General features: G+C 42.7%; 1 protein-coding gene and 1 long non-coding RNA gene across 2 annotated transcripts in view; both read right to left on the bottom strand.

Moving 5' to 3' along the window:
* Nucleotides 1-3,336, bottom strand: part of COBLL1 (cordon-bleu WH2 repeat protein like 1) — a 73,988-nt gene extending 70,652 nt beyond the window's left edge. Inside the window, exon 1 of the mRNA XM_019554061.1 lies at nt 3,233-3,336. Within this exon, the coding sequence (XP_019409606.1) occupies nt 3,233-3,321 (89 nt within the window). The 5' untranslated portion in view covers nt 3,322-3,336. The remainder of the gene's footprint in view (nt 1-3,232) is intronic.
* A 26,134-nt stretch (nt 3,337-29,470) lies between these two features.
* Nucleotides 29,471-44,255, bottom strand: LOC109322827. The gene is made up of 3 exons (XR_002104496.1): nt 44,146-44,255; nt 33,977-33,980; nt 29,471-29,483 (listed from the first exon to the last, which is right to left on the bottom strand). It is a non-coding gene; the product is annotated as an uncharacterized LOC109322827 (long non-coding RNA).
* Between the last annotated feature and the right edge of the window lie 21,395 nt (nt 44,256-65,650).

Raw genomic sequence — 65,650 nt, 5'->3', positions numbered from 1 at the left:
AGAGGGTTTTGATCTTTTGTCTTCTCCCTCTGACCCTATTTGCAAATATATACCTTTTGTCTCACCAACAATGTGTGCCTAAGGATTGTTATTCAATGAGCCTCCAAAGAAACGAACCGAGAGAGAGAGTTTTTTTTACCTCAGTTACACTGAAGTTCCCCTTGGTCATCGCAGTAGCAGATTCCCAGGGCCCTGCTCCTTAGCTAAGGATCTGAGCTGCAATCAGTAACGCCAATTCACACAGCATTATTGTATTAATCCCGGATCACAGGTGATCAAACAACAGGCCTAGCACCAATTCCCAGTTCAAGGAGCAACTTTGCCTTAAGAATTTATACTAACCAGAGATGAAAGCAGAGAACAAACTTTCCTAGTTAGCCAGACAACATCCTCTTTACAAAATAGTCTCTGTGCAAGCAATATAACCACAGCACATCTTTTAGACCAAACATTTATTTGCATAATAAGAAAACAAAGTTGGAGAACTAAGTAATACATTGGTAGTTATAAAAATAAATAATTAAGTCAGCACAAACAAGTTGTTAAAAACAGTCATATAGACAGACAGCAAATAGAGTATCTAAACATTCAGCTCTGAAGTTTCAGTGTTTATATTCAGAAAGGCAATTTATATTCAGAAAGTAATATGCACACTGAACAAGTAGTCAAGTAATGTTATTTTTAGCCCATCTGGAAGTTAGTGGGCCAGTTAACTGAGACCAGTTAAGCATTTCAAAAACTATGCTGAAAGACAAAGCTTAAAATTAGTTCTTAGAAGTTGCCAGAGTATCCATCATCTACTTACTGGTCTGGTAGGTTAACCATTAGTGTATTTTACTCATGGTTCATATTTTGTAATTTAAAAAAATGAAATACAAGTGTAGAATGTAAATGACTACTTTATTTAAATCAAATTAAGATTTAAATAAAACAAAGCTTCATAGAGCTCAAGGTATCAAAGCATAACAGTACCCTTTTACATAAATCACATGGTGCTTTTTTTTAAAAAAAAAAAAAACACAACACCACATGCTCAGGGAGGTGCAGGGGGTGTTTTAATTATTGAGCACTTAATTAAAATTGCCAGAGGGTCATGTGTACCAGCATCCCCCCCATGCTGAAAAATGGCAGCAGGGCACTTTGAACTAAAGTTCATTGAACAAGCTTTAGTTCAAAGCGCCTTGCCACCCTTTTTCAGTACAGGGATGCTAATATATGTGACGACAGTCTGCTGGAGCACATTTATTTCTGTGCTCCAGGAGACCTGATTAATCGAGTCTGCTCCAACATGCTGGATTTCCAGCATGGAGCCAGCTCCCTGCACAGGTACAGGAGCCCCTTAAATGTTATTTCCACAAGGACTATTTATATTTGAGAAATTTGGAACAGACAGGTTTTCCTGGCATAGCAAGTACACAGATGTTATGAAACCACTTTGCCCCTGATCACACCAGATTAATAATTAAAAGATTCAAGAAATCAACATTCTTTGGTACAAATATTTAACACTGAACTGAAGGCTACTCCCAAACAGATGCACTGCAGTTCCTTTTAATTTAAAAATTGATTCCTATTATCTGATATTTGACATATCATATCAAAACACAGAATGATGAAATTTCCAGTACTGGCTTAAACACCACATTAGATTTACCTAAGCGCTAACTATATGATGTCAGATTGCACTGAATATTTAACTTCTGTAGTACAAACATTTCTGAAAGTAATATGGATTAGACAAAAAGTAAGGCCATTATTAGCCCTCCAGCCCTTTAACTAGAATTATAATACTTAATAGCATGCTAGGAAGTGAGTATGGCAGGAAAAATCTTTTATCCAAAATATGTTATTCACCACAGCAGGACAATGTTGGCAATCACCTAGGCTTATAAATACACATGGTTGTACCTGGGTGCATCTACATGTACTTTAATGTGATAAAATAAACTGCTCTTGGGCACAGCGTTTACATGTACTCCCAGGGCCATGGCGCTTTGAGCTGGGGTAAAGCAGCCCCAGGCTGTCAAGGGGCTCAGTCCAGGGTTATGGGCGGTGGCATCATGACCGGCTAGGGCATGAAGGTGCTAAAATTCGGGGCTAGGTGGCAGGCACCTCATGCCCCAACCAGCCCCTTTTGCCATCTACACATGCATTTTAGTAGATTAAATTAGTCCACCGTAGGATAGTACTGTCCCCAACAGTACTATCCTTTGGTGCAGTTAATTTACTGTGCCTTAATACCATTCCACGTGTAGACTGTGATGCTTTACAGTGAAGCTAATTAGGCAATTCTGCAATAAATGCACCCTCTGTGTGCACTGTATTGATGTACAGAAAGAGCATTGTATCTTCCTGCACTGCTTTTAGTTCACACAAAATGTTAACCCCAATAACACTAAACTGTTTACCATCAGTTGATTGCAAACTCTCATTTCAACATTTGGCAACATTCAGTCTGCCCATACTCACGGTCTTGTACATAAGAGAGATGTGGCTCTAAACTTCACTCCATGAAGTGAGTCTGTACTTTGAGCTTCCATTCATTCTCTCAACCCAATGTAAAAGTTAATCTGCTCATTTTCAAGACCTTGGATTTTTTTTCACATTCACATCCAACTACTCCCTGCTGGCTCTCTTCATGCCAAAGTTTCTCTTTCCATCACCGTTAGAAAATTCCAGCCCTTTGATTTGACCCGCCTATCTGAAACTCTCCATTCAAGTTACCTCTACTTTCTTCAACCTTCAGTTCAACGTCATTTTGTATCAAAAAAGTCCCAACATCTCTTAATAAGGGGAGAAAGGAGTCATCAGCTACATTTATGGCTGTCTAGATGGCGATGAAAGGAAACTGTTTAGTAGCATACACTTTCTTCCTGAACAAGAGTTCCTGTATCCAAGAACCTTCTAACTCATCTGTAAAAGAGATCTAACACAAACAATACCATGTTAAAAACTGCATTGCCCTTACTTTTCAATAGTGTACTATTACTAAATTAGTAACTAATTCACAAGCACAGTTTCAACTACCAAAAAGGTGTCTCTTGGGATTCTAACATGGAGGCTCCAAGTATCCTGTAGTCTCATTAAATCTCTCCCCCAGTTACTACTGAATAAAAACAGTTTTAACTCTCACTTGAACACCAGAGAGCAACTGACATTCAGGCTATAGTTGAATTTTCCAAGTAACACTACAGACAAAGCTTGAGAGTGACAGGATCTTTCATTTACATACCTCGCACTACAGAAACGAAGAGAGTTAAGTTGCTGTAATGCTGCTACAAATGAAGTCCTTGGCTGTCTGATAAATCTAATGAAAAACATTAGCTACAGGAGAACGCATGGTGCTAGGAGTTTGACTGAGGGAAGGCAAAGAAAGGACAGAATGTGAAATAAGCCAGACCCCCACCCACAGCTTAATGGGAGGGGCTGCTGGTAACACCAGCAGGGTCAAAACAGCATCCAGGAGGAAGGGAGGAGGCAAGAGCACAAACATGGGCAGGGCAGGAACCACTCCACCTCCCTTCAGGCACTCAAACTCCCAGGCTAAAATGCAGACAGTCAAAAAGCCCAGGGCTGAATCAATGCAGTTTAGACTTAACCTGTGAAAATTGTATAGACTGAACTGATAAGCAAGTGAACAAACATTCACTTTGATTCCAGAATTGCAGTCATAGGTCTGCAGTGGCCCAGGCCAGAATCTGGGGTGCACTTTCCTGCTGCCTGGAGCACACAGCTTGGGCCAAGGCTAGGCTGGACACCCTGTGAGCAGGGAGTCCCCCAGTCCCGGGATGCTGGGGGACTGCAAATTAACTGGAATATGGAGGGGATATGGGACAGAAGTTCAATAAACTGATTTAACCTAAATCAGTTAAGTCTGAAACTACATCCATCCAAGTTTATCCTAAATCAATTTCAGCCATTTTGAAAGTGGGTTATGTGCACTGAGCTTTTGTTGTGGTACAGCTTTGAACCAGGTTTCTAGTCACTTATACCAGTTTGTGTGTGATTCTCTGTCCCTAGCCCCACTGGTTGGGTTTATGGAAGGGATAGGAGAGCAGGGGGAGAGTAGGTTAACTGGCTCCTGTGCTACCACTCATTCCTAGTCTATTTAAGCTCTATTCCGAATTTTCAAAGACCTCTTCCTGTTCAAAGGCCCAAGAATATCACAGAGCAAAGGCACATCAACAGCAAATATGCAGAAGACAGTGTAAGCAAGAGCCCTGTGCAGATAGATGCTAAAAAGGACAGCTCCTACAGGTAAATGGGAGTCAATATTCCACCAGTAAACTTTGCACTTCTGGGAAATAAGGAAAAGCAAGGTTCCTGTGTCAACAACAGTCAGAAGTGAACCGAGTCCTGGGGGTGGGGCACTGGATACAACTCAAAATTATGAGCTGCATGGCAGGAGTCCTGTCATCCCAAGTTAAGAAGTGCCTGATACATGAAAATGTATGTGTGCATGATGCACCTCTCCCAGGGGCACCAAATAACAACACTGTACCCAATGGCTTGAACCTATTGCTTGTAGGTGTACATTAGTGCTGCCTGATCTAAGGGACAAGGCAAGACGGACTGAATGGGAAAACTGTCAGATAAAAAAAGTTAGAGAAAGTGAAGGGAGGAGAGGGGGAGAACAATAGAAAGATGATGAATGGGACAAAATCTGTATAGATAAGCTGATTGCATGCAGACACAAAGCTGATTAAGGAAATAGATTTGTTCAGTATCTGTTGGGAACAAAATCCCAAAGCACTCATTTTTCCTATCAAAAGGTGTGGGTTCCTGCCTTTTATTAAGGGCAAATAATCTTATATTTATGCATCAAATTCATAGAGTAAAGATCTGTTTTTAGCCAACATGTGCACAGAAGATCATTAAATCTTGAAATCACATTTCTCACTCTCCTCAAACTGAGATTAAAACTGTTCTATTTTTATTTTTCTCCTTATAAATTAATTAGCTGAAAGAACTGCATGTGGAAATAAATGTAGTCTCCACAGCATGTTAAACTTTTCCTTCAGTTCCAAGAGAGCTTGCAAATGAGCAAGCAAGCAAACAAACTCTCCCCCCAACTTTTCAAAAAAAGGACTTCATATCCCAAATGCATGGGGACCTCTGGAGCAGTGACAATCCCCAGCAGCTTAAGCTCAGACTACCCTGGAGTTTCAGTGTTGTTGACACTCCCAGCTTGCAGGTCTGCTTCAGCCTAATGGTGTCCCTGAATAGTGTATCAGATACATGGGAAATGAAAATGTTCTGAAAGCCAAATATGATTTATTTTAACTGGTCCAGTTAACGAAACACAACTAGGAGAGAAACAAAAATTCTACAAACATTTAATAGTTTGCTCTACATTTGAGCATTGAGTCAGCAGCCTCCAAAGAGTCTAGCATCCTTTTTTACCCCATCGTCATGACTTATCCTGTAGAAGATGGACTCTGCCTTTCATATGCAATTTCTCTCTCCTCTCCCATTCAGCTTTGTTCCCTCATGCACATACAAATAGGTGGTGAGAGACCCTTCCTTTTCTAACCTCCAGTCCTTTTTTCAGATAACTCACCAGCCTCATTCAGCAATCTGGGTGCTCTTGAAAGTGTTCCACTGGATTGGCAGGTCATCTGCAAAATGGTTGACCCACTTGGCAGAACCCATGTCTTTAACTGGTTACCACTGCAAAGCATAGATCAGGGGTGCTCAACCCCCATGCTGCAGGCCAGATCCAGCCCAGAGAACCATTTAATGTGGCCCGCAGGGGTCCAAAAATTTGGCAGTGGAGGAGTGACAGCAGCATTGCTACTCCTCTGTTGTCACCTTCCAGACTCATAGGGAGCCCCCCAGGTGAGACAGAGTGGTCCTACACTCTAGAGCCAACATGCCAGGCCCAACCTGGCCAGCACCGAGCCAAGTGGAGGTGTTGTAAATCCAATCTGGCTTGCAGACTGGGCCTGTGCCAATCACTCAGCCTGCATGACTAAAAGGTTGAGCACTGCTGGCCAAGATTAACCTATTCAAACCCAGACATAGCTAGTAAATACAAGTCCATTGCTCATTTATTTCCCATTCCCAGGGAGTCTTTCTTAAAAAACAAAAAAACCTAACCCCTTGAGGTCATTTCACAAGCCATCCAAGACTAAACAGAAAAAGTGAGTCACAAATATTCATAAAAATATTGCAGACATCTTCTATGTGGAAGCCATGACTATGGCTTTGTTGAAATATTTCTGCTTTAAATGTGTTCATGTTGTAATAACGAATGACTCCATTTCCCTGACCAGCTTATATACACAGATAAAGAAGGGTTAATAAGTCCCTTCCTAAAACCCAGAGCTGCCCAGTGGGATGATGAGACAAGATATGCTTTCAACAAAGAAATTGAATAGGTTTGTTGAAACTTCAAGTCAGGAGGCAGGGAGATGGATGGAAGGACTTGAATAAGAGAGTGTCTGCCTGACAGCTGAAGAGCCTGTGGAGTGCTTGTGCTGTGTGGACTGGATTGGGATCAGAGGAGCTGCTTAACCATTTGTAGAGGGCAAGAAAATCTTATATGGCCTTTGTCTCCCAAAATGTGCTTTATTTTAGTGGAGCTCTCTTATTTGCTCTTTGGGGTGCACTTCTCCCTTGAAAATTAAGTCCTGCTCTTCAGAGCTGACCCTAAAAAGGTAGCTTCCTGAAGCTGGTTTGCAAATAACCAGGGAGGGTCAGGAGATAGTTCAGATGGACTTTGACTCCCCTAACTCTAGAAGCCATGTTTGGTCTGGCTTCCAGAGATGCTCGGGAAACCAGACAAGGCTGAGGATCCCAAGCAAGCACGCCCCTTGAGGCACTTTGATAAAAGACTAAAATTTCATTTTTGGAAAGAAAATTCCTTCAAATCTACTTCTTATACAGAATTCCATTCTTTAACTAGTTGGTTGATTAGATACCATATACAAATGCAGCTTATGCTTGCCAACCTGTTAATATTCAAGTACAGAAAGTTAAAAAGGTACCTTTAGACAAGCATTTTATTTTCGGAAAATAGCTTAAAAGCAAAACACAAAGTGTGACAGGAAAAGAAAGAAGAACCCCTGTTGTATGTCTATTTATCCCCTGCAGTGATTATCCACTGTTTAGCTACCTGAACCCATGTCTAAATATGCTTCAACCTGACAGGAGTATCCTACAGTAATAAGTGAAACATTATTCATCTTTAATAATTTTATGGGGGGAGGGAAAAGGGAAGGAGCTGGGGGGACATGTTGAAACGGTCCCAAAATATTACAAATTAAAAATTTGTCCTGTGAAGCTTAGAAAATATATTTTAATTTACAGTAGAGATCTGCCACTTTAATTCAAGGGATCATGAGAGAGAAATTTCAAAAGTTCTGCATGCAGTGGAAGAACCATGATTTCCCCCACCCTCTCCCTACTTAAGGAATCGCTCAGTCATCTGTTTGTGGAAGATACCCTAAAAGATAAGATGGCCTCCCAAGACCATCAACTAGCCATGGTTTTTAGCTTTGGGATTCACATAAGAACTATCCTCAGTTCATTCACTACTCTTATGCCTTTAGGTTTTTTACATTAAAGCTAAACATGAAAACAAATGTTAAAGCATTTTCATTTGTATATTTCTAATAAGTGCCAACCTTGCAAATGCTTGTGTTTGCACATTATACATGGTACCAATCCCATTAGGCTCCAACTATTCAGTATTAAATCAGAGTTTAGGTATTATTTTTTTTCTATTCACTGTTCTTGAAGGGGAAGGGGCATGTCTACTCACGTGTGTACATGAGCATGCGTATGTGCACAAACATGCAAATTTCTGGCCATTAAAAATAATTTAAAGACGTTATATATGATCCTATATAAAAAAATAATTTAAAGTCATAGGTTAAAAAGCACAAGATCATTGCCTATAAAACACAACTTTAGAATACTCTACTGGAACTCCTGGAATTTCCTATCTTAATATTTGTAGAAAATCTTAACAGTTAACCTAAATTTAGGGCCTAAAGTATCACTGTATATATCTGAGAGTTCCTATTTTTGAACTGTATCAGCCTTAAAGAACCACCTCAGGAGATTGATGAAAGACTTAATATCTTACTATCTCTAGGTAAATATTAATTCACTGATGTATGAGACGTAAAAGTTCCCAACCTAGTTCCCGTTAGAGTCTCACATTAAAAACAACACACACCGAACCCTGAAGATAAGGGCTGGATCAAGGAATCAGTATTAGAAATAGAAAATAATATTCCTGTGGGCCAGGTTTGAGAGGCAGGGGGAAAGTGAAAATATGGAAGTACTGCAAGTTGTGAATGACTTTGTCCTACTTGTTCTGCAGACAAACAGTTCACACATCAATCCTATATGTAGGAGATCTATAAAGCAGGAATTGCCGAAAGTTATTACTCATGGTTCTACTTATATTATTGTGCCATCTTTATTAAATGACTACATTACAGATTAAAATAATTGATGAGATAAGGACCACTACATTTCTCCAGCTGAAAGATATTTTGTGGTGCTCTTCCCTCTCCATTTACCTAGGAAGTGCAACAATGCAAAATTTTATAAAAAGCCAGAATTGGTTCAAAATACAAGATGGGACTGGAAACAATAAATGAAACTGTGATCTATAGTCCTTTTGTAACAGAAATTTTTTGCTACTTGTAACGCTACTGATATTATTGCTAAGAAGATCCTAACAGATTATCTCCAGGGTTTTATTCACCTACGTTGCAGCCAGGATAGACTATCAAATCCTTGCAGATTTATATCTGGCTTTATTTTAACACCTCTCTCAAGCACAAAGATCTTGGACTGAGATTTCTTTACTCCCCTCCCAAAAAAAGCATCTTCACTTGGACTCTAAATATTTGCTCTGGTTGCCTGTCAAAGAAAAGACAGTTTCTCTCCCCTAATCTAGAGGGCTTTGTTGAGTCTCTCCCTCAACAGTCTCATGCTTTTGAACAAAAGAAATGGTTTAGTCCTAGATGGAAATAAATCACATAACTGGGAACTTAACCACGTCATTAAACTAGGACATGTTTGGATTACATTAAAAGAAAGCAAGCAGCAAACGAGTCTTTCAGCTTCCTTCTGACCATTTGGCACAAACCATTTTGCCTGTCTGATTATCTGCCATCTAAGCAGCAGTAGTCTTGGAAACAGAAAATGCTACGTTTTACCCATAGTTTAAGCAACCTTGCCCTTTTATTAAAGGCCAAAAAAGCAGATACAGAGAGTGTAAAACTAAATGCATGAAATATAATCACAATCTCAGCCAGGGTACCATGACATCAGAGTAAATACCAGGTCTTGAAACTGACATGCAAGATCTAATGGACTTAACCCTCCTTCCTGAGGGCTGCAAAACCATTTGGACCAAGTACAGACAATCAAAAAGCCCAAGGCTGAATTGATTCGGTCTTTGCAGGTTAGTCTAAGCTGTAAACGTTGAACCAATAAGCAAATGCATAGACTTCACTTTTGATTCAGGAAACGCAGCCATATGCTTGCAGCAGCTCAGCCCAGAAGCCAGGGGGTGCTACAGCACAGCTCTCTGGCACATACCCAGCATGGGCTGTGTGTTTGCTTCCTCTTCCTGCTGCTCCTGAGGTCTATGGGATTTGCCATCCTCAAATCACCGCAGCAGAACTCTGCAGGGTTGTTCATTGCTTTCTCTTTCTGCTTCTAGATGCCTCTGGGATTTGTAGTCCACAGTTGCAGCCAGCAGTTAAGTTTAGCAAGGCAGGGCAGCTATGTAATTGGCAAATTTGCCTCAGACAAGTAAGAGAACATTCCAATTAGCTTCTTGTTAGGCATTAGAAATGCCTTCTCACTAGCAGAGGAGAATCAGAATCAGCTGACTAAACCCAAGACCCTGCCATCATGATCAAAAGAATAAAAATGAATTATTCCCAAATTGAGCATAGAGGCTGAAGAGTGCTTTTATTAATCCAAGACAGCACCCCCAGATGCAAAGTTTCACCCTAACCCTAGGGTTTATGGGAACTTTGTTCAATTATGTTTTTGGTTTCTCTGCAGAAGGAAAAATCTAGTCCCAAAATGGATTAAGGAAACTCTGGGATATAAAGGGACATAAAAAACCAGACGGCAAATGGTTAGACCCAACATGTTAGACACTAATAATCTATATTCCATTCAGTATGTAATTACAAGTTTATCTACAACCTTTTAGCAGAGAATCCATTTCATAAAGCAACCTAGATTAAAGTGAGAGATACCATAAAAAACAAACAAACAAACAAAAAAAACCCTCACAAGCCAGGTCAGATGACATTAAACATATTTATAGTTTTAACTAGTACCTCATGACAACATATTCAGAGTTTACTATTTGAGCTACTACCATAATGAAAATGGCCAAAAGGAATGGGAAAGAAGCCAATCTACAACACTTCTTAAGAAATATATAACTGGGTGAACATACAGATAAAACAGAGGAAGAAAAGAGCAGTCCATGCTGAAAGGGGAAGCTTAACCTTTGATACATTAGTAAATCTTTCAAGTGCTCGTAACTCAAGAAAGCCTATGCTAGCTCCGTTAGAGAAAAACAACTTTCAGATCTTCTGCAGAGCTACAGAAAAGTGTTCACATTGACCCATTTTTTCCCCAACTGCTCAGGCAAGTGTTCTTAATTCTATGGAATCAAAAGTTCACCCTCTTTAAAATTTCAAGTTTCTAGGTTATTGGGATATACCAATTATGAAGTGAATGTGAATTGACACTGTCTTAAGCCTGCAGACAGAAAACCCAGTGTTGCTGGTACTCACAGCTTTTATAGCCCCTATTCAAAATCAACAGTAAAAAGAAAAATAACATCAATTTTCCTCTGTTTCTGCAATTTAAGCATACACTCTGCTGTGGAATTAAGCTCTGAAGCTATTCCCTGGAAGGACTGAAGAGCTGGGCAGCAGAGAGTCTAAGGGTGAGAAAGAAGCAGAATCTTCCTCAACATGGGAGCTACGAGTCTGAGAGACAGACATCAGGCCAAATCCTCCTCTCATCATACTACCCCATTCTACTTGCCATAAATCCAGACAGCAAGGAAGGAGCTGGGGTGGGGGCCGCAACAAGGATTACACCCCTTGTGGCTCCCCAGCATTTTGCCCCTGGCACGCCAACATCTTGCAAGTCGAGGTTGTGGGTGTTTTTGGTACTCTGCTCAAAAACATTGCTGACCCCTGGCCTAGGCTATTCCGCCTTCCCAGACGTTCTACGTAGGAAACGGCCAGCTTTCAACATGGGGACTGCCACTGACAATAAGGCAAGCCCACTCTCCCCGCTCTTTCCACATTTTGCATTTGTCTTTGGCTTTTAGGTTCATGTCTGTGAGCTACATGGTGTGTCGTTAAGTTTCAAAGACCTAAATGTTCATGGATGATCAGAAGAAAGAAGGGAGAGATGGAAGGGTTCAAGTAGTAGAAAAGGGTGCACCAAGAAGAAAGAGAAACAAAAAACTGCAACAGGTATATAACTTAGCTTAGGGAAAGCTGTAAAGAGTGCACTTGAGAAAGTGAGTGAGAATGTGGAAACAAAGTGCCCACAGAAATGGGAGGCACTCCAGCAAGATGACATAGTATAATCAGTTATAGGAAAGGAAATAAAAAGAGAGGAAAGGGCCAGAAACTGTAACTTAACAAATACTTTTCCTTTATATTGCAGAGGAGTATGATTTAGTAGGAACCGACTATACAGGTATTTTTTATCCTCCATATTCTCAGGCTAGGACCAAATGTATATTTTTCAAGCTCTGACTAACTTGCCTTTAGGCTTGATACAATAGATAACCTAGCCAAAAGTACAAGGCTGGGGCTTACATTCTTGCAAAACTGAGAAGACAGTAAATCTTTCACTGCTCAGCCAGCTTTTTTTGCTTTTACAATTTTTGGCCTTTACATCGCTCTCCCATCCACCTCTCCCAAAAACAGGGGAACTAGTCTTACCTTATTTATTCAGAGTCTCAAAGAATTAGGAGGATACAAGTAGTGCTGTAGCTGGTGTGGAAGCCAAAGATAACTTTTGGTCTTTATTAGTGGTGAGGGAAGGGGTGATATGGGAAACAGATCCAAGTCCTATCCCAGCACTCTTCATAACATAGGGATAATGAAGAGCTTTCAAACGCACACTTCAACTATTGCTGACAACTGAAGCCGTCCTCCTATTCTCCTCCCCTCCCTCCCCCCATCCAACTCAAGCACTGACTGGCCACTCCTGACCACAGATACAAAGAGAGACAATCCCTCCCCTTGCACAGAGGAAGGTGGTGATATCTTTTCTGCAACAGGCTCCAGACACAGGACATATCAACTACCTTCTCTGCCTAACCCCTCCTGAGCAAGTTCGCACTGGTTTCCTCCCTGATCCAATCCTTGCTGGATTCCCAGAACAGACAAGCAGGTAGGGGGAAGTTCTTTTCAAAGTAGGTCACTGCAAGGAGATTTCTTAAGAGCAGCAACTGCTGTGCAGTTGTTGCTCTCCTGACACCTAAATGCTATTGTAAAACCCCTCCTAATTCCCGCTGTCTTGGGAAGTGAGAGCAGGAAGAGAGAATTTATTTCAATCTATATTTTAGATGATTAAGATAATTATGATTTTTTTTCCCTGGGGGTGGAGGGAAAGAAGGGGAGGGAAAAGAGATTAGCCTGTGTTAACCCTTTAAGTGATTTTAAAATTGGCAAGATCCTAGTCTTTTAAATGATTTAAAGGTTCTTCTGAATTACCACAATTAATACTAAGAAAAGATTATGTTAGCTCAAATTAGGGCCTAAAGAGCGTAACATTTGGTTAAAAACACTCACGAAGTGTAAGGTTAATTAAAAAGGTCTCCAGTAATTGAGGGTTAAAAAAATCCTACAGTTTTTAGTAAATAGATTTTAAAAAATTAATATTGAATGAGTGGAAATACGAATATTTAATGTATTGATATGCATAAAAAGAATAAAAATACATTCAAAGCATTCCCACACTTTAATGTAAGAAGTCAATTATACATATGGCACTTATAATGCTTTCTAAATATTGCTGATTTTAGAATTATTAATGGAGCTAATAAAAAGGGAGTATGTATTTTAATTAAAATAAAAGACATTAATTTCTTCAATAGTAGATCAGTGAATTAGGGCTATGTTTCTCCACTACTTTCAATGAATGCTTATCAGTTTCACTGTTGTGTTTTTAACTTTATAATTATATGCAGGCAGTAGACTGCTTTTTACAAAGAATTTGCTTGAGTGAGCAAGATTCTTTGAATTCTTGCTTTGTTGCCTGAACCAAGGTCAGAGCTCCCTGAAGGTGTACACACACCCCACCACTGTACATATAACACGTGTTTACAACTGAGGGCCCTAAAAAGGTTTGTCCTAAAAATCCTTCACAATGTCCCTTTCAAGGAATGTGTCTCAGTCAGAGTGCTATGGTGCAACGGCATCCTGGGGCACTTTGAGAATCTTTCAAGGGTGCTATAGGAAGCCACACAATGTTAGCCTGTTAGATGTACAAACAGGATTCTCAAGATAAACCGAAACAATTAAAATAAGAATCCATAGTGCTAAGAACATGTTGACCTGCTGTGGGCTTTGAGTTCTTTGCAACAGACAGATTACCCTACTGTTTTTCTGTAGTCAAAAAAAAAAACAAGTGAGAAGTAGGAGCAGGCATCTTCCCTGGGGGTAAGAATCTAAAGAAGTTGAGAACAATGCTTTAAAGTCAAAGGAGATAAAACTTTCTAGTAATTTTGAATAATTAAAACAAATTTAAAAACAATTCAGTGGAAATTAAATCTACAATTTATTTATCAACTGCACAGAAAAACAGCATTGTAAGGGACCTCAGGAGGTCACCTACTAGTCCAGTGGTTTTCAATCTTTTGAGGCTCAAGTTATCCTTTGTTAGATTCAAAGCAAAAGTTAGCTCTTAGCTTTCGCTTGTTTTTTGACTACAGAAAAATAAAGTAATTACTTTGTTGCAAATAACTTGCAACGGGTCAAAATGTTTTTGACACTATGGATTTCTTTTTGAAATCTGTGTTCTTTTTGTAAATCAGGTTGAAAATCATTGTACTGGTCTAGCCTAGTTGAGAATCACTGTACTAGTCTATCCCTCTGGTTCAAGGCAGGATCATTCCAGTCTTTAAAAAAAAGCAATGATTTTCAACCAGATAATATTAAGTGCGCCTCTGTGTTCTGTGCAATATTAGCACAGTTAGGAATGATTTTGCCTAGTTATACCCATTAAATCCCACTGATTTGGAATGTTGCTGCAGGTGTGTAAGCAAGCACCAAATTTGTTCGAAGTACTGCTAGAACATGGAGTTAAAACCCCAATGAGCTATGGAAATGGAGTATAGATATCAATCTTCTATAATAATTTACCACATCTCTTGTAAGAACAAGCCAACTGTTTTAAGACCATCTTGCATTCAAGATCTTGTCCAACTCTATCCCAACTATGCAGTTAAGTCCAATAAAAAGATACCATTCTAAGAAATACTTGCCTTTCCAGATCCGAAGTTACCCAGGCACAGATGACTATATAGACGAGGAAATGGAAGGAAGTGTCTGTATATAATTGTTGATATGACCCTTTTAAAAAGTATAATAATTTTCAAGCAATACTCTTCCTACATACCTATTTAGCTTTCAAACACATTTTTTATAGAGTTACTAAAATTTTCTGCTTACCTCCAAGAGGGCACAATTTTTTCTTCCCTTAAATCAAGTGAATTTCTTTCAAATGGATATAGAGATGGAGGGGAAGGAGGCAGGGTGTGCATGCTGATTTCAGTGCAGTTCCTCCTGTTCAACAGTGACATCATTAAGCCTAGCTATTTATAAATGCCACCAGCTGACCAAACAACCTACATATAACACCTCGGCAGATTTGTATAGTCATTAATCCTTACATATCTGCTGCAGCCACTTGAAGACACAACAAAGCTACTTAATAGTTTACCTTCAAGCGGTTTCATTACCAGAAAGGGAATCTATTCCTGCTTGACGTCAAAAATAATTAGTGGAAAGAAATGATAACCTTCATGGTAAATTTTGGAATCTCTCTTCCACCCCACCACCACCTCTGCTTTTACTCTATATTTTATATTAAAAGACATACAACTTAAGTATGACTTCATACAGTTTTAGTGATATTTAGGCAGGAAAAAATAGCCAGTTTACATGTAATTCATCATTAAAAAAAATAAATAAATAAATCACAAAGATTGAATAGGAATGCTTGCAAAGTTTTCATATTCCTGCAAAGCTTCATATAATTCTTATATAATAAAGGGCTTAGTCCATCTGTCTGTCCATAATGCTCTTGGAGCACTCCAATCTCTGATTGGTTGTTTCACTAATGAATCGCAGTGCAGAGTACCGCACCAGTGGACTCACCCCCCACCCCCCGGCCCTGCTTCTTGGAGGCACTGGAGCACCGCTACGATGGCAGGGATGGAGCAGAGTGGGGAGGCAAGGCCAGCAGCACTGGCCTCACTCCCCTTCCCAGCCCTGCTCCTTGGAAGCACCAGCAACGTGGGGTGCTGGCAGAGGGGGACAGACGGAACAGTGGGACAAGCTTCTCCCCACCTCCCATGCTCCTGGGAGGCAGCAGTGGTACAGGGTGGTAGGTGGAGGCACTCTGTCCCTGTCTGCCTCTGCCCCCTCTGTCATTCATGACTGGCAAGTCACTAGTCCTTCATAAGGTTCTTTATTAGATAGTTTAATTGCACACACAAAATTCGATTCTTAATATTTGTAAGAAGGTTTGTATTGTTTGCAGCATGGTTATTTTGGGATCCAGATTTTATGTTAACAAACCATTCACATCAGGGTGCCAATAATCTGTTCCAAGTAAGAACACTCTTCACATTTATGTCCTGTTGCAAGCGAGTTGCAACCTAAGGGTGCCTGTACACACCACGGGGTTTAATCCTCATTAAATTAAACAAGTTTAAATTTTATAAACCTATTTATCTTCAAGTGTCACATCAGTGTTTGCATCCACATGGTTGCCAAATAAATTAAGCCCGGTCCTGGCCAGCACCACAGGAGAGAGTGGGACTGTCCATTGCTGCCCCCCCCCTGCCCAGGGCCCCCAGTCCTCTCCGCTCCTTGGCTAGAGCTCTGGCAAAAACAGCAGACACAACAGGGTCTGCCTGGCTTCCCTATATCCCCCCCCACTCCCTGTTCAAGCAGGGATTTCCCCCCTCTCCTTTCCCATAGCACATCGTAGCCAGCATATGGCATGCCAACTAAATGCTGAGAGGTGTCTGTAAGGCAGACAGGACAAAAGCAGATAGGATAGTGTCTCCTCAGGGCTTTTTAGAGCTAATCAACAAGGCAGCTGGTCCCTCCATTCCTTCCCTGGGAAAAGATGTTTTAAGAAGAGCTTGAACTAATGAGAAAAGCTTTTGTTTTGTTTTGCTGGGATGCTAAATGCCCTGCTGGGCTGGTCAGGAGCAGCAAGGGGTGGTGGTGGGTGGGGATGAACCCCTCCCTAATCAGAGCATCCTGCCAGGGCCTCACCCCGCACCCCAACTCAAACACAGTGGAAGGGAAGGGAAGGGAAGGGAAGGGAAGGGAAGGGAGGGCTGGTCTAGCACGCCACAGCTTTTAGCCTGAGCCACTGTAGGCATGTGCCTGCATATCTTCAGTCCAAATGGGATGTCTGTGCAGTTACAAACTGGTTCAGTCTAGCCAGATTAAACTAACTTGTAAAGATTGAATCAATTTAGGCTCAGGCTTTTTGAATTTCTGTTCCTAGCCATAGTGTGCAGAAAGAACTAGAATTATTACTTTTATGAGCCACCTTGTAGAAAAAAAACCTCAAACACTAACCAGTTTGACATTTGTTACTTAACAGTAATACAAGATTGATAGCTATTTTATGAGCATTAGAGAACTGAGACAATGCAAATGTCAGGCACTTCCATTTCATATGCATTTAACCAGACAGATAAAGAAAGTCCGGTTCTACTTTTTGGCTTTTCAAGCATATCGTAGGCACAGTAAAAGCTGCATTATCCAGCACCTTACAAGCTGGCATGCTTTATTAACTGGCATGCCAGCTTGTAAGGTAAAAGTGAAACTGGGAGTACCCACCGTGGCACTTCCGGTTTTGCCAAGCCCCCACAGCCCAGAGCAAAGTAGCCTGTGGTGTTCAGCCCCCACAGCCCGGGGCATAGCAGGGTGCGGGGGGCCACCTCCCTGTCCCTTGGGGCCTGCGGGGCCCACGGGAGGGGTGGCAATGCAGCAGAAGGGGTGGCAACACTCTGGATACAGCAGGAGAGGTGGCGGCCCAAACAGGCCAAGACGCCTGTTCAGGCCTCTTAGTTAACTAGCATATTTTCTTACTGGCACCCCCCACGGGTGCCAGATAACAAAGCTTTTGCTGTAGAACATTATCACTCTAATGTAAGGGCACAGTCTGAACAATAAATGTTTCCTGGTATGGTAAAGTAGGATACAATATTTTATGCTGAGAATTAAATTTGTTAGAGTTGCCTCAAACATTACAATACTTACTTTCCTCTCAAGTTCAAAACTTCAAAAGCTGTATAAATCACACATTTACTATTATGGAAATTTAAAAGGAAAAAGATGATAGAAGCCTACAGGGGAGGTGGGAGAGGTAGAGGAGGAGAAACAACAGATTATTCAGAAAAAATTCAGCAGAGGGAAAATATCTCCACAACTTCAGGAAGCATCAGCAATTACTTGAAGGGCACAGAGTCCTAATCTAGGGCAGAAATTGGTCTATGGCAGAAGTTTAAAGTTACACATATCTTTTGACATAAAGGAAATCATCAACTATTTGCCTAGGAACATCAGCAGCAAGAGGCAAAGCAGGTGATGTACAAAGTCAGTCATATGGCATTTGGTTTAGTTTTACTTTTGTGTTTTTAAAAAGATCAGATAGTACATGAATAATCTTCAGGGATCTGGGTTTTCTATTTGCCATAGGAAAAATGTAGTAAAATGTGGATTTTTCCAATATCCCTGGATCTAGCTCTCTTGATCTAGATCTATATATTGCAATTTTTAAGCAGAGAAAACCAAGAACCATGCTAATCTTTATCAGCATTTGTACGGTGCAAAAAAAAAAAGGATTTTCGGAAGTGATCCCCCTTGTATCTTATTTCTGAAGTCAACAAGCGTGACTCTACTAAGTATCAAAAACAGCCCTACAAATTAAAAAGATACCACCTTGCATATTTTTATAGCCACAGTAACTAAAAGCTCATCTCCCTGCAAGATGAAAACAACCTATTGGCTCTTATCCAGAGATCAAAAATCTGATTGCAGTTAGATAAAGAAAATAATAAACAATGTAATAATTACCGACTTATTATTTTATGGAATTCTAGATAAGGAATAAATTCTTTGTATTTAGAAACATTTGAGCCATGGCCCCTCTACTGTTGTAGAAAGAATATCTGTTAAACATATCTATCTAGCCCTACAATAGTTTTGATATTTAATGGGACCATGAGAAATTGGAGTCTTAAATCAGTAAAATTACCAGGAAACCTGGGGTAAGTAGAAGCACTTTTCCATATTAAATTCCTGCTTTATTAAAAATGGGCATTTAGTTCTTCGCTAGCTTTGTGATCAGTAAAATTGTCTGGCCTTTAATGGACAGATACACTCTCCAGAGTTAATGCTTTTGTTATAATCAGAAGCAGTTTAATCCAGAGGAGAATAAGGATATGAATTTTGTAAGTGGTTTGGAAGTAGTGCAACTGTTTTTTCCTTAGATGTGGGGTGGCATGTCTGCAATTTACTTTTAGATTTATTTAAGTTTGATTATGCACTGTCCAGATATGTGAGAGCTCCCCACACACCATATAAGCTAAATATTTCTGGATGCCTTTTCCATTAAGTAATGTTTCCTTACAGGTGTTTGCATACCACTTTGTTTGTATTCTGCTTTAGTGCTTTTAGGTTAGTTAGAATGTAAAGTACATCTAAACTAGGGGAGTACCATATACCTGTTAAGTACAGCACACTTGTTTTAGTGCTGTAAGCGTATAAAGAAGGCAGCTAAGACATGATGCTTTCCCAAAAAACAAGGTTTATGTCTTATTTGGGGGTACGCAGTATGCAAGAAGTACATTGTACATCACATATATCCCCCTTATGCATCAAAATACGATTGCATTTGAGGGTATTTGGAACCTAGGTTCAGCACTAAAAGAAGTGCATGCAGTGAGGCTCTCCTGCTTGGGAAAAAGGACAGAGCACATGACAGAAAACAAACAGATGAGGAGCAGGTAAAGATAGAGGTAAAAAGAAAAAAAAAAAAAGTCAATAGTATCCAGAGTTCAAGCAGGGGAAAGTATCTGGAAAAGAGTAAAATCGATGCTTAAACATACACTACCAATTTGGGAAGACGCAGTACAAAAAAAATCATCTCAACAGGTTCTTATTTTACTTAATAAAGACATGTATTGCAGATTAATTTACCAAAGTAGGGGCCAACCTTTTTGGCAGATTTATTGAAATTCCTTTGGATTTGTATGTTATATGGTGAGAAGACGTATCTAATATGCTATATAATCTCCCCCACCCACCCCGACACAATTTAAAATTAGGCTACCAATGGCAACTCTGGCACAGTTTAGCATATAATGAAACCTTTGCGTCTGGAATTTCCCCAACGCCCAAGTAGAAGCTAGGCTAAATGACCTGAGGAAATATACAATGAAAAAAAAGTTTCCTTTTTTTTAAAATCATATAATTAGTCTATCCACTTTTGTGGGAAAAGTCCCTAGTAAAATTTGTATTACAAAATTAATAAGATGCTGTTATACTTTCAACCTCTTTGTTTGCAGAAAGTCAACAATTGTTTTATTTATTTAGCAAAGCATATAGGCAGGAAAGCTATAGACAGATGTAACTGAATGGATTATGGAACTTTTAGAACTACTGGTATCACTAAAGTAAAAACAACAAATTGTCCGTTCATAGTTTACAGATATTCCAAGTCACTGTTAGAACAAGTATTTATATAACATTCCAATTTTAATTTATATGAACGGTTACAATAAGAATTAGCTGATGGGCTAGATATCTCCATGCATCCTTTCCATCCAAATTCACACATGCAACCTCCTGTCCCCTCAAAACATATACCATGCCAATCTGAGGCAAGAAGCAAGATTTCAGTATGCCACCAAGTGATTAAACCTGGCAACTGGAGAACAAAGGAAGAGAGAATTAGGTCTTAAATATAATTAAATTAAAATTAAATTCAAAAACAAAAACAGGACTTTCTTACACAGGGTAGGTCCAAATGGGGGAAAAAGAAGGCGTTACCTTAACACAAGTAAGCTTAGGTTAGCTATGAAAGTAGCTATCATGATTAAAAGTGAAGATGTGGGAACACAGGCTTCAGCATGGGTAAGCAACCAGGGCACAAGTCTTCAAAGACCTATGCAAATTGTTCTTCGCTTCCATTATCTGTGCTAAACCTTGATTGCACAAGTAGTTATTCTCATGCGAAACTTCAAGCACACAATCTTTCTGTGGTAGACTTATATCTTTAGATGCTTAAGAGTCATAACTCAATGCATAGGGAATGTTGTGGCTTCTTAAATTAAAGTTCAAACCGGTTAGGACCAGTTTAGGTAAAAAACAACATAATCTAGAAACTAGTGACAGAAATACAGAGATTGCATATTTTGCTATCATGAAGTTCCCTCCCAGCAAGACAAGAGGACTTGCCCGAACTCCCAGGGCACTTCCTGAGGCCAGCCCTGATGTGGCTTAGAGAGGGGCAAGAACAAGCCCTAGTTCTATCCTGCTTTCAGAGTCTAACTCTTTGGTCCATCACCTTCACTGGTTCTCTGTACCCCTGATTCAAAGAGCTGGCATCCAGTTCCGCTCCTGGGAAAGGGACTCCACCTCCTGCTGAGAAGAGTAAGTGCAACTTGATGTTCCAAGCAGCAAATAGCTACACTTCCATAAAGGCATTTATTGGGGCAAAAGACCAGCCAGAGATTCCTTGGCTCTCCTCCAAAGGAGTTAAGCAGTTCCTCTGTCCCTAGTCCAGCACACAGAGACCAGAGAACCGGCAATGACTGCTTTGCTGATCTCTTTCTAGTTTACCCAGTCTTTGAGCCCCAAAGCTCCTCTGCTGCCTACTCATAATTTACAGATACTTCAACCACTGTTGGAATAAGTATTAGACTCCTCTCCCAAGCCAAACACTTTTGTTCACACTCCACTCTCCATCGTTACTCCAGCCTCCTGGATGTCATCTCATCTTTGTTGCATGCATCAACAAAGCTATTAAGGTCTGTTGATGTTAGAGGTCCATCTAGTCTTGTCCTACATATAGGCAGATCTCTTGCTTCACTGTCTCTTAACCCACTCCTTCCCCATGCATTGGCTTTATGGGTAAATTGAAGCATGCAACACCATAACATGAACCCAGTTAACATAGACATTCTAATATAATAGAAGGGCTTTGTCTGTCTGTCCATAATGCTCTTGGAATGCTGCAATTGGTTACTGAAACAACCAATTGGAGTGCTCCAAGAGCGTTATGGACAGCAGGCAGCAATGCAGTGAAGTGCCGCCATAACAGAGGGGACAGAGCAGGTGGCGGGGCAAGGCCCTGCTCCCTGGAGGTGGTGTCATGGGATGCTGGCAGAGGGGGATGGAGGGGACAGTGTGGCAAGCTTCTCCCCCTACACCTGGGAGGTGGTGGCAGCATAGTAGCAAGCTTTCCCCACCCTCCGCCCCCATCCTTGACAGGCAATTTGTTTGTATTACAATAAAAAAAACTTCTAGTTCACCACAGCTGCTAAGTGCTACAAGAAAGGGGGAAGAGAAAGAAAGGGGGAAAGAAATTACTGTGCTAAATAGCACAAAAAGAAATGGAAGGTGAAAAAATAAAACGGGTTAGTGACAAGTCACTTGATCAGACAAAAGAGGTTTTAGAATTAAATATTTATAGCATTTAATGAATAAGTTTCATACCATCTAGCTCTCTGAGATTTAAGAGAACTGTTATCAACTTAGGCTTTAGTCAAGGGACTTATGAGTAAAGAGGCATAATTTGTAAGGGTAGACTTACATTTAAGGTATGGCATCTGACTACAGAGTTTAAAAATTTTTCTACAAAAGAAAAAAAAAATCACCGTCATGCTGATGGTTACATATCTGGTAAAAAGGTAACATTATTCTCTAAACCTGTAGTATCAGACAAATAATGCAATAGCCAAAGGATGGAGAATATCAATTATCCATCACATATCCACACTTTCACCAGCTCCTTTAGTATTGTTGGTGGGGTGGGGTGGGGTGGAGAACTTAAGAAAATAATTGAGATAAGCGCACATGCTACACAAATGTGGAGGCGGGGGAGAAGTAAGGACATACTATAGCCATAAATGAAGGATGGGAATATGTAACTATGTTCTTTCTCTACTGAAAAAAAAAACACAGTTGACAATTTCTTCTGTGATTCAAAATAAATCTGCTGTCTCCAATTCAGCACCATGCTCAGTGAAGCTCACATAGTAACATACTGATTTCTGGTTCCATAAAGCATTTTTCCGTTTGGTTTAAATAAACAAACGGACCAAAAAAAACCACCACACAGTGAAAAATGGATTCCTCCAAAATATACCATAGGTGTGGTCAAAGACATCAACAAAAATGAAGTGGCACTAAAATTTATAAACATGTGTGCTTAACAGAACAGAATTCTTTGCACATATCTGTGCAATTAACATTTTCCAAGGCTCAAAGAATTATTCACCTAATGATTGTAAGAACAATTTTATAGACATGTAGTACTTTTAGAAAATGTTAAAAGCATAGAAATTTTTTCCCCATAATCATTGTGTATGTTGTAAAATGACAAAAATAGTTAAAAAAAAAAAAAAAAAAAAAAAAAGCAACAGAGGGTAGGTTGTACAATGTATTTTCCTAGAAGCCTGTCAAGAAGAAGTGAGCAGGGACATAAATTTTGCAGACAGAAGGAACAGTGTTAGATATTTTTTACCCTACCATTTTGTTTAAGTTTTCCTAAGGGCTGCATCACTGTAAAGCCCACAGGCTCCCTGGATTTGCTAAATCAGCTCTTTTGCAAGTTAAGTATACCCAATGGCAGTCACACATGGGCATATCATGAAGTGACATTCTACCACTTGCCTAGTCAGTTCTTTTTGTGCAATTGTAGGGAACAGATGATTAAACTGGGCAAGAGGTTGGCTCTCATGAGCACTTCACAGAGCAAGACTGTCAAATTCAATTCCCTGCCTGCTCAGAGGAAACACGGAAGAAGCCAGATTAAATGCATCTGAGCACAGTGTTTTAAAGTCAAATATGAAGTGCAGGACTCCTTCATCCCCATCCCATCCTGATTACACATCACTTTTATTGTAGGGAACTCACGCATGAAATAACAGGACCAAAGTCTCTCGCTACACCTAACTTGCATAGCTGGCTGCAACAAAATTGAGTGAAGGCAATAGACTTCTGGTCCATGCCAGCTTGTTGTTTCCATTTAGAAGCAGATGCACTGTGTAAACACACAGGGGAGTACTTCCCTTCCTTATCATTCCAGCAGCAGAAAGGAAGGGAAAGGATAAAAAAAACATTTATTTGGTCAATTACCTGATGGCGACCAGGTCTTAAGATGCTTTATAACAATTACTTCTTGCAACTGTAGCATAAATGGTGAGCTACAAATGCCTGTCTTATCCAGGTAACAGGTCAGAAGGCACATTATTTAACAGGGAGTCAAGAGCATAAGCTTGTCCCACCCCTTTCTAACATCTGCTCCTCCTACATTCCTCTGACATGAATCAGAAGCATCAGACAATATTGTCTCTGAAACTTCTGTGCTCACCACTTCCCCAGGAAGGTCACCACTGAATGGTCAAGACAAAAACAAAGGGACTGGGGGAAAAGCAAAGCGCAAAACTGAGTTCTTAGGAAACTTTCTTGTGACTTACAGGGAAAAAAATCTAGTAGAATATCAGATTAAAAATAAAAGGATTTGAATGTTCAGCCTGCTTGTTCTTTTAGAGAGATTAATTTATATACTTTCCTGTGGGGCAGTTGAAGAAAAAAGTAACTGCCCTGAGAACCCATGGAAAGAGGAAGATGGGCAAGCTCATTTATCTTGTACCACAAAAAAGTCACCATTCCATTCAGTTTTACCAACAGCTGCTTGCTTTAAATCACTGCAAGACTCCAGTTCCCCAAAATGGTATGGTAATAAATATTTGAATTAAGATGCAATTCAAATCCATCTCATCCATACAGTACACGGAGCATTATAATGTAGCCTTGATTTTCAAGAGAACACAAGGTTCTGAACATTGTTCTTCCTTCCCTCGTGTCTTGCAACCCATCTTTCCATACAGCCTCAATACAGGAAAAAAAAACAGATTCATTCAAACCGGGAACACTGAATATGCTACAGGCATAGAGAAATTAAAATATATGAGCAAATCTAAATTATCCTGAACCAATAAAGCAAATGTGACCAAGCCCATATACAACCACAGTACTCAAGGCTTTTTACAAGTAGGTTTTTCAGAGAGCCCCACATCAGCAGAACTATTAGGCTCGTTGCCACATGGGGACAAGAGGAGGATTCCAAGTACTCCTGCAGTGGAAAAAGTGCTCCTAACCTCTTGGTGTAAACCGGTTTGGGAGAGGAGTCTAATACTTGCTTTGGCAGTGGTTGAAGCATCTGTAAACTATGAGTTGGCAGCAGAGGAGCTTTGGGGCTCAAAGACTGGGTAAACTAGAAAGAGATCAGCAAAGCAGTCATTGCCAGTTCTCTGGTCTCTGTGTGCTGGACTAGGGACAGAGGAACTGCTTAACTCCTTTGGAGGAGAGCCAAGGCACCTCTGGCTGGTCTTTTGCCCCAATAAATGCCTTTATGGAAGTGTAGCTATTTGCTGCTTGGAACATCAAGTTGCACTTATTCTTCTCAGCAGGAGGTAAAGTCCCTCTTCCAGAAGTGGAACTGGATGCCAGCTCTTTGAATCAGGGGTACAGAGAACCAGTGAAGGTGATGGACCAAAGAAGAGTACAGAACAATCTTCATGTAATCACTTTTGGAGAGTGTCCTGCCCAGCCATTCAAACCCGGCAAACCCAGAAAGGCACTTGGTGAGACCTGTCTCTAGCAGTCCTTGAGACAGACTATGGGGAAATCCCCCAGAACAGCTTCACTGCTATGTTTATGGGATTGGGGTCTGTAAGCAAGAGCACATAAGCAGGCCATACTCAGGGAAGTAGCTCTCCAAGGCTGAGTACAGATAGTTAAAAAGCCCAAGGATAAATCCATTCAATCTTCATAGGTTAGTCTAAACTGCATAGATTAAACCAACAAGCAAGTGAACAGACATACACTTTTGATTGTGTAAATGCAGCCACATGCCTGCAGTGGCTCAGGCCAGAGGCTGGGAAGTGCTAGAACACACCTCCCTGCTCGCTTGGCTGGAACAGACAGCTTGGGTCAAGGCTAGCCCACCCAACCTGCAAGGGAGGGGTTTGTGGAGGAGGTGCACAGCATCCTGAGATCCTGGGGGGCTACAAGTTAATGTGAATCTGGAGGGGCTTTGGGATAGAAGTACAATAAACCGATTTAACCGATATCAGTTAAGTCTAATGCTACATCCATCCAGGTTTATCTTAGACCAGTTTTGAAAAACTGTTAAGAAGCAGGAGGAAACAAATCAAAGAAATCAAGCCCCCTAAACCACACTCAGCCACATAAAGACTAGAGGACAGAAACAAAAAGAATGAGTTTCTTCCAGCAGAATGAGACGTTTTGTATTGCAACGACAGCAATTTTTCACAATGCTCTGTCTATATCAGCTGGAAGGAGACAATGTTATCAACCTCATTCAGACTGATGTTGAAGACCATAAAATGTATTTTAGTTTACATTCAATTAGCTTATAGTCTAAAAGCTATAGTGCTTCAAGGAAAAGCAAGGACGGACGGACGGACACTTGTTCCTTACAACTGGATAAGGTTTCCTTCACTTTAAGAATTAAAAAGGAAAAATAACCCACATCATTTTGTTGGATGTATTCCCTCTGCTTAAAAGATTTAGCAAAATCCCATTATATACAAAAATGTGACAAGTGTGCACACATGCCCCTCCCTTCCATGCCCTCCCTCACCAAAAAGTAGTTACAGACTTTGAATTAAGCTTTCTCCTTATAGCAAAGGATTTTAAACGTTTGATATTTTAGAGGAGCAATCCCAGATGGTCAGGAATTATACTTTTATTCAGAAAGAAGATACAGTCCTTGTGAACAAAAATTTAAAAAAAAACAACAGCAAAACAAAAAAATCTGCCCAAACGATGCAACTTTAAACTAAGCCGCAACTTGACTTGGAACAAAAATCTAGCCCTTCTGGAAAACTGTCTTTTCTACGATAGTTTCTGTAACAACCTAAGCTTGCAAATAAGTAGATGCTTCACACACACCCCTTCTAAATGGCCTGTTTTCTGTAAATATACAAATTAAATCATAATAAAAACACAACCACAAAAAGTAGGGATTTGAATGATACTGCAGCAAAAAAAACTGCTAGCCCAGACTTGACTAATGCCTTAAGAAAGAAATCCCGCTCTCCACAGCCACATGAGTAATTTCAATGTAGTCACTGAGCTATTCCTAAGAATAGGCATACATACCTCACCTGCTCTGCAATTAAAGAAGATCCTTAATTGCACTTAACTTGTAGGCTCCGAATGAAAGAGATTAATGAATTTTGATACACCATAAACATCTTCAGATAAAGTGAGATATTCATAGAAAGAAAAGACCAAAAGCACAAAACCATTACAACAGCAAAAAATTGTTTCATTATAAAAACTTGTCAGATGTACTTCAAAATGTATAAAACTAAGCCCTCCCTTGGCTGAAGAGATGCATGTCAGCTTTCAAATGACTAGAAAAAGAGGAGTTTTAATATTAATGGAACAACATTGGCATCACTCTCTACAGAGGTTGGTTGTCTCCACTGCCATCTACAGAAAAGGAGAGAAAAAAAACAAACCCTTATCAGTAGCATAAATGGGTGAGGGGGAGTGCTATCAGTTGCAGGTGATTGACACCACAAAATCAGCACTGGCAGGAGATGGCACTGCCCTGTGCACCATGGTTAACCCAGGTTCAGAGACTGCATGGTATAGGGATAGGAGGGAGTGTACGGGGGCAACTATGCAGCAACAGGGAAGCTGCTGCACCTAGATACAGCTGCAACTCAGGCCAGAGAACAGAGCCACTGTGGCTAGGAACAGACATTCAAAAAGCCTGAGCTTGAATTGATTCAATCTTTGCAGGTTAGTTTAACCTGACTAGGCTGAACTACTTTGAAACTGGACAGGCATTCTTTCTGGACTGAGGAAATGCAGGCACATTCCTGCAGTGGCTCAGGCCAGAAGCCAGGGGGCGCTAGAACAGCCCTCCCTTCCCTTCCCAGGCAGCTGAGCTGAGGGGGGCATGGCCAGGCTCCAGCAGGACTCTCTCATTAGGGAGGACTGCCTGCCTGGCTTTTCCCCAACAGGTGGGAGTGTTGCCAGCCCCCAGCCCCTGGTTAGCACTCTGAGGTATGCAGGGTGTGTGCAGTGCATGCATCTCTTGATGATAGGAGCTTTTCAATCTCCCTCCCTGCTTGTTTATACTGTCTGCAGCAAACTGACAGGCTAGGGGGGGGCGGGGGCTGATAAAGGTCTTTATCACTTGATTAGCAAAACAATAGCCTCTCCCCACATTACTTCAAACTTCTTAAACAACTTACCCTCTGACCTGTTGGTTAGCCCTAAGTGGTCACTGTTCTGTCTGCTTCTCAGTGAAGTTGGAGAGAGACACTCAGAGGCACCTATGGGCACTAGCTAGCATATCACATGCTGGCTATGGTCCCTGCTGTGGGAGAGAGGAGGCAGGGATCTCTGCTTAAGCAGCAGCAGGAGGGGATGGGGGGGTAGGGGGAAGCCAGCAGACCCTGCTCTGCCTGCAGGTCTGTGCTGAACTCCAGCCAGGGAACAGAGGGGAGGGGCCAGGCCAGCCCTGCTGTGAAGCAGAGAGCCCTGCCCAGCCCAGAGAGCATGCTGGGATGCTGGGGGAGTCTGGTTCATCTTAAACCAGCACAGGGTCTGGAACAGACACTGCATAAACAGGTTTGAAAAAAAACCTGACTTAACTGATTTAGTTCAAACTGGTTTATGTGCACTGAACATCTGTTCTGTTACTGGTTTGAACCAGTTTCTGATCACTTAAACTGATTTGTGTGTAATGTCTGTCCATATCCCATTTGTTTAAACTAACTGCAAAGACTGAATTGATTCAGCCTTGGGCTTTTTGACAGTCTGTTCTTAGCCAAAGTCATCCAGCTCAGTTCCTCTCAAGTCAGGATAATTCCTGACTCAGCCATTCTAGCCAAGCTTCTGTCTAACCTGCTCTTGAAAACTTTCAAGGATGCTGATGATGATTCCACAACTTCACATACCTTGTTTCAATATTTGACTACCTTCATAGTCAGAAAGCTCTTCCTAATACAAGTTATTCCTGTGACTTTTTGAAATTTAATTATACAAAACAAATACATTTGTCCCTGGAAAAGGCACAAATTCAGATAGCATTCTTTTCTACAGTATGGTCAGTAGCTTTTAAATAAGCTTATAACATAGTAAAAAGAAACTCAAGTTAAGACAACAAAATAAATCTAGCAACTAGTCCTGCCTGACCGTTCATCTCCAGGGATCCTGGTATTCTTGGATGAAAAAAAATCCACACTTTCAAATTTAAAAATATTAACCCAAAATCCACATATTTCTGTAATTAAAATGAAATAATTGCATTTTAATCTCAGAAAAATGTGAGTTTTGGGGGTTTTTTTAAATTTGAAAATTGAGGACTTTTTTTCTCCCCCCCAAATCAGAAAAAAACAAACAAACCAGGATTTCCATATCATCGCCACATCCAAAACTTTCTCCAATACCTCTCTTCAGCATACTAGATGTCTACAGTATCAGATCCATCACCCAGGATCAAAAACTGAAAGTTACTCTGACCCCTTTCTAGGTCCTCATGTCCACATCTTGTAGACTCTTAAAAAACAAAGATATAGTCTACAATAATCTTTTCTATACTTATCCTCAACCTGAGAGCTAAAGGGGTCTATATACATGCTCTGGAGTGGAGAAGGGGGCACATTAATTAGAGTGGCTCTTAGAGGCACTGTAAATCACCCACAGCGTCATGTGTTTTCAGTGTACTGCACTTCAAAATGGCAGCAGGAGTGCTTTAACTAAAGCGCCCCCACCATCATTTTGAAATGCGGGGACACTAAAAATACAATACAGAGGCTACTAGAGCGCAGTAATTAGCACACTCCAGCAGAATCAACCAAGTCTGCTCTGACATGCTCATTAGCATGGATTGGAGCAGAGATCCTTCACATGTATAGGTGCCCAGAATGCCTCCTAGATGAACTAGGACACCTTTACCAGCCTTTTCTAAGGCTTGATAGGTGCCATTTCTACCCCCCCCCAATCACATCTATTCAAAATACTGCAGCAAAAAAGCTTTCTACCATCACTTCAACAGCCAAGTGCACTCTCACTGGCCTTTCTTTTTTAAAAATAAAAAATAAAAAAAAACTGTTTGCTTTCATTTTCAAGTTCCTTGGAAGTGTATCATTCTCCTCATTCAGCCATGAGAGATCAACTCCTACTCCCGAGCTGCCGGTGCTGCCAGCCTCCACTGCTTGGCAGCTAGCACCAAAAGGTGCGTTGGGGGGAGAAAACAAATAAAAAGCATCCTCACGTGTTATTCCTCATTCCTGTGAGGAGCTTCTGCTAAGCTACCCATCTATCCCTCCTTCAAATCTCCTCTACTGTGACATCTATGGAAAGCTTGAGAATACTTTGACTGATGATATACTGTGCCTACTGCTTATTCTACTGACCAGTACTGTCTTGTTGCTTCCTTGTGCTCTCTAGTGTCAGTCTCAATCTGCTGTCTTGTTTTATACTTCTAATCAAGGGCAGGAGGTCACATTTTTCCTGTACTTTTAGAGTACATTCCAAAATGGGGTCATGGTGCACAACTACTGTTTCCAGAAGTAATGGCAATACAAGTAATAAATCCATCATTTACTAAAGATCCCAATTCCAGAGAGGAGATCTTAAAAGCACTAAAAACTAATTTCTAACCAGATATAGCAAGCAGCCACACACACACACACACACAGAGCGACAACAAAATTTGTCCCCAGAACAGATCAACTGAATTTCCCTAACACATTCCCTATTATTGGGTTCAGGAGAAAAAAAAAAAAAAAAAAAAACCCAAAACACTAGTTAATACAATATGTTTGCTAAATTTCAGTTCACCATTTTTAACTTTTTCATGACATAATTCTTTGTCAAAGAAGAAAGGGTGTAAAGATTGAAAGGGGGCTGGGTGCAGGGAGGATAAAATCTGATCCTCTCTTTTTAAGACATGAAAAAGCCACAAGGTGGCACTGCAGCTAGATCATTCTCTAAATGGAAGTCAGAACTGTTTCTTTCTACGCAAAATTTAAAGCTTAGCCAATTTCTTTCATATAAATCTCATGTAGCATTAATTTCTGTCCCCAAATGTTTTGAGAGATACTAAATAGCCCTAGAATAAAAAGCACAGAGGTGATGAAGTGTAAATACATTCTAAAATAAAATCGCATCATTCATGAATTATGCTAAAGTATTGCATCAAAATGAATAGTGGCAAATTATCCAGTCACTAAAACAAGTTGAAAAAGGAGTTTTACTTTGCTGTAGGACATTTGCTTTGAATCAACAAAAACTTTATTATACAACAAAAAACCCTAGTAAAAACATTTCAGTTGTTCATTTTTGTGCAATAAACACTCTCTCCCTCTCAAAATCTGCTCTAATTATTAATACTGAAATGGCAGCAAGTCCAAACAGAACCACTGGGGTAGATAGGAATAGGGAGAAACAGAGTAAAGGTTAACAACCCTTAGGAAATGAATAGTTAGCCTAGAATAGTAACAGTTGTAGGTACCTGACACACATTACATTTAATCTCACCTTAAAGAGTAACTTGGCCATACATGCAAGTCAATTTAAGGTATAATAAGAAAGTAAATGGGCCAACAAGTTATTCCATAATACTCTATAACACTGACATGGAGTCAAGTTTGCTCTTTAAAAAGTTTCCACATATAGTGTGGTATAACTTTGTGGCTTGTTTGTATCACCAATAAAACAGATGGCAACCTATGCTCCAGGACTTGTCAAAACCCTGTGTGCCACCCAGCTGGGCAGCATATGTGGTTTTAGAGGTCCTGGCATGGGTGGTGTCTCAATCCCTGGGTCCCCAGTCAGACCCAAGACCCCCACACCTGGGGATGAATAAAAATGTTGTGTGCCAGCCACCTTGGTGGCACATGGGGTTTATACAGCTCTCAGTTCACAGGGAGCTATAAAACTCGGTGCGTCACCCATCTGGGCAACACACATAGTTTTATACCTTCCTAGGCCCCAGAAGCTGTAAAACCATATGTGCCACCCAGCTGAGTGGCACACAGGGATGCTGGGGTCAGGCTCCAGCAGCTAGGGTTTTCAGAGTTGACTGATTGTCAGTTGTAGCCAAGGGCCAATTTGGTTCCCAGCGCCAGCTAATAACCAAATGGCATCTTGGTTCCATCTTGCTGGTGCAAGGACAGCCTAGACTCATGATTCCTTCAACCCTTTCACCAGCAAGTAAGGCATAATTGGGATCTAATCTCCGATCCCAAAAATCGCACATCCTATCATGCATGCATGGATGTCCAATTTAAAAGTAAACACATATGATTATAGGAAAGTAGGGCTGACACAAACCTTACAAGACAGGTTTGGCCTGGATTAAACCATCTCAGCCAAGCACCTGTCCAACCTGGCCTGGAAATACTTCCAAAAATGGAGATTCCACCATTTTCCTAGGTAGCCTGTTCTGATGTTTGACAACCCTCAGTCAGAAAGTTCCTCCTAATCCCCAGACTAATTTTCCTGTACTACAATTTGATGATACTGCTCCTCATCCCGTCCCCTACAGCCACAGAGAAAAGCCCATCTACAGAATCTCTCTAAATCACCTTTTAGGTATTTGAGGATTGTTGGTATTTGGGGATCAAAATCACCCCTCAGGCTTCTCTTCTCCAAACCAAGTAACAACATCTCTTTCAGCCTTTCCTTGTAAGCCATACAATCATAGAAAGTATAGAAAGCTGCTATTTAATCCCCCCTTCAGTCTCCACTTCTCTAAACTAAATAAGCCCAGTTCCCCTAGTCTTTCCTCCTAAGTCATGTGCTCCAGCCCCCTCACCATTTTTGTTCACCTCCACTGGACTGACTCTCTCCAATTTGTCCACATCCTTTCTGCAGCAGAAGGCCCAACACAGAAAACGGTACTCCACATGTGGCCTCACCAGTGCTTAATAGGGGGGAATAATCACTTCCCTTGACCTACTGGCAACACCTACCAGTGCAGTCCAGGATGCCATTAGCCTTCTTGGCAACAAGGACACACTGCTGGCTCATATTCAGCTTATTGTCCACTGTAACCCCCAGGTCTTTATCTGCAGAGCTGTTGCCCAGCCAGTCAGCCTCCAGCCTGTACTGGTACATGGGGCTGTTCCATCTCAAGTGCAGGACTTCGCATTTGTCCTTGTTGAACCTCATGAGATTTCTTTTGGCCTCCAATTTGTCTAGGTCACTCTGAATCCTAGCCCTACCCTCCAGCCTATTTACTAGTCCCCCCAGCTGGCTGTCAGCTGCAAACTTGCTGAGAGTGCACTCTGTGCCATCCTCCAAGTTGCTGAAGAAGACATCAAACAAAATCTGCTCCAGGACCAACCCCTAGGGCACTCCACTTGATACTGGCTGCCAACTAGACATCGAGCCATTGATTGCTACTCTGAGCCCAATACTCCAGACAGTTTTCTATCTATCTTCCAGCCCATACTTCCTTAGCTTGCCTGCAAGAATGCTGTGGGCGACCATATAAAAAGCCTTCCTAAAAATCAAGGTACATCACATACACCGGTGTCCCTGCATCCAGAGCCAGTCACCTTGTCAGGGAAGGCAGTCAGGATGGTCAGACATGACTTGCTCCTGGTGAATCCATTCCGACTGTTCCAGATCACCTTTTTCTCCTCCAAGTGCTTAGAAATTAAGGGTGTCAAATGGGGCCCTCAGGTTGGATCCAGCCATGGAACTTCATGTTCTTACTATGAGTCTCAGACTGACCTCACACACTGCATGTGGCCTGATCCAGTCTGGCGTGTAGGCTGGACCCAGTTCAGCAAGTGCTACACACAGCACAGGGAGTTTGGTCTGGGGTACAGGCTGCTCTGGGGGGACTGGTATGGTTTGAGCCTCAGCAGAGCCAGTGCTGAAGGCCAGTTCAGCTGGGTGCTGCAGGTAGCACATGCCTCATGCTAGCCCCGTGCCGCATACAACGTGCACTACTGGTTTGGAACTGCTCACCATGTGTAGCATACACTGGTTCTGCTCCAGGCAGGGCTTGTTCTGCATGATAGGATACATGGCTGGGTCTGACACAGGGCACATGCTGCATCCAGTGCCCTGCTGAATCAGCCCTGCATGCTGGCTCCAGAGCACACCGATGGCCTGAGGCCCCATCTGGACCAGCCCCAAAGCAAGTATGCAAGGACAGCCTAGCACAGTGCCACATGCAATGTGTATCTTAAACCCTCTGTGCTGCACACAGTGCCCATGGTGCCATGTCCAGTCCATGCACTGCATGTAGCACAAGCTTCTGAGTGAAGCCAACACATGCTACATATAGGGCTGGACCGGGAGTGAGAGCTGCACACAGCACAGGGTTCGTGCAGTATATGGTGCCCCACCAGACTGGCCCTGTGCACTGGTTTTAGTGAGTGGCTCCAATCTGACCCACAGACCAGCCTAGAGACCCTCACCCTCCACTTGTGGCGCTGGATAAGTTGAGCACCCCTGCCTTAAGTCATGCTTCCCAGGCCCCAATCATTTTGGCCCCTCTGTACTAGACTTCTTACAATCTGTCCATATCCTTCTTGATGTGTAGGGCCTAAAACTGGATAAAGTACTTAAGGTGAGGCCTCACCAGTGCTGAATAGAGTGAAAGAATCACTTCCCTTAATTCTCAAGTGGCACTCCAGTATATTGTTAGCTCCCCCCCACCCAGCAAGACCATACTGTCGTTGCCCAATTAAAAAAAAAGAGAGAGAGATGACTGGAGTACAATAATTAGTCTTTCCATTGCATGTTGTTTCCAAATCTACTACATTCAAGCTAAGAATGCAAAATAAACATCTATTATTATTTAAAGGGGGAGAGAGGTACTGATTTCCACTAATTTAAAAGAGACCAAATTTCCAAAACAGGTTTGCAGACCCATTCAATGAATCAGTTATTTTCCTAATCTAATAAGTTATTTAAAAACTACATATGCATGACTTTAGTGACTTGAATACACAGAACATTTTCCAATTTGATTAAAAAAAATTATCCTTTGCTGCTATTCCACTTTTGCTTGTCAAAGCATTTCATACACAAAACGATAACTATAGCATCAACTTCTAGCAATGACTACTTAATACTCTGTTTAAATCAAACTTACATTTTTGCCCAGTTACATCATTTTATGAATTAGATCAGCTCATGTACCAACTATTTCTATTTTTCTTAATCCAGAGGGCAGTCATCGTGACAAGGAAAATCTTTTTTGTCAAAGAAAAATTCCAAAGCTCATTGCTAACTGTGCTGACTGCCAACTAGAAACTGTACTTAATTCTCTTATATTAAGCTTTGCAAGAAAATCTCTTAGCTAAAAGTGTGTGCATGTGTATATGGGGATGGTGGGGCCTTTCCTTAGTTTTAAGAAATACATATAAACTTTTATATCCATGGTAGTTGGAGAATTTATGCTTAGACTTCTGGTTACGTTTTATGTAGTGAAATGAGCATGGTAATTAGAGAAATACACTATTTTTTCCTGCTTTCTGTGAAACAAGGAGAAGTGTGAGAAAACATAACATCTTTAGCTACAAAGACCTCCAAAATATGTTTGCACACAACCCAAGACACAGTATTTAGGATTGACTGATTTGGGGGATTTTTGATAGCTGCTTATAAGAATTTGTACTCAGTTAAAATATTTTATATGAAGCCTGTAACTGCAAGTTGTAAGTTCACTGCAAATGGTAGATGGTTAACCATTTCCTTATCGAAAATAATTTCTTCTGTAAGAACTATAGAGCTTTCAAACTTTTAAAAAGTTGGGATGGTTGGAAAAAGTTGGTGGCTACAAGGTTGTGTTTCTTAATAGGGTTAATTTTGATCATTTTTCAGTCTCACCCTCTACCCCCTGACCTTTGCCACTAGACGTACCTTTTCTTGCCCCCAGAAGTACTCTAGAACCAGAAAAATACCAAGTTAGAGTTTAAATATAAAACATCTACTACAGCATTCATTACTTTGATTTCAAAAAAGTATTCTTGTCCTGATTTACTTGCATTTGCATAGTGTACAGAGAGGTGATTGCATAAGACTTAAAATGAAGTCTTACTCTTGTATATTGTTGGGGGAGTATGGGAGGTATAGCTCTTGGGGGGCTGTGAGTGGGTATGTATGTGTGGGAGTTATAAGGGTGGATAGGTGTGGGGGAGCATGTGGGTGTTCGTGTGGAAGTGTGAGGTGTAGGAGGGTATGGGGTTTGTGGAGCGCTGTGCAGGGTGTGCATGGGGGCAGGTATAGGCACCCACAGCCCCTGCCACCAACAGCACCAGGCCATAAGACCTCGGGGGACTCAGGGCCCGCGGCAGGTAGAGCCCCTGCCAGCCTGGGTTCAGCACTCCTGCTGCCCTTGGCCCCAAAGCAGTGGCATGAGCCCTGTGCTCCCGCTGCCACTTCTCCCCTCCACCTGCCACCGCTGCCCTTTTCCTACCTTCCCTCTCACCACCACTTCCCCATCCCTTTCCCCCTTCCCACCACTCTGGTATCACATGCTTCCTGGCTGCATGGCACAGAATGCATAATGCATCAGAAGCTGGCCTGAAAATGGTGGTGGCAGTGATGGCAGGGGAGGGGAGGAGAGGTAGTAGAAGCATGGGACACGGGCTGGCAGAGGCTTTGTGGAGCTGAGCCAGCTCCCCCCCTCTCTTGCTGACACAGCCCTGCCCAGCTCCATAGAGCCCCTGCCAACCTGGGCCCCATGCTCCTGCCACTGCATGCTGCCCCTGCCAGGCTTGGTTGGCACCAATGTGGGCCCTGTGCTCCCACTACCCCGCCACCTGCTGCCACTGCCACTTCTCTGCTTTCCCACCTGCTGCTGCCACTTTTCCCCACCACTCCCACCTGCCCACCAGCCACTCTGGCACCACATGGTTCCTGGCTGTAATCGCCAGGACCACAGGACTCAGCAGAAGCTACCCTGGCTGGGGCCAGCCCCAGTCCAAGGTCTGGGGCAATTGCTGGGGGTTCTTCCCTTCCTGCTTGTGTTCTTACTGGGGTTTCACTCCCAGACAGAGGGAGGTGGGAAAACAGCCCCAGGGTTGCCAGGCCAAAAGTCCCTGCTAGGAACAGGCTTCTGGCTGAGCGCTGGGTGTAGGGCCAGGTGGGCCCTGCTGCTGCAGTTGCTGGGTCCTTCCACCCCTAGGTTCTGCCACAGGCTTACCCTGGGTCCTGCTGCCGCTGACACCTTGTACTCTTTGACAGCCAGCCAGGGCAGATAAAAATTAATTTTCTGAATTTTAAGGGACGCTGCAAGCTGGATAGAATGGCCTGGAGGGCTGGATCCGATCTGCAGGCCATATTTTGCCCACCCCTGACCTACGGTATACATAACAACAGCTAGTCACTAGAAATTTAAAAACTATAACATTATCTGTTATCTCAGGGACATTTGCTTTCATTTCTCAGCAAAAATAATCTAAAAAGTCATAACTGTCAGACTCCAAGTGTCAGCAAGTCTGCATTGAGGTCTGGCTTAGCAAGTATAAACTCAAGTCAAAATGTTCACAAATTTGATAAGTTAGGGAAATAAATAAAAAGCATCCTGAATTTTCAAAGATGCTGAAAATCTAGTACTGCCACTGGTGTTCTGACCCAACTATTAAGATGACATGGCTTACTGAATTCTGAAGAGAAAAAAAAAATAGGACAACCTGAGATACAATCGACTAATGGCTTTCACCAAAATGGCAAAATGCCCAATGAACTAGGGGAGTTATAAACAAACTGCATTGTAGGAAGAGTATGGAATCATTCATAGATAGGATATTATAGCAGTACTTATACAGCACGTGCAATTCAATGCAGTGACAAAAATAAAGATTCCTTCTCCCAGTTCCAGTTGCAAAAGAAACGTGCCAATCCTGAAAGCCTCATATTTTCTTCAAATATCTGGCAAGATGAAGATTTAATTAAAAGGACACAGCTAGCCCAAACAAATTCCTTATTAATATATTTCAACTAAAATCCAATAGAAGATGAAAATATAGGACATAAAATATATGCCGACAACCTAGATTTCACAGACATTAGGGCTGGAAGGGACCTCGGGAGATCATTGAGTCCAGCCCCCTGCCCAAGGGGCAGGAAGTCAGCTGGGGTCATAGGATCCCAGCAAGATAAGCATCCAATTTGCTCTTGAAGGTGTTCAATGTAGGTGCTTGACCCACCTCTGATGTCAGGCTGTTCCAGACCTTGGGGACTCAGACAGTAAAGAAACTCTTCCTTATGTCCAGCCTGAAATGGTCTTGCAGGAGTTTGTGACCATTCGACCTCGTCATCCCTTGGGGCGCTCTGGTGAACAAACGTTCCCCCAGATCCTGGTGGGAACAAGGTTTATCCCTTGATAAACTTATAGGTGGCCATCAGATCACCCCTGAGCCTACGCTTTTCCAGGCTAAAGAACTCCATGGCTCTCAGCCTGTTGTCGTAAGGTCTGTTTTCCTGACCTCTGATCATGCGCGTAGCTCTCCTCTGGACTCTCTCAAGCTTCTCCACATCCTTTTTGAATTGTGGAGCCCAAAACTGGATGCAGTACTCCAGCTGTGGCCTCACCAAAACCGAGTACAAGGGGAGAACAACGTCCTGGGATTTGCTTGAGAAACATCTATGGATTCAAGCCAGCGTTTTGGTTGCTTTACTAGCTGCAGCATCGCATTGCAGGCTCATGTTTATCTTGCAGTCAATGATGACCCCCAATTCTCTTTCTTCCATAGTGATAGCCAGTGTAGCACTACCGAGCCTATAAGGATGCTGCTAGGCTGAAGCCCACTAGGATAGTCAAAGCAATAACGTATAGCAAAGGTGCTGAATATTTTTCATTAAAAAAAGGAACGACCAGCAGCATGGTTTCCAATGCTCAAGTCCACAGAGGAAAATATTTAGTGATTGAATACATCCACCTACATAAAAGGCAGGAAGGGAGATTATCGGGATCAGTACCCACAGTATAATCAACTTGGTAGTGACCCGTATATCCATTGTGATCAACGCAAAATGTTCACCAAGGTGAAAAAATAAACTACATTAGAACAACAGGCACTTCGGGATTTGCAGAAGTGCTGAAGGTGGCCTTGGAAACTTCAATAGCAGTGTGATTTTAACATACGTATGAAATTCTTCAGTACACATGGATGCTTTGGGAAAACAGTTTTGTAAAAATAAGCTATTTTTATTAAATACAGCAGGAAATAGATTTTCATGTCCTCTGGGGAGAAGCAACAGTGAGCAAGTTCTGTCACATGCTCTCTCCCAGCCATGCCCGATGGGAACTTGCAATTTGTCTAATGTTTCAGTCTCTCATGCTCACCCACACACCCACCATGGGAACTTATGTTTTCTGGGTCAGTTGGCTGCACAACTGTGCTTTTGTTCTGCTTTTATAGGTCAGAAATATCTTCCTTAAGAAGTACGCTCAATTTATGAGAGATAAAAAAGACAACACAAAAGACAAAAATATTGGTATTACTAAGAACAGGATATACTGATGGTGTACAAGTTCATCACATGCACAGAGCTACTATTCAACAAAAGTAATAAGAATTTCCAAGATACGTTTAAAGTATAAGCATTACTAGCATACTATGCAAGTAGCTATCAGCATCATCCCCTGCTTGCGATGAATCCAAAAAAGGCTGTTACAGGTGGGATGTTTTCTTTCTTCTCTCTTCTAAGTAGCCAGGATCTTTTATCCAGCTGAAAGGCTTATTTACATGGGACAGAAAAAAATCCCAAAATAAATGCTTCACAGAAGGGTATGACTTCTGTCACACACAGTTTACAATCTTGATTTTAGACAAGATGCAGTGAGTGGACAAAATATGTTAAGGGCAAGAAGCCTGTTTGAGCCACCCATGAATTCCTGGATTCTACAAAATCTTATACATCTTCCTCTTAGGAAAGCTTTTCAGTTTCACCCTGACTAGTATCCAGAATGCATTTCGCCACATCTGTCCTCCTCTAGATACAGGAGGGCTGGGGAAGGGAAGATGGAGGGGAGGGGAGCAGTAGGGAGGCAGTATAGCTGTATTCTCTTATCAGACAGCCTTCTAAGGCTCTGGTTCCCACACTTCATGCTGTAAAAGTCTGGTTATAGTTCAGGGTTTTAAAATTCTAGTTGCATCTCCCATTTTTGTTCCTTACCAAACCTATTCCACCAGTCTCAACCTAGAAAGGAGTTGGTCCAGTCTAAAAGGCTTGCATACACCCACTTGTGAATTATTTATAATCCTGATTTTTTTCAGAGAAAGGAGGCATTTATTCTCCTCTGCTGGATCAAGCTGGGTGCAAGCATTTCCTTAAGCTCAGCAAGAAGATACTTCTGTTTTAGATTTCTGTCTTTATTTGTCACCTTGGCAATCCACCCCTTTAGGTTACATTTGAAATTGTTAAATATGCCGATTATCAATAGAGTAAGAACATGGGAGAAAGGATATGATCACATACTTAAAAACCCTGTAGTAATACATAAGGGCAAGAGGAGAGGTGGGGGGAAGGAGAAGCAGCAGCAGTGGGTGCCAAATTGCTGGGTGCTGCCCTATGCTATTTTACAATTGCTATTTGAGGCCAAAGGACCAGAGTTTTGAGAGTGTCCATTTTCTCCTCAATAGTGTGGCTTAGAATATTTGTAAAATGGAAAAAACTGTTAAAATGAAATCTTATATTTAAAACATGAGGAATTCCCTTTTTTTAAAAATGGAGATGATTAGCAGAAGAAAGTTACTTAAGTTTCATACAGCTTCAATTAATGCAACACAAATTGCATAATCTAGCAAACATTTTAATTTTTAGAATTATAACTCTAAACACATCAGTATCTCAAAATACTTGAGAAGTGAGGAGATAGTAGAAATTGATCTTCTAGGATGAAACTAATCATGATCTTTCCCCTTCTTGATCAATAAAAGATAGCCCAAATATGATGCCCTTCACTTCTCCCCAGGTATTTTAGAGTACGGTGACATGACATGACTAGATGTTTTTACTCTTAAATAATCTTGCTGGTTATGTAGAACTTCATCATAATGACACTGTAGCTCTTCTTGATATATACATTAGTTATATTTATTTATATGTTTAAGTGGGTATCATGGATGCAGCTTACAAGGATATCCACTTCCACACAGGGCAATCAGCTACCACTGTTTTCCATACAAAAGCAGAAACAGGAAAAAAAGGGGAAAATGATGTGGAAACCTACGAAGAGCTGAAGTCCAAGTCAGAGATTAATACACTGTTAAAATCATTTCACACCCTTGAATAGAACCTGAATATATTGCCATTCTATTTGTAACTTATTTGTAAAGTATAAATATAACTTCGAAACAAATTCCTGGTCCAAACTTACTCATAGCAAACAAAAATATTGAATTCAAACTAAAAAGGGTATTTAAGCTCAGTATATGAAGCTTTTACTCAATCCCCAGCCCACAAGGCAGATCTGGTCCTACTGGTCATGGCCCTACATACTAGGTCAGGTTCCCAGGGTCCCTGGAGCCTGATCCCAAATCACAGGGTCCAATCCAGCCCATAGACCAACCCCACACTGCTCAAACCCACAGGTCCACAAAATTGAGCACCCCTATTCTAGACCATTAGAGGGATTTCTACTAAAAACATGAGCAAAGGCAATGAGCTTGTAAGCTTTTATTTGTCCAATAGGAAAGAAAAAAGTTAGAGTTTAAAGCTTGGCTTGTCACTGGCTCTGCAATGCACCTGGTACACACTATCATGTGCTATAAATAACCAAAAATAAATACCTCTCTGCAGTTTGAGGTAAGAAGAGAAATAGGAGAGGTGTTCTTTTCCAGGTGCCAACCCATTTCCTCCCTTTCAATGCATTATAAAAGAAAAGAAAATTATCCCCGTGTGGTTTTCTTCACCAACATTCTGAAATAAAGAACAGGTAAGCAGTTCTACTCCATAGTTCTTATCATCAAAAGGGCAGGAATTAAAAGGTAGCCATGTAAAGGACTGAACTGCTGTTGTCACAGGCACCTCTCCTTGCACATGCATTAAGTTTCATAGTACTTGCGAAGACATCTGCAAGGAAATGAATTTAGACAGCCTAAAATAACAATTAAAAAGGAGGAATATAAATGAATAGGAGGAAAAAAAAACATCTTGAATGAGACATTTTACTGGATGGTATGATATACAGCAGAAAGCATATGAATGCATTTCTACCCTCCCTTTGCATACAAATGGGTGTTAAACCACCTTTAACTTTGGATTGCTCAGTTCTGAATATCTCTGTCACAACTCCTAGCAAGTACACAATAGTTTGCAATATGTAATTAAATGCTCTTCACCTTCCTCAAAAAAACTGTAGTTTAACAACTAGTTTAAAAACAAAAAACATCACTACCACATCCTTAATTTTGTGTGCTTGAAAATTTATACAAGTTTCTCTTGCGTGCACAAAATCGTTCTTTAGTAATATGGGGCTCAATCCTGGCAGCATGACCAATTATGTTTACTCTGAAGCAACAAGTTCTGTGTCAGTATGGCTCTCCATTAAAAGCAATGCAAACTCATCAGAATTGGACCCTTTGGTCTTAATGTTCATACAGTGTTGAAACAACTACATGCCACTTAAGTCATCTGCTTACCATGGTAACATATTTCTTTGTACTGGTAAAATGTGTTAAGTCTTAAACCAGACATTTAACCAAACCACCTCAAACTATGCAAAAGTACCACTTGGTATGATGCACATCTAAGATGTGAGGTGTTTTCAATTAACAGACTTGGCTCAGAAATGGGAAATATTAGACAGCAAATCTGCCTGCCAGTGTAAAGTGATTCCTTACATTTCCTAGCATTATATCCAACTAACTTAAACCCCCAAGAAGTAGAGTTCCAAAACCTGCAATTTCTCACTATCATGAAGTCTTTCCTAATAATTAATTAATATTTTAGAAGTTATTCTCATCCTAAAGTCTCCTTTTATCCCTGAGAACCACACTAAAAATATTTTGTACCAACTCGTAAGTTAAAGATGGTAAATTCTACACTGCCATTTTCAAACTGGATCCACGTGGTTTTATTCAGCCTACCTAGGGAACAAAGTGATATTCACTTGGCAACACTTCAAGCACTCTCCAACCCTTGACATACCAGTTTCATCTCTCTTACTTCTGCTGTTTCTTTGGAAATGAAAGACCAAAAAGGAAATGAGAAACAGGCTTTAGTAGTGCAGGTGCTACTTATTAGGTTTGCACTGCATGTTCAGGAAATATTTACTTCAGCTGAAAAGAGCATCAAAAAGTATTCTCTACTTTGTAGTATGATTCTTCTATTGAAATAGGAAGCAAACCACCAGCACAAATAAAATTAAGTTAAACCGTAATACCTTGTACATATTTTACACTATTTGAAGGAGCCTGCAGAAGACTCCTTCACATGCTGCTTTAAATCTGAACTTGTGGCACTGCCATCGGGCTGCATAGTGTGACTTTAAGGCTAGAGACAAAGCAGTTTGTGTGTAATGTCTAAGTGATCAGAAACTGGTTTAAGCCTGTAACAGAACAGAGTTCAGTGCACGTAAACCAGTTTTGAAATGGCTGAAACCGGTTTGAGATAAACCTGGTTGAATGTAGTATCAGACTTAACTGATCTGGCTCAAACCAGTTTATGTAATGTCTGTCCCAGATTCCTTCCTGGTTTAAGTTAAATCAGAGTCCTCCAGCATCCCAGATGCTTTGCAACCCTGGGTGGGGCTCTGCTCTCTGCTCCAGTCGAGCAGGGCTGGCCCTGCCCCTCTGCTCCCTGGCTGCAGCTCCAGCAGAGTCTGCAGGTACAGTAGCATCTGCCTGGCTTCCTCCATCCCCCAACCCAGCTCAAGCAGGGATTCCCCTCTCCCCTCTGCCTTACACAGACACTTCTCAGTATTAGCTAGCAGACCACATGCTGGCTATGGTCCATGCTGTGTCTGCTTAGGGCTTTTTGGAGCCAATTAACAGGTAGCTGGTAATGTCCCTCTGTTCCTTCCTAGGAAAAAAGGTTGTTTAAGAAGAGTTTGAATTAAATGAGAGGCTTTTGTTTTGTTTGATGGGCTGATAAATGCTAACAACTACCTGTGTAACTAACTCCCTACTGTGTAAATAAAGTGCTCTATTAATCAGCTCCCTCCTGGCTGATCCAGGAGGAAGGCAGGGGGGAACCCCTCCCTAATCAGAGTGTCCTGCCAAGGCTTAGCCACACCCCCTCCATCAGCTCAGCACTGTCAACAGGAAGGAAGGGCTGCCCCCAGCTTCTAGCCTGAGCCACTGCAGGTATAGGTTGGCATTTCTTCAGTCCAGAAGGGATGTCTGTACAGTTACAAACTAGTTTAGCCTAGCCAGGTTAGACTAACCTGCAAAGATTGAATCAATTCAGGCTCACACTTTTTGAATGTCTGTCCCTAGCCAGAATGTTCCCACATAAGGTTCCCCATTAGAAGACAGCATTTAAAGCCACACCATGCAGCCCAATGCAGGGTTGATATGTAAGGGTGCACTGATAGAGATTTTGGGGGCCAATACCGATAGCCAATTTTTAAAGGAGGCATATCAGCTGATACCGATCCAATTTCCAATACAGCATGGACAGCTATGTGCAGCTGGCAAGTTAGTTGTGGTGGAAAGGGGAGGGGGAGAGAAGGGGTGTGGTGGGGGTGCAGATCAAGGCCCCTGCAGTGAGGGAGGGATTGGGGCTGGGGAAAATGCTGCCCAGCCAGGGCAGGGTAGCTCCCACTGCTGTGCCCACTCCAGGAGGGCATGGGGTGGGGCGTGTGCTCCCAGATCTGCACAGGGCACAGATGGAGTGGGCTGCAGCTCCCTAAAAATTTCACTGTCGCCCCCTGTTGTTCCCCTCCCAGCACTGCCACAGCCCAGACGCCCCCTCCCTGCACTCACTGTGAAGATCCTGGCGCAGTCCCGGTCCCACTCCGGAGCAGCAGCCCACTCTGCCCACCCCCACATGGATCCGGGGGCACACACCCACCCCTGTGCCCTCCTGGAGTGCGTGCAGCAGTTGAAGCTTCCACCCCGACAAAGCCAGAGCTCCATTTCACGCCTCACCCCATTTGGGCAGCACTTGCCGCAGCCCCACTCCTTAACTGCAGAGGCCTTGATCTGCCCCCACCACATGCCCCTTCCACCACACCAGATTTATCAGCTGCACGCTGCGCTCCATGCTGCCTATGTGCTGCATTGCAGCTGTATGCATGCGCTGGCATTTATCTCCCAAATTATGAGTCACATAAGGCCAATTTCCGATACACTCAATTTTCTTTATATCAGTGCCGATCCGATAATCGGCGTGTATGCAGTTATAGATCAGTGCACCTCTATTGATATGTCCACAGCACAAGGAGCTGGGAGTCAGGGAGCCCCACAATGCACAACTGCTTGTGCCACAGACTCTTAAACAGCATGCACAGCTGGAGGTTGTAGAGCTGCCTGATCTATAACTGCATACATGCCATTTCTAGAGTGCACAGTGTAAGCAGTTGTGGATCTGGATGTTCCCCAACCTATAGCTGTGTGCACTGCAGATTTCCAGGCATGCATGAGACAGCAGGCATATCAGGCAAATAAAAGCTGGAGACTGGGAAGCTGGTTTTTTAGGTCTTTTCTCCAAGGACATCCATTCCATGCAATATTTCATCTATATTCTAAATGTGATATGCAGTATTCAATATACAAATTTAATATACAAATTTCTGTAAGCTTGCTCATGAGTGTCTAACATGTCCCTCTAAACTGTAAACATTAAGACTATTATTTTTGGGAGGTTATGCAACAGATCTGACAAAAAAATTTGAGGATCCCAAAAATATGGGTGTCAACATGTGCATTTGGCATTGCAGGACAAAATGTTGGGGATCCATGATAAAAAGTCACATCCAAAAAAATCACATGACTAACATCTGCCAGGAGCCATAGATAAATCAGTTTCTCCAGATGGTCAGCTGCTTCTGACTAGCACTCAGATATCTTTGAAATAAAAATAAGATTTTTCCATTAAACACCTAAATTGTAGGGTTTCCTTGTCCTAAATTCAAGACAATATAGTAAACAGAAGAACCCAAAACCACATTGGCAGGTTTTGTGAGCTCTCCAACATTTACACGTTGCTCTCCAACATTATCGTGAGCTCTCCAACATTTACACAGGACAGGAAAGGACCCATCAACTGATTATTGTTAACCAACAACATCCCCAAAATTGCCATTTCAAATCCTCACCTGCAATTACAAGTAACAGTATCCAAAACACCGACATCCTATAACGTGGCACAGTCACGAAGACAATGGCATTGCAACCACCCTACCACTTCAGCAGTACAGAAACAGTTGGTTAATATGTGCTCAGGAAATCTTTGGAAGAAAGACCCATGTTACAAAGGAAAAAACAAGCCTGCACTGAAAAAAAAATCCTTTCTAACATCAAATATGGCAGTCAGTTTAACCCTGAGCAGGATGGCAAGATCCTCTAGCTGAGCATCTCTGGGTTTTTAGTACCACCAGAAGCACCAGTGCACCTCAAACAGCCCCAGCTGTAGTTATGGCCAGTGTTCCAATGCTTCAAAAAGATAAAAACCTCTACCTCCCCATAGAAGACAATAGCATTCAGGGCCCAAAGTGGCAGCCAACGAAGCCATGAGGCACGGGCTCCACACTGCAAGAGCTTCCTTATACCCTAGCTTAGGGACTATAGTTACATGATTTCACACCACACTAAATTTGTGTGCCAGAACTCCCATATCCTATATCATCCATTCCAGAATCCTGTCTGGTTCAGCATAAGAGATTCAGGTTCCTTACCCGAAACACTTTGCTGGGAAGATCATTCCAAAAAACTTTGCTCTTGTGATAAAGATAAATCTTCCAGCTTCCAGTGCAAGTTTATCCACATCCAGTTGGTAGACATTTGAGCTTGTGCTAGTGTTGTTTTCAGTCTAAAAAGTTCTTTCCTTCCCTAATATTCAACCAAAAGATGTACTTGCATGTACTCACCACATCCCCCCTCAATATCAGGTTTATTTTATTTAACCATAGAAACCTTTTTCCATCTGCTTTCATAATGCTGACATTCCCTTAACCATTTTAGCAGATGTTCTTTGACCTCATTCCAGTGTAAGTTTATATCTTTCTTGAACATGGGTTGAGAATGGTAGTCTAAATGTGGTCTCACCAGAGCTTTGTATTACCTCCTAGTCTGTACTTCATTTACCTGTGCCTTACAATCTTAGAGTATTAGGGCTTTTTCACTGGCTTGGTGACCTTATGATATACTAATATGTCAGATCCTTCTCCCCTTCAAATTTCTCCACCATGTAAGAGGGAAGTTTAAAGACCTAAAGTCCCTGTATGTGGCAACCAATGTCATGACCTTGCACTTTGACCTATTAAACTTAATTCCATTTCTTACGTTCAGTTCAGTACAAATATTGAGGTCTTCACAGATTTCATAGACATTAGGGCTGGAAGGGACACCTCATGAGATCAGTGGATCCAGCCCCCTGCCCAGGAGGCAGGAAGTGGGGAAGTCTATTCCAGACTCTGGAGACTTGAAACATAATAAATAAGTTTTTCCCTTATGTCCAGCCTTAAAACTGTCTTCCAGCAATTTGTGACCGTTAGACCTATTCTTCCCTTGGGGTGCCCTAGTGAAGAGACGTTCCTCCCAGTTCATGCACAGCCCTTATATACTTATAGGGTCCCACCAAGTCACCTCTGAGCCTTCATTTCTACAGGCTGAAGAGTCCCATGTTTCCCAGCCTCTCCTTATAAGGCCTGTTCTCTTGACTTCTAATCATGCGCATGGCTCTTCTGGACTGTACGGTTCTCCACCTACATCCTTTCTAAAGCGTGGAGTCCAAAATTGTATGCAATACTCCAGCTGCAGCCTCACCAAAGCTGAGTAAAGACGGAGGATGACTTCTTGGGTCTTGCACGAGACGCATTGGTAGATGCAAGCCAGAGTTTTGTCTGCTTTGCCAGCTGCAGTATTGCATTGGTGGCTCATGTTCATCTTGTGGTCCATCATGACCCCCCTAGTCTCTTTCAGTTGTGGTGCTAGAGAGAGTGTAGCACTACCAAGCCTATAATATGATGTGGATTCTCTCCCCCAAGGTGGAGCACCTTGCATTTCTCCGTGTTGAATGGCATCAGGTTTTTATGCAAGCACCTTGCAAGCCTGTCTAGGTAGGCCTGAATTGCCTCTAGAGTGACCGCACTTCCCCATAATATGGTGTCATCTGCTAATTTAGCCAGTCCACTTCTGACACCTGAATCCAGATCATTTATGAATATATTAAAAAGAGTACTAGTCTGAGTACTGAGCCCTGGAAGACGCCACTGGTCACCACGGGACACGTGGACTCAGTTCCTTCAACTATCGCTCTCCGAGTCTGACCACAGAGCCGGTTCACCAGCCATCCAGCTGTAAGGTTGTTGAGGCCGCAGTTCCCCAATTTTACCATGAGGACATCATGGGAGACCAAGTCAAAGGCTTTTCTGAAATCTAAATATGTGACATCAACCTCTTCTTTTGTCCGGGTGACATGGTCACCTGGTCATAGAAGGAAATGAGGTTGGTCAGGCAAGACCTAGCCCCAATAAAGCCATGTTGGCTCTGTCTCAGAACACTGCCTTCCATTAGCCTGTAGTTGATGGATTATTTGATGATTTCTTTCAAGATCTTTCCAGGGATTGAGGTCAAACTGATTGACCCATATTTCCCTGGATCTTTCTTCCTTCCTTTCTTGAAGATAGGCACCACACTGGCATGCTTCCAATCACCTGGAACCTCTCCTGAGCACCACAAGAATTCTCAAGTATCCTCGCCATTGGTCCTGCTAGGATATCAGCCAACTCTTTTAGCATTCTTGGGTGCGTTCCATTTGGGACAGCTGACCTGGGATGTCCAGCTTCTCAAACTGTTCACTCACAAGATCTTCACCAATTATAGGTGTATGATCACCCTTACCCTGGTAGTCCTGCATCCCATCAGGCAGGGTAATACCCCTGGGCTGGTGGAAAACTGATGCAAATTAATCACTGAGGTGTCAGTTGTCAGCTGCCCCATTTGGTTCAGCAAGGGTCCAATGTTGCCCCTGTTCTTTTTTCCAACTTCCCACATATTTGAAGAAGGACTTCTTATTGTCCTCAATTCCTGTAGCCAGCTTGAGTTTGGTTTCAGCCTTGGCTTTTCTAGTCCACTCCCTACAGGTGGGGGCCAGCGCTATGTAATCCTCCTTAGTGGTAGTTCCCGACTTCATCCCCTTATTGATGAGGAAAAGTACTAGTTCAGTGTGTAGATGATTTGCTTCTCTGCTCTGATACCCTCCCTCATTGCCAACCTGATTCTGTTGCCCGTTTAGAACTTGCAGCACAGGGCCACAAAGCTTCCCGCTCTAAGCTCCAATTCTGTCAGGCGTCCGTTACCTACCTAGACTATACTATTTCTCACAGTACCTGTCTCCTGATTGCCTTTCTGCTATTTTTTCTCTGCCTCACCCACAGACAAAACACCAGCTCCATGTTTTCCTAGGTGCTGCAAACTACTGCCGACAGTGGACTCCCAATTACTCTGGACTTTCCAAACCTCTTACCCTTCTCACCCGACTCTTCCCCTGATTCACTACCCTGAGATGAAAGCCATGAAACTGCCTTCTTCCAGCTCAAGCAAGCCCTTTCCCCTCTTCTCCTGCTCTCGGTTTGCCTGACTATTCTAAGCCGTTCACTCTTTTCTATCATGAACACCAAGACACTGCTTCTGGTGTATTAACCCAGCCTTTTGGGCCTTCCCCGCATCGTCCCATTGCTTATTATAGTGCCTTCCTTGACCAGTTGCTTCTGGTTTTCCCCCTTGCCTCCACGCTGTTGCTGCTGCTGCCCTGCTGGTTTCTAAAACTGATAACCTTGTTCTTGGGCACCCCCTTACTGTTGCTGTCCCTCACGCGGTCTTCGCCCTTCTTCAATGCAGCAGGACTCAGCACCTGTCCCCCGGCTGCTTAACCCACTATGAGGTGGTCCTCCTGGCGGCAGACTACGTGACCCTTGTTCACTGTGACCCCCTCAATCCTGTCTCTCTTTTACCTTCATCCTCTGATGGTCAACCCCATGACTGTACCCAGCTTATGAATTTGTTTCTCTTCCCCGTCCTGATCTTTCCGATACCCCTCTGACTAACCCCGACCTCATTCTTTACGTTGATGGCTCCTGTTTTCAAGATAGTCATAGTGTTCTCCAAGCTGGTTATGCTGTCTGTTCTGACCACTCTGTCATTGAATCTGCTCCTCTTTCTGTTTCTAGTGCTCAGGCCGCTGAACTCAGTGCTCCAACTCGGGCCTGCCACCTTGCCGCTAAACAATCCATTAATATCTATACTGACTCTCGCTATGCCTTTGGTATCTGCCACTCTTTCAGGCAGATCTGGAAGCAGCGAGGTTTCCTTACGTCTGCTAGAACTCCCATTTCTCATCATCGCCTTATTACTGCTCTCCTGGATGCTATTCTTCTTCCCTCTGCCCTTGCTGTCCTATGGTGCATAGCGCGCACTGTTACTGATGATCCTGTGTCTCTGGGAAAATGACAGGGCAGATGCCGCAGCCAAGACTGCCGCCTTGTTGGAACTCTCAGCTCCAGTCCTTCAGGCTGCTCTCTACCTCTCTGTCTCCCCTGACCTCCCTCCCTCCAAAATGCTGCCCCAGACGCCAAAAAAAGATGCCTAGATTTCCGTGGGCTGCTCTCTCCACCCTGATTCCTTGTGGCAACACCCGTCTGGTCACCTTGTAGCCCCTTGGGCCCTCTTGTCCCTTTTAGCCCAAATGGCCCACTCAGTGGCCCACTCGGCCAAAGGGGGGGGTGGTGATGGCTGAAGTAGACAGTCATTGGTATGCCTTGGGTTTTTTTGCTGTAGCAGCCCATTTTTGTCACCAGTGCCCGCAGTGTCAATGACACAACCCTGGCTGACCACCCCGCCAACCACACACATTCCACAGACCTTTAGGGCATTATCCTTTCTCCCACCTCCAGATGGACTTTATTGAACTGCCTAGATCAGGACCCTGGAAATACGTGCTGGTCATTGTCTGCATCTTCCGTGGCTGGCCTGAAGCATACCCTTGCTGACGAGCTGATGCTCTGTGGCCAAGAAGCTTCTTTTTGACCTGGTGCCTCACTTCAGTCTACCTCTTTCCCTAGACGCAAACCAAGGCCCTCATTTCATTGGCCAGGTAGTCCAACATGTTTGCAAGGCCCTTTCCATCTGATTCCAACTCCGCAACCCAAATCATCCTCAGAGTGGAGGTAAAGTAGAACGGAAAAACTTTCATATTAAGCTTTGCCTGGCAAAGACTTGTGAACAAGCTGGTCTAAAGTGGCCAGAATCCCTTCCCTTGGTTCTTTTCCAAATCCAAAATTCTGTTCAGAGATCCTCGGGTCTGACCCCTTTTGAGATTGTTATAGGTTGACCCATGAGGAGACTCGCCACACCTCCACCCCAACATCTGACTCATCTACATGATTCTCTATTAACATACTGCCAAGGGCTCACCAAGGCCCTCAAAGTTATCTCGTTTCAGGTTAAAGCCACAACACAGCATCAGTCTCTAGGCGGTGACTCAGTTGTCAATCCAGTCCAACCAGGAGATTGGATCTTAATTAAGGTCCACCAGAGGAAGGATTGCCTGCAGCCTCGGTGGAAGGGACCTTTCCAGGTCCTGCTGACCACCCCAACTGCCATAAAGGTTGCCGAGGTTTCTGCTTAGATCCATACCTCCCACTGCAAAAAGGTATCTGCCCCAATGGGGTAGAAAGTTTCTCACTGGCGATACCTCCTTGAAGATCCAGAGGGTTCCTGTGAGTGAAGATCAGACAAGATCCTGAAAAGTTCCTGTGTGTGAAGATTAGACAATGAAGTCTCGAAAACAGCCTACCCGGCTAGCCAAGCTTCATCTGAAGCTATAAACTTTAGTTCTGTGTACTAATATACTTTAGTAATATTAGTGTGAATAGCACTAACCCATGAGAAAATTGCAGATAATTATGTAGATTTAGAAACTCCCCAGGGAGTGACGCTGTTTTGTATTCTTGTGATCAGTGTTTTGTTGTTAGTAGTGTGCTGGAGGCTGAAGTTTTAGCTGAAGAAAGTTCCTCAGAGTTCCAAGAGATAGCTGTGTTGGACTAGCGCTCGGACAGGCCCTAAGATGTTGTCCTTTCTTTTGCTTTGCCTTTTGTCAGGGGTTCCAGTTGAGGCATGGGAAGAGAACAGTGTTGTATTCCTGAGACAAAGTATTGTTCATGCAAGAAATCTTACAAATTGCTAGGTATGCATACCTGGGCCCACGCACCCAACCAAGTGAATCCCAATGCTTGGAGTGCCGATCCCCCTTGAAGTTTGGGGAACTGATTCCAATACTAGCTTTGTCAGGTTCTCCCCCCAACCCCATCTAGCAGAAACCAACTGTCAATACCTATGTGGTAGAAAGCAGCTCAAGACAGTTGGAAATTGTCCTCAGGGCTAGAAGCAGCCCTCTGTTATAAGTTTAATAAGACAAGAAAGACGGGGGAGGCTGGCTACTTTGTAGAACATTACCCCAGATGCACGGTGGCCTTCACCTGGCCATGGGCTGAGAAAAGGAGAAAGGTATCAGGAGAGGTTCAGTCCCATTTTTGTGACAAGGCACCCATTGCCATCTTTACACCTTCAGATAGGAATTACAGTGTAGTGTCTAGTTTAGTGCTCAATGGCTTTGATTTTTATGTAATGTTAGGTCCTGTTTCCTGTAACCAATCAATATCTCATCCCAGAATGGTGGGAAGCCAACGTGCCCTTTCCTACACCCTACAGGTCAATCGAAAATGTCAGGAGAGAAACACACCCTGTAGAGATCTTAGAACTGCAGCAGTTCCCGGTTTATACTGGCTATGTGGAGATGACACCCATAAGACTCTACCGTGAAACTGGGTCGGCACCTGTACCTTGGGCAGAATCGTCCCGACATTTGACTCGCACTCTAACTTCTCTTGGCATGAAGCGTCTAACTTCCCACCTGGCTTGCCCAGACATTGGTGTACAGTTGAGAACTCACTGGTACTCCGGCATACGAGGTTTCACCAATTTACCAGGGCGTTCCTCCCTTGGCTAGGAGTAGCTGAATTAGAAAAAGCCATTATAAACATTTTGAGTGTCATGGAGAACTTTATCAATGCTAGTGCCGACGCTTTGGGAGCTCTCAGTGATGAGATCACCCAGGTGGGGCAAGCAGCTGTTGAAAATCCTATGGCCCTGGACTATTTCCTAGCCACCCAAGGGGGGGTATGTGCAGTTGTGAACCACACATGCTGCACTTGGATATCAGCACCAATGAATGCAGAGATCTCCGCACCATAAGAAAGCTGTTGCAAGTGTTTCATGCTGTTACCAAAGAAAAATTCTTTGATTGGTGGGGCTGGCTGCCAAATATAGGGGGATAAGTGAAATCCCTATTGAAGTAGTACATTGTAAATGTTTTATGCCTTTTTGCTGTTTTTATTATTATCCAAATGATTTTGTGCTGTTCATGCCTTTTGCTTAGCAAAAACCGCCCAAAGTGTTTCTAGGTTGTCCGCAACTGAGTTGCAGATGATAGTGCTCAGAGAAGTGGCCTATGAGTAAGTGTCAAGAAGAGGTCAAAGGTCTGATGAATATAGAAATGTAAGCACAAGCACTTACAAGGGGGGGAATGATGAGGAAAAGAACTGGAGTGTGAAAAATAAAAAGTCAGGCCATAATAAAGAGCATAAGTAAAGGCCAAAAAACAAAGAGACCTTGAGATAAAATTATCGGGAGACAGCTAGAGAAAAACGGAGAAAAAACACGTTTAGTCTAGTAAGACTCCAGGGTGATTTATTGTCAGACTGCCAAGAATGTATTCAGGGGGAGGCTTCTGTGCGTCTCTCTCTCACAAGTATATAACAGAGTCTGTGATCTGCAGCTGCAGAGAATTAGCTGCCCTTTTTTCTTCTCCCATGGCCATGTAAAATAAAGAGCTCTGTTAGCCAAACAGTGGTCCTGTCGTGATTTCCATGTCATTATAAGCTTCTCTTTTCAGATTCAGGAGGTTCACAAGTTCCCTATTAAGCCAAGGGAGGTCTCTCAGCCCTTTTGCTACCTTTCCTACAGGCCAGAATGGACTTCCATTGTGTTTTAGGACCATATCCTTAAGGAGTGACCACTCATTGTGGACTCCTCTCCCTGTCAAATCATGGTCTCTCAGGGCCTCAACAACTAACCTCCTGAGCTTTTGAATGTCAGCTTTCCTAAAGTCAAGGATTTCTACACTCCTGATTTACCAGCTTTGCGATGGATAGAAAAAAAAGTGATCAACTCGTGATCACTGTCACCAAGGTTCCCTTTGATCCTCAGGTCACTGACTAGATCATCCCCTTTGGCCAGTACCAGATCCAGCAGCACCTTACGTATTGTCAGTCCAAAGACTTCAAGTCAAATAGAGTTTGTCAATGCAAGTGAGGAAGTTTCATGACCCATCAGATTTGGCTGAATGCTCTTCCCATGAGATGTCAGGGTGGCTGAAGTCATCCATGACGACCATGCACCAGAAGCATGCAACCTCTGCCAGTTCCCTAGAGAATTCATGGTCAAGCTCTTTCTCCTGGTTAGGAGGTTTGTAATAGACTCCTGTAGTTATGTTCCCTTTACCACATTCTCCCCATATTCTAACCCAGACCATCACAAGTTGCCCTCCTTGGATGCCAATCTCTGCTTGTAGGGAAGTGTCCTGCTCCTTCACATAGACAACTACACCCCTGCCCTTCCTTGCAACACAATCCCTCCTGTACAATCCCCGAGATTATATTTATTTTTGCTTAGCAGAAGGGCTAGTTCCTCCCACTTGTTTGTCATGCTCCTGGCATTTGTGTACAAGCAGCTAAGCCTGCCATTGGAAGCCCTGGGCTTCCCTGTCCTCTTAGAAGAGTCCCATCCTTGGGCTGGGGTAGGAGTGAGTTCCTCTGTGTTACCTGACCTGCTGATTCTGTGGTTGTCACTTTGAGAGCTTATACTAGTGCTTGCCTGCTTGTACTAGTGATTGTCTTCCTGTACAAAAAACTATTTCTGTCCCACAGTAAGTGGGATAGGAGGGTGGAGTGAATAACTCCACATACAAAGTCACTCATTACAAAAAAAGTAAACAAGATATGGTCAGTGGCAGGACCTGAGGGCCACCACTGGCAACCAACCTCCAGTCAGATAACTCCCCTTTAAAATATAAGCCACAGGAATCTCCCTTTGAACCAAGTCCTAAAGCCACCTCACTGTTGTAGCATTGATTCTAATCCATTCCAGCCCGGGCAAAATTTTTCCAAGAGACAAAAATCAAAAGCTTTATTTAGGCTTGGATAATTAAGTCCACACTATTACCCTTATCCAAAATGGTCATTACCTTATCACTGAAATGCATAATAGTCCCCTGATAAACTCGTGTTTCATTTCCTTCCATATCTTTATCCTTTTCCTTCAGTATCTGTTCTACTATCTTCCCTGCTGTTGAAATCAAGCTAAGTATCTTATACACTATTAGCTCCTGCAGTACAGCAGCCCAGTTCTCATTTTAAAAAGTTACATTTCCAGCCTATGTGAGTGCCGAAAACAAAGCCAAAGAAAAACATTAACTATCAAGCTATTAACTAACTATTAGACCAACTCCACTGACTAAGTGTTATAATACGTCACAAAGCCCATCCATCTGATGGGTAGTTGGGGGCCAAAATTAAACAGACTGAAAGCATTTTCAAGAGACTGAAAAGAAAGGTTTTATTTTGTTGAAAGTTTCCTCAACAGGACATGTGGAATAAGCCCAAGTATGCTTCCACACCCCAGTCAACATCCAACTAATGGGGTCAAAGATAACTGATGTGAAGGCATTTGCATGTTTAAATGGTTTATATGCTCTCTGATGACTTCCTATTTAGGAGCAGTTATGCTTTCTGCACTTTGACTCCTTCTCTAAAAAGAAAAAAAAAAAAGTCTCTGCATATAACCAGTACCTTGACTGGCTAAAAGAGGGAATAAAACTGCTTTAAATTGATCATACATGACAGTTATTTTGAAGATAATTATGGGAGGTAAGGAGTTATCCCAGGGAAACCTTCATCTGTTCCTTGGGGCAAGTGACAGCACAGTGGAAAGAAACTCAGGGTTCTGGGGCTCCCTTGCAAACAGGTTGGTGACAGGGAAGAAAATGCTGAATCTGTTTAGTCTTGCATCTACAACGGATCAACTAAAATGGCAAACTTAAGTTTATATCCTACCTAAGAGTATACATATACAACAGAGCCTGCAGTCTTTCACAACACTTGATGCTGATCCTCAGTGTCTTACCATTCAAACAGTGGCATATTTGAAGTTACAGATTCTTTAACCAAAGACCCAGTTGTGCTGTTACACCAAAGCATTGTTCACTTAAGATTTTAGAAGTTGGGAAGTTTGAAGAACCAGTGAGGTTGAGGGTAGTAATGGCTTCTCTTTATTAAAAAGTATTGAATTGTCAAAAAACCTCATTTTTTCTATTTAAGAATCTGTGAAAAGGTCACCCAGGCAACCAACATTTCTTTCATTTGGTGCAGGGAGGAGGGGGTGGGGGCAGGTAAGGGTTGGGCTGTGGAAATTAAAGCATATTTGTATTGCAAAAAAACCAAAGATATAGTACTTATGAATGCTAGAAACTAAGCAAATTACAAACACTGTGGGTATGGTCTGTTAGATACAGAAGACTTCTGAGGTATTTAAAATTAATGCAGTTGATTCTGTGCAGTTACATACTTGATTAACTTCATGTTGTTGGGTCATTCTTCAGGACTGGAGTCTTACTTATTGTTTGTTTCTTTGTTCACCAAAAGCAGAGGGGAAAGGTCTAGCGTTCTAGCACAGCCCTGTTTTTTCAAAGTTCTTCAAGTGTTTAGAATTGTAATAAAAATGCCATCTCTTACTGAACCATTAGAAAACTCTATACCAATTATAGCAATCTCTCCAACTCCTCTATAGATCTTTTCAACGAGGAAATGCATGCCAGTGTAAAAACTTGCAATATTTCTATAAGATTGCTCATAAATTGATAATGTGTGCCTCAAAAGTTACATATGAAAACAATTATTATTGGGAGGGCATTATTGGGTATCTGGGGTATATATACTTTGTTTTTTAGGTCAAAAGTATATTTGTAATTTCACTCATTCCTAGAAACTCTATTTTAAAAGTGATATTTATTGCCTGAAAATAAGCTAAGCTTTAGCTTGTGTTTTGTGTTGAAACTATCAAGGGTGGAGCAGGTCTCAGCAGTGCCCAAAGCAGGGCAGAGAAAGGGCCAGAGAACCTAGTGCCCAGAGCAGGGTGGAGACAGGGCCAGAGAGCCCAGTGCCAGAATAGGCAAGACAAGGGCTGAAGCCCAGAAGCCAGATCTAACAGTGGGCCCTTGTTAGACATGCCAGTGAGCAGAGGGGTAGAAGCAATGGAAGATTGAAGCCCCACCAAGGGAGACTGATTGAATGGCAATACCTGTGAGGCATGGGTGTGGCTAAGGGAAGGGCAGAGACCACAAAAGTTAGCCCTTAAAGTGATTAGTGCCCTTGTGGGGCATGAACAGGCCAAGAGAACCTTAGTACTCAAGGAGCAGGATTGGGATCAGCAGGGTCTGAGAGGAACCTGCTGGTCAAAGACAGACCAGGGCTCAGTCTGGAATCTGAGCACAGCTTCCCTTTTCATCCTAATACTCATTACACCAAGGCATGGCAGAGAGGAAAAATGGGGACCCAGGGAAGCTAGATCAGAGTAGAAGTCAGAAGGCTTTACAGCCCCTTCTGGGACTTGATCCTTTGCTACACACCATAACCCCATTTTCTCAGCACTCCCTTTGCCTCTCATATTTCCCTCCTTCTTCACCTCTGCATTCTTATTCTTGCCAATCCATTTTCTCTTGCTCCCCCTGACTAGCTCTGCATCCTTGCCAGGATGCTTTTTCATTGTCTGCCTTGCTGTCTAAGCATCCGCAACAAGAACACCAAGTGTTCAAAGAAACCTGACCACTACTGAATCTTTGAAGGAGCTATTAATCAGCAGGCCTCTGCTGAGAATGGGTAAAAATGTGAATTTTTAGAACAAAAGGTCTGTAAGTATTCAGAAGAAATAAAGCAGGAGTATTCAACTTGGCCCCAACCCACATCACTGTTGTCTAGAACAAAAAGTAGCCAACTCTGGAATACAAGTCCCAACCATGCTAAAAACTGTTTCAAATGGCATGCTAATGGTGTAACAAGAATCTACTAAGAACCAGAATAGACAAAAATAAAAAGACTCATCTACACCACACCTTAAACCTTAAGAGATTTGAAAACTAGGTCTACAGAAATTGGGGTTTCACATACAATGTACATCTTTTTACATAACTGCTTCCTAAAACTATACTGTGTGGCATAGGCACCAAGTACATGGGTACCCATGGGCCCTGCCTCCCCTAGGGAAGAAGGCTATTGGGGCCTAAACCTGAGGAAAGGAGAAAAACATGGGAAAAACTGCAGGGTTTTCCCTTGCAGGCTGGCAGAAATCCAGCCAGCAAGGGGCTGTGATTGGAGGCAGGGGCTATCGCTCGTGGGCGCACATGCGTAGGGCAGCCAAGCACTGGTATAGAAGAGCTCCCACAGCTCCCTCTAGGTTAAGTTTAAGGGGGTGGGGGAAAGGGGGCATTGCCAATGCATCAGGGGGGCAGAGGAGCACAAGTAATGCAGCAAAAAGGGGCTGGGGGGTAAGGCAATGCAGCAGGGGGTGCACATGCCCCCCAAGATTTCTGTGCCCACAGCAAGGTGCATGACAGCAGTGGGGCTGGACCAGCTCTGGGCAGAAATCGCCTCCACAGTCCAGAAGGCAGGACCAGGTACAGAAGGGAGTATTGTGCCGCCATGGTATGGCAGCAGCAGGGGGAGCAGAGGTGTGCTCCATGCTGCTGGGCTGGTAGGGGGCACCTCACCTTGGCAGCCATAGCAGTCCACTGCTCCCTCCCATGCTGGGCACCACCACTGGGCCACAGAGGTGGTGCCTGCCCAGAGCCGATTCAGTCTGGCTGCAACCCTGAGCCCTACTTCAGGCACAGAAGTCTTGGGAGGCACTGCCCTCCCACCCCCCCACTGAACCATCTCTGCCTTTCCAATTGCCTATGCCTACATCCCCACCCCCATACACCCACCCTGTTCCTCACACACTGGGGGCTGGGGACACATGTCCATCACCTTAGCTCCTCGGCCCCCCAGCAAAATTAAAAAGTTGGCACCTGTCCTGTGTGGGACAGTCACTAAGAATCTCCAAGGAGAAGTGTGATGTAATGTATACAATTCTTTCCACCTATATGTAAGAAAGATCAACTCAAAATGGAACAGGTGCAGAGAAAGACTATTAGAATGCAACAAAATATAGGCTTCCAGCAGGGGTGGTGCAGGCACTTACCCTAGAGATCTTCAAAAGAAGACTAGACACACACCTTGCTGGGGTTATTTGACCCCAGCAATCTTTCCTGCCCAGAGCAGGGTGGGGTAGACCCAGCGATCTCACAAGGTCCCTTCCAACCCTAAACTTCTGTGAATGTTCAAGGCAAGAAAGGGCTTATACTAGAGCAGGGGTGGGCAGAATACAGCCCACTAGGCCATTCTATCCAGCCCACAGGCCCACTAAAAAAAAAAAAAATTAAAATATTTTGTTATCTTTGACAGGAATCAAGGACAGGTAAAAGCCAGGGTCAGTAGGACCCAGGCGAAGCCCCAGTGGACTCCTGCTGGGCCCACCCAGCTCCGTCCCCCCAGCCAGAAGCCCCAGCAGCGGCTTCTGGCCTGGGACCATGTGGCTGTTTGGCTGCACCAGCGTGGGAAACTCAGGTAAAGGGGAGCAGGAGGGCAGGGGAGGACTGCAGGCAGAGAATGAACTGGTGCTGCACCTGGAGAAAAATGGCTTCTCCCCCGCCCCATGGCTTGCACTCATTGTTGCAGTCACTCACAGCCCATGCAAGGTTGTTTTGAGCTTGCACAGGCAGCCCCACGCAGGCTGCAACTAGCTGCAACGCAGGCTGCTTTTTCACATGCCCAGCACCAGCTTGTAACCCACCCCTGCTGCCAGCCTGTGTTCTGCACCAGCTCCGGGCTCACACATCGGGGCTGAACCATGGCAGCAGCAGCAGCTGCTCGGTGTGGAAGAAAGTGGTCTCCCCGCTTGCTGCAACAGGCAGTGTTTGCTGCTGCTGCCTGCCCAGAGCTTGCATGCTGGGCACCACAGAGGCAGCGGTGGCAGCACTGTCCGGCACGGCAAGCAAGGGGGCCACAGCTGCTGCTGCTGCAACTCAGCCCCAATGGGCAAGCCCAGAGCCAGCACAGTGTGCAGGCTGGCAGCGGGGGCAGGTTACAAGCTGGTGCTGAATGCAGGGAAAAGTGCCCCTTCCAACACGCCGTGGCCAGCACCTCACACTACAGCCCCTCACAGCCTATGTGGGGCTGCTGGTGCCTGCTCAGGACAGCCCCACACAGGCTGTAAGTGCCTACAGCAGGGAGAGCAGGCCATGGGGCAAGGGAGGGGCTGCATTTCCCCCACACTCAACATCAGCTCATTCCCTGCCAGCGAGGGCAGAGTCAGGGCTGCGCGCTGCCCCCTGCCTGTACCGCAGGGCTGGTGGGGCACTGGGAGCGAGCAGGCGTGGGGGTCAGTGGGAGCACAAGACCCACACCAGTGTCAGGGCCACCACTGGTGAGGCCCAGAGCAGGGCAGCAGGAGTACAGGGTCCCAGCTGGCAGGGGCTCTATGGAGCCAGGCCAGCTCCCCCCTCTCCCTGCTGGTCCAGCCCAGCCCAGCTCCACAGACCCCTGCCAGCCTGTGCTCTATTCTGGACCCCACTGGTGCTGGCCCTGGGATATTGGCCCTCAACAGCTTGCCAAAACTTGGTAAGCAGCCCTCCGCCCAAGATAACTATGCACCCCTGTATTAGAGGAAACTAAAAGAGCTTTACTGTGTTCAGTAAAGCAAAGAAATGTTAAAAGAAGCTATAGCTGCTCTTTACCAATGCATGAAGGGAGAAAGGAGCACAAACCACACGACAGGGAGAAAGTAGAGCTTAACAAGACAAAGATGGCAAAAGATGGCCATGAATTTCTTTCCAGTCCTCTGGATCCTTAAAAGGAATTAGATGTGAAGATAAAGTTATTTCTTTTCATTTATCTATTTCCAGTTTCATTATCATTTCTTTATCCTGTTTTCCCCTAGGTGAATATGTCCTTTTGTATTAACCCAAGTAACTGATCACTGTGTGAAGTCTCAAGGACACCCTCCTTGAACATGACCCCAACATCCATGTGTTATCAATATACATTCCCCAAAGAAATAAGCATGGTGTTTAAACACCAGAACACACAGTTTAAATGCAGGAGGGAGAGGTGCTGTTTTTATCAGGATGCCTAGCCCTGAACACCATAACACCTTAGTTTACATTCCCCAGGGAATGGCAATCAATTTATGAGCATTATCCGCAAAGATTTTTCTAAACTGTTCTTAAGCAACTATACACAAGAAAAGGAGTTGTTTATCAGCGCTGAAAAACAAACAGGTTAAGTTATTTGATCACTTTTCTTTGATCATACAGTTGAGGTGAAGCAACTAGGTCACACTGGAAAAAGGAGGGAGCTGTATGTCCTTGCTAAGAATAATAGCAACTAAATATTCTATATACTGCATGACTCTAAGGAGCCTTGATCATTTCCTTATATGAAAATAAACAGCAAATCCCTTGCTTTATACTGTAGTCCTCCAGTAATATATTCAACATCCTGTTTTTGTATTCCACAAGTTGCTTTTTCTTTTAAATCAAAAATTGCTATACTTCCTTTTAATTATTAGGAATACAGCATCCTCCAATTTAACAAGATTTTTTCCCTTATTGTATTTTTGCTTTTCTGTTTAGATACATAATAAATATTTTAAAGACATACCAGGGCTCAATCTGGGATTTGAAGAGTTAAAATTAGGTTTCAACTTTTCTTTGAATTTATGTATTTACAAACTTCAGAGGAAAAAAGTAACAGCATCATTGTTTTAAAACAAATGCCCGGAAACCTTTATACTACAGGGGGTTAGGGTGGAAACAGAAGTATAGAAATACTGAGTTGGCATGAACCAATCAACTCAAGTATAATTCCTCTCCAAACCCATTAAATATATTACCAGTGACTGATCCTGAACAACACCCTTAACTCTTGTTTTTAATTTTCTGCACAGCATAGTAATCAGTCAAATCTCCAAACATAATCATAAATATTTTGTAATTTTTTAAATGGGTAAAAACACTTTTCCCCAAGAAATAAGTATATTCTTTCACCCCACCCAGTTGTCATTTCTGATCCAGTAATTTTGCATGCATCTTGCCATGTTATTGAAGAATTACAACAGAAAAGTGCAGACAGTAACAGACAAAAAAATCCCCTCCTAGGTGTTCATAAAAATTGAAAAGAAAAGCACATTTCTGGCAAAATAAGAGCCCACCTCCCCACCTTCGTATTTTCAGATAGTTATTTAACAACATTTAGATCTTTAAAACAAACACATTCAAGAGTTTTTGTGGGGAAGAAATCCTCACTTTACTATTCTCTCAATGAAAAAAAAATGTTTACACAAGCAACCAAACAGAGTTTTACCAAATACCTGGGGACATATTCATAAAAAGGTTTATTTAGTCGGGGGGGAAAAATCCCAACTATCTCTTTTAATATAGGAAGTAAGTGCACTTAATTATTGAAAATGTTAAGGAAAAAAAAAAGGCAATGTCATCTTACTCCTAAAAGGACTTTATTGGAATTCTGTCATTCCGCAGTTCTCATCCCAGAATTTAACTGTCTTTTAGATAAAGCTTTACTCTGTTCTGTAATGCATCTGAAATGAGAATTGAAGGATACAGACACTGAGAATGCACCTGCATTTAATGTGTTATTTCTAATCCTATGACACAAGATATGCTTTGGGATCGCAATCATGAAATCTTCTGAAAAGCAAGTATTATGTAGAAGCAGCCAAAGGATAGGCTAGTTCTGTGCATTTCAAATCTCTCTCTACTTTTCTTCTTACTAAAGATTTATCTTTTGGCTGATGTTATTCTTAGAATCCTTTTATTCTTTGTGTGGGAATAAATAAAAGCAAAAGAATGTGTTAACTTGAAGTGTTTAAATGCTGAGCGGTTTTAAAATAAATTCTAGCTTTCTCCAAAATATTGTTGCCAGTTACACCCCTACTCAAAGCAAAGGAAAAATATTAGTAGTATGTAGACCCTTCATTGTTATCTGCTTCCTTTTCAGATTCTAGAATTAACAGATTGCTTGAGTTCATAGGATCATAGGCAAGTAGGACATGAAGGTATCTCAGGGTCAAAAAGTCTAGCCCCCTGCCCTGCTCAAGGCAGAACCTTCCCTGACTAAATCACCCCAGCCAAGTGTCCATGTAACCTGCTCCTGAAAACTTCCAAAAATGGAGATTTCATATTTTTTCAAGGTAGCCTGTTTCAATGCTGGACCACTGCCATAGTCTGAAAAACTCCTCCTAATCTCCAATCTAAAATTTTCTCTGCTCCAGTTTGGGGCCATTGCTTCTAGTCCTGCCCCCTACAGCTATTTCTCTCCAACTGCCCTTCAGGTTTTTAAAGACTGGTATCAAATACCACTCTTCTCCCTCCCCACCATATACACACCTCAGGTCTTCCCTTCTCCAAGCTAAACTTAGTTCTTTCAGCCTTTCCTCATAAACCTTGCCTCCCAGGCCCCTAATAATTTCTGTTGCTCTGCACTGGACTCCTTCCAAACTATCCACATCCTTCTCAGAAAGCAAGGCCCAAAACTGGACACAGTACTCCTCTCACCAATGCTGAATAGAATAAAAGAACGACTTCCCTTGATTTGCAAATGAAAACCCAGACATCTTTTTTTTGTAAAAAGAGCACACTTTTTCTTTGTATAAAAATAATTTTTAAAAAAAATTATTTTTACAAAAATGTGCTCATACTCAGCTTATGGTCTGCTGTAACCTTCAGGTCCTTCCCTGCTGGTTTGCAGCCTAGTGACTCATTCTCAATTTGCAATTATGCCATCTTAAGTGCAGGACTTTGAACTGGTCCTTGTTGCATCTCACCTGATTTATTGCAGATCATTTTTCTGGACTATTCTGGATCCTAGCTCTACTCTTGAGTATCTGCATTTCCAGGGAGCAGAATAAGAATATAAATTATTGTTTAAGTTACTGAGCAGAAACAAAGAGACATGAAAAGGTAAGATTTCAAAACACTAACATGTAGAAGACATGAAATAAGACTATGGTAGCCAATAGAAATAAAGATTTTCTTTAATTAAGCATTCTAGAGAGTCTCACTTCTTCACCGTAGTAGCAGTAGTATAGAGAATGCATTCTGCAATTAATATAGAGATTTTGTTATGGAAGCTACACAAACTTAGATGGCAAATAAAGCCAAGGGTGCACAAACCTCAGCCTACAGGCCAGACCTGACCCCCAGCCCTGTGTCATGCATTTCATAGGGGTCCCCCTGGATCTGTGGGGAGCCCTGTGGACTACGGCCCTGTGCGCATGGCAGCATAGGGCCCCAGAAGCTGGATTTTAGCCAATCGGGGCAACATGGGGGTCATCCAACCTACAGAGTAGCCCCACACCATTCAACTTTGAGCACCCCTGCTCTAAACACAGAACTGTTTTGTTTGAGAGGTGTAACAAAAAAAAAAGAAGGACCTAAAATTGTTGTATGCTAAAAACTAAACCTCACAAACATGTATGCATACAGACCTGTTAGCACATCCTGTTTCAAGTCTTATGTTCATTAATCTACAATTAAACCGCTTCATAAAAGTTATGTTAACTCTTCATATCATGTTAGTCCTCAACTAAGTTCCTATTTAAAAAAAAAATGAAGATGAGTACAAGTATTATACTGATCTTTGTGCCAATCTTACAACAAAATCCAAGTAATCAAAAACAATTATTTATTCTGTAACTGAAAATGAATTATTTATGAACACTAAGGCTGCACCAGGCTTCTCCCAGGGGTGTGCCCCCCCTCCTGACAGATAATAGGGCTGCTGCTGTCACCTGGGGTCAGCAGTGGGCACAGCCTGCACCCAGCACCAGGAAGAGTGGTGCTGCCGTTGGCCCCAGGTGGCAGCAACAGCATGCTGTCATCTGGCGCACAGATCCGGGGGCTGGCAGCCCCTGGGAGGGCTGGGGGCTGTCCCTGGCAGCTGCCCCCAGATCTGCACACCAGATGACAGGAAGCTGCTGCTGTTGGCTGGGACCAGCACTGCAGCCAAGCTCAGCTTTGAAACTCAAAACATTTTAAGTGCCCTTGCTTCATTTCGAAGGCAAGGGCAAGTTTTGTTTCAATTTCACAACGCATCAGAACAGCTTCAAAAATGAAAAACCCAGTAAAATTGGGGATGTCCGAAATGAATGCCGCAATGAAAGTGTTACAAAGCTGGATTTATGTATTTATGCATGTTTTTAAACCAGACTTCCTTCTAGTCTTTTCCTATCACTTACGGGGGCACTTGAGTAACCTAGTTGAAGTCAGGGCCCATACATACAGATTAGAAGTGGACTGCCTGAAAGGGCTACAGTTTAACACGCTAAACACTTCCAAGTCAGATTTCACAACAAGTACCACCATGGGAATGTGTGAAACAAGAAAAATCCAACCAAGAAAGAAAACCCCCCATCATGCACCCAATCTGTTTATAACAATCACATCAATATGAAAAAGAATGTTTAAATATTTCTCTCCTTACAACATGAACTGGGGGGGAGGGGGGGAATAAGCAGTTACAAAACCAAATGAAAAACAGTTCTTGTATTGCAGTTAAGCTCATCCTGATAAAGTAACGGTATTCTCCACAATCCAGTGCTATATGTATCCCGCTGAGCTAGGCAGAGCTGTGCCTATGTTCTACTATGACAATTTCCCAGGCTTCTGGGGTTTGCTGGTTGCCCCATGAGGCCAGAAGGGAATTCTCACCCCCCCCAGTTGCT

Source organism: Crocodylus porosus, unplaced genomic scaffold, assembly GCF_001723895.1.
Source record: "Crocodylus porosus isolate Cpor-Errol unplaced genomic scaffold, CroPor_comp1, whole genome shotgun sequence".
NCBI classification, from domain to species: Eukaryota; Metazoa; Chordata; order Crocodylia; family Crocodylidae; genus Crocodylus; species Crocodylus porosus.
The sequence above is the reverse complement of the archived record's forward strand: the minus strand, read 5'-3'. Positions and strand labels throughout refer to the sequence as shown.